At 36.6% G+C, this 72,089-nt stretch overlaps 3 protein-coding genes across 4 annotated transcripts; all 3 read right to left on the bottom strand.

Moving 5' to 3' along the window:
* Positions 1 to 32,921: 32,921 nt before the first annotated feature.
* Positions 32,922 to 55,673, bottom strand: LOC104108811 (DENN domain and WD repeat-containing protein SCD1). Of its 2 annotated transcripts, none has more exons than XM_009617936.4 (31): positions 55,246 to 55,673; positions 55,061 to 55,154; positions 54,304 to 54,505; positions 52,824 to 52,965; positions 52,615 to 52,715; positions 51,573 to 51,636; positions 51,169 to 51,282; positions 47,093 to 47,313; positions 46,904 to 46,958; positions 46,734 to 46,817; positions 45,956 to 46,151; positions 45,719 to 45,842; positions 45,564 to 45,627; positions 45,432 to 45,476; positions 42,661 to 42,736; positions 42,465 to 42,538; positions 42,327 to 42,377; positions 41,756 to 41,913; positions 40,955 to 41,002; positions 40,271 to 40,328; positions 40,061 to 40,144; positions 38,742 to 39,003; positions 38,463 to 38,662; positions 37,826 to 37,890; positions 37,546 to 37,669; positions 36,986 to 37,167; positions 36,339 to 36,410; positions 36,095 to 36,255; positions 35,914 to 35,955; positions 34,702 to 34,910; positions 32,922 to 33,279 (listed from the first exon to the last, which is right to left on the bottom strand). In XM_009617936.4, exons 1-31 carry the CDS (start codon positions 55,417 to 55,419, stop codon positions 33,184 to 33,186), a joined length of 3,642 nt encoding a protein of 1,213 aa, XP_009616231.1. In that variant the 5' UTR covers positions 55,420 to 55,673; the 3' UTR covers positions 32,922 to 33,183. The 2 variants fall into 2 exon arrangements, with proteins under 2 accessions (XP_009616231.1, XP_009616230.1); XM_009617935.4 differs by having other exon boundaries at positions 45,719 to 45,848; positions 55,246 to 55,672.
* An 846-nt stretch (positions 55,674 to 56,519) lies between these two features.
* On the bottom strand, positions 56,520 to 62,396 carry LOC104108813 (serine/threonine-protein phosphatase 2A 65 kDa regulatory subunit A beta isoform-like). Its single transcript, XM_009617938.4, has 13 exons — positions 62,299 to 62,396; positions 61,078 to 61,508; positions 60,248 to 60,491; positions 59,443 to 59,555; positions 59,168 to 59,247; positions 58,876 to 59,017; positions 58,648 to 58,728; positions 57,945 to 58,049; positions 57,681 to 57,863; positions 57,417 to 57,509; positions 57,141 to 57,280; positions 56,991 to 57,057; positions 56,520 to 56,893 (listed from the first exon to the last, which is right to left on the bottom strand). The coding sequence occupies exons 2-13, from the start codon at positions 61,474 to 61,476 to the stop codon at positions 56,789 to 56,791; spliced, it is 1,752 nt and encodes a 583-aa protein (XP_009616233.1). The 5' UTR covers positions 61,477 to 61,508; positions 62,299 to 62,396; the 3' UTR covers positions 56,520 to 56,788.
* Positions 62,397 to 63,022: 626 nt separating this feature from the next.
* Positions 63,023 to 67,648, bottom strand: LOC104108814 (aluminum-activated malate transporter 9). The gene is made up of 6 exons (XM_033659333.2): positions 67,125 to 67,648; positions 65,797 to 65,934; positions 65,425 to 65,694; positions 65,162 to 65,298; positions 64,929 to 65,075; positions 63,023 to 64,403 (listed from the first exon to the last, which is right to left on the bottom strand). Exons 1-6 carry the CDS (start codon positions 67,492 to 67,494, stop codon positions 63,660 to 63,662), a joined length of 1,806 nt encoding a protein of 601 aa, XP_033515224.1. The 5' UTR covers positions 67,495 to 67,648; the 3' UTR covers positions 63,023 to 63,659.
* Between the last annotated feature and the right edge of the window lie 4,441 nt (positions 67,649 to 72,089).

The following is a 72,089-nucleotide window of genomic DNA, read 5'->3' as shown; positions in this document are numbered from 1 at the left end:
AATTGAATGGGTTGTCGGATTTAACTTTCGTCGAGTTTCCACGCACGGGCCCGGGTTAGACATTTTGTGTTGATTTTGGGCTTTTATTAAAGATTCGACCTTTATCGATTGGGTTTGTTTTCTTTGGATTTATTTGATGTATTTGAGTTGCTTTTGGCTAGTTTCGAGCTGTTCGGAGGTAAGTACGCGCGGATGGCATTTGTGGAGCATCGCTTGGCTTGCTCGATATTGGATTTGACTTGTTCAAGGTAAGTAACACTTCTAAACATGGTGTTGAGGGTATGAACCCCTGAATATACGTGATATGAGTTCGATGTTCAGGTGACACACATGCTAGGTGACGGGCGTGTGGGCATGCACCGTGTGAATTGTGACTCGGTTATTTATGTGGTACTGTGTAGTTACCTAATCTTATTTGTATCCATGAAATCTCTATGTGCTAGAGTAATTGAGCTGTGATCCATATTAGAAATCATGTCTAGGCTATACGCTTATCCTGTTGGGACCCACTGAGGTCATTTCTGCTGTTGAGTTATTTGCTTACATTACAATTACACACTCGGTCATACGCATTCATTTGCATATCATATCTCAGTATCTGTTACAATTTATTGATACATCACATCATTATTTTGGGCTAATTTTTCATTACATTGTGAGCCCGAAAAACTGGAAACATTGATGATTGAGTGAGCTCGAGGTCCTGATAATGAGGATATTGATGGGATCGGGCTGCACGCCGCAACATGTATTATTGATTTATGATGGGATCGGCTACACGCCGCAGCATGTTTTATCGATTTATGTCATGATTGGCTTGTTATAGCGCTTGGGGTGAAAGAGCCCATCCGGAGTCTGTACACCCCCAGTGAGCGCAAGTACCTACTGAGTGCGAGTGCCGAGTGATTGGGAGTGCCGAGTGACTGTGAGGACTGAGTGACTGGGATGACTGAGTGAATTGATACTCTGAGAGTATGTATTTGATTTTATCACAGAGTTATATTGCCTTCGACATGCACACTTGATATACATGCATAGAGATACATTTTACTCATGCTGTATGACATTGCATCATTCATGACTTCACATACACATTGACATATAGGCATAGAGATGTACTTTCCTCATTCCATTTGAAAATGAAACATTTACCTGTTGAGAGGTTTTGGGAAAAATCACAGTTTTACAAACGTACTCATATTTTGGTGATTTCGGTAAAAGATTTGGGTTTTCACTGACATACTTGAAAAGCATGCCTATTTTCCGGAACTGTGAACGAGTTGAGCACTGTATCTCTGAGTTACTTCTTTTATCACTTTTATTATGTTGTTATGAACTATTGTTGGCTATTGGTGTTGGACTACGACCTTTGTTCCAGCTCGTCACTACTTTCAACCTAAGGTTAGGTTTGTTACTTATTGAGTACATGTAGTCTGTTGTACTCATACTACACTTCTGAACCTTGCGTACACATGTTGGACGTCGATGTTGCTGTACATTACGAGAGCTGGATTTGAAGATGTACCTACGTTTTGGTCATAGCTACCTCTTGATCTTGGTAGCTTTAGAGTTTTAATTTGTTCATGTATATTTTAAACAGATGATGTACTTTATTTCATACTAGCTTTGTAAATTCTAAACATTAGAAGCTCAAGATTTGTACTACCAGTCCTTGAGAAATTCTTGTATAAAGCAGTTGTATTTTTATTTCTTTTATTAATAAATCTCATTTAAATTGGATAATTATTAATTGGCTTACCCGACGGGTTGGGTTAGGTGCCATCACGACTAGGTGGATTTTGGGTCGTGACAAGTTGGTATCAGAGCTCTAGGTTCATAGGTTCTACAAGTCATGAGCAAATGTCTAGTAGAGTCTTGCAGATCGGTATGATGACGTCCATACCTTATCGTGCAACATTGATTCAGCTTGAAACATAACTCTTTGAATTCCTTCCATGCATTCGTGTGCGCATGTGAGTGTTCGGTATCAGTCGTGCATCACTGGCTTGTGATTCCATAGATGAGGTGTGAGATGTGATTTCTGTATGCTGATGATGGGCCAGTCTAGAGGACTTGAGGTCGGGTTATGACTGTAGCTTGAGCACGGGGATTTTGGTTGTGTGAGCACGTGCTTTTGGACTTATAAGTCCGATAGTGTCCCTATGAGTGGAATTTATGACTCGATGAATGGTTGGATGGCTATATGATGAGTATGATGTGACTATGGGATGTGTTCAGATGGTTTGAATGTGATGAAAAGAGTTTGCTTGTGATGTAAAAAGGACTATTGGGTGCTAAATTACTGTCTTGATGTGACATATAGTCTCGAGTTGAGTGTGTTGAAAGAATTTTTATGTTGTTTAATTGTGGAACGAAGTAGATTTTCATGTCTTGTGGGGAGTTCAGACTGAGGAAGATTAAGTGATGGCATAGTAATCACGACTGCGAAACGATATATCAAGATGCCAATTTTAGGCTAAGCAAGTGGGTTATCTCCTAGGGAGTAATCTGTGGATGTGTGATCCTTATAATGTTGTGTGGATAGTTTTCTTTCTACCATCGGGGTATATGTGTTGAGATTTGAATTTGAATTTGGTTGAGAAAGTTAACCTGATCGTCATGTGGATGTATGCGGGCTTAGTGGATGATTTGAGGTACTATATGGTTTGTGTTATGTGAGCTTATGAAGGATTTAGTTGAATCTCCGTGCGATATTATGGCAGTAATAGAGTATGTGTATGGTGAGTTATCAGATGTTCTATTCTATGGCATTGAGCTAAGTGAGGGAGTCTGATATCGACAATTTGATTGCATGGTTACGTGTTGCATTGGTTTTGGTCTGAGGCATACTTGTGGATCGGTTATGACTTGCAGAGGTTAAGATCGAGGATGACTCGAGTCAAAAATTTTCTGGATATGGGAATGTGTTATACTTTATGGGTATATAGGAATCATGGAATGATTGAGTTGTTATTCGTGAAGGATGTAGTGCGCGTGGAGTAGGAAATTGCTCAGTTGCTTAAAAGTGTGGATTAGTTCTTTGGGTGTTGTTGTGCTAATATAGAACATGTCGTTTGGCTCGTTTGGGTGACACAATTGAGATTTGAGCAAAATGATGACTCTTGAGGAGGATTTTATATATAGCAATTGAGAATTTTTCCGAATTTGTATATGGCTAGGATATGAGATTTACATTAGATGGTGTCGAGACTCGCGATATTTCTATATCATTATGGATTTTATATTTTGGTATCAGAAAGGTGGAAGAAACAACTTCAGATTGACATAAGGGTCTCTTCAAAGTGGGTATCTCGGTTGCGGTACGTTGGGGATGATTAAGAGGTAATACAACGACTTATGCGCCTTAGGGCAGTGTGGTTTTATGCTAGGATCTCTTGTAGTGAGCTTTCAGTGAGGATCCTGGTATTCTAACAAACAGAAGTGTCTGCTTGAGGGCAATTCAGAAGGAACTCGGAGAAATTGGACAACTTGGTAGTAGGTTGGATCAGTACAATAATAGATATTATCGATTCTTTGGGTACTTATGATATGGTGAGGCTCTAAAGCTGTTTTGGTGTCAATATTATTGGGTTTGGCAACATGCGTGGCTTGGTTGAGTTAGAAAGACTCAGTTCTGATGGTTTGGTTATGAGCAAATGGGTTTCGAAAAGTTCTCGATGGTTTCTATCATGGCTTGGGATGGATATTTCCTACCGGCGTGATGAACATGTTGCGCATTGTGATTTTATCCTAGATGAGATCAAATGGAAGGTTTCTGACTAATCGGGTATGCATTCTGCTTGTAACTTAGAGTTGATTATGAGATTCTCGTGCGTTTGGTATGATGGCATGATAGATGTGGTGTGTTATGTAGGATTGAGTTTTGCATGTGCAAGGTCATGGTTCATTCCTCATGGGATGATCGTGTGTGGGAGATGTGCTAGATATTCGGGCAGTGGCGTTGGGAGCAGATATGGCGATTCGTGTGTTCTATGAATTTGGAGACTAGGAGTTCTCAAAAGCAGATTGTTTCGTGGTTGTGAACTGTGTAGTTGTTGATTTTGAGCATGGTGGCTTAAGGTATTCCATATGGACCCGTGTCTGGATGGGGTCACGCATTGCAGCTGGGGTATGTCGGGATATAATCCTTTGTGTTAGATTCATGAGTCTTGGTTCTACTATGTGAGATTGGTTTGTAACATTGCGATTGTGGTAGTACTTGTTGAGCTTGCGGGACAGTTCTCTCATTGGAATCATTTTCTATGTTTGAGTATATTTGAATTGTTACGTATCGGTGCACAGATTGCATGATTTGTGGCTCTGGGTAGTATTGGTGTGGCATGTCAGTAGAGTAGCTTATATTTGATAAGATGAGGTCGCTGGACCTAGAATGGGTGCTATCGAATCTGATTACGGTATATTTGGAAGGATAATATTGCTGATCAACTGAGAAATTGGCTATAGTTCTTGTCGATGGAGAGGGGGATCCATGGCTGATTAATATGTTAGGTCGTTATGAGTTTCTGCATGTTTCTTCCATCATTCGAACGAGGTTTTGTTTGATACGAGGTTTATTACCGGTACCGAGTTTGCTTCGAGCAATTATTGTGGTCGAAATTATTGCTATGAGTATTTGAGTTATGTGGTATATCATCTGATTGTATCTTAGATTATGGTTATGGCTTGATACAACTTGTTCACACTTATACAGTGTGTAGATGCGAGATTAAGATCTTATAGGAAATTCCGGATGTTGGGAATTGGATTCTGTGGTGTACATGCTAAGGTTGAAGTAATAATTTTTAGTTATATTGCGTTGTCAGGCCAATATGGAATAGGGTGACGTGGGATCACCCGCGGGTATATGCGTGGTATGGTTACACGGCGATTTGATGGCTTTGGAACGACTCCTGGCACGTTCAAGGATGAACGCATGTTTAAGTGGGGGATGATGTAACGACCCGATCGGTTGTTTTGAGCATTTTCACTTCGCTCGGTAGTTTGAGGGCATGTGTAGCTCTGTATGATGTATTATGAATTATGTAAATCGCCGGTTTTGGTTTTCAGGTTATTCAGAATTGATTTGGAAGAATGTATTTCATGATTTAAGCTTTAAGTTGGAAGAGTTGACTAAGTTTGACTTTGAGAATTTGACCCCGGAACAAAGTTTTGAGGGCTTCGTTAGGTACGTATGGTGATTTTGGACTTGGGCGTATGCCCGGATTTACATTTGGATATTTCTAGAAGGATTCAACGCTAATTGGCTAAAGTTGAAAATTTTAAAGTTTGGAAAGTTCATAAGTTTTACTGGGATTTGACTTTGTGGATATCAGATTTGTATTTTAGTTATGAGAACTGGAATAGCATCGTTATGTTATTTGGGACTTGTGTGCAAAATTTGAGTTCATTCCGAGTTGATTTGATATGTTTCGGCGCGAGTTTTGGAATTTGAAAGTTCAAGAGTTCATTAAGTTCAATTTGAGGTGAGATTCATCGTTTCGATGTTGTTATGTGTGATTTGAGGCCTTGAGTAGGTCCGTGTTATGTTATGGGACTTGTTCGTATATTCGGACGGGGTTTCGAGTGGCTCGGAGGAGTTTCAGTTCGTTTGGATTATTTTTGGCTAGGCTGGTATGGATGGGCTTTTGGTGTAACCGCACCTGCGGAGTTATAGGCGTAGGTGAGGAGCCACAATAGCGGCAGTGGAATCGCAGAGGTGGGAATGCTGCTGGGAGCAGGAGCCGCAGAAGCGGAGGTTTCTTCGCATTTGCGAAGGCGCATGTGCGGTGAATGGGCACAGAAGAGGGTCTTGCGCAAGAGCGAAGAGGAGTCCGCACCTGCGATGTCGCAGAAGCAGATACTGGTCCGCATGTGCGAGGGTTCAGCTAGTTAGTTGTGATCACAGAGGCGTGAATTTTGTCGCAAAAGCGACGCCGCAGAAGCGGCCCCTGGTTCGCAAAAGCGAAAATCGCTGGGCAGAAGCTATATTTTCGAGGGTTGGTCGTTTTATTCTCATTTTGGGATTTTGGAGCTCGGTTTGGGCGACTTTGGACAAGAGATTTACCATGTGACTTGGGATAAGCATTCTTGACTCACTCGTGATTTTATTTCATGATTATATCTTCGTTTTTGGTAATTGGATTATGAATTATAAAGAGATATTGAGGGTTTTAGCCTAAAGTTTCATAGCGTGAGTGTTTGAGTTTTGAACATCGATTCGGTGTCGGATTTGAGTGAAACTAGTATCGTTGGACTCGTAATTGAATGTGGTGTTGGATTTTATAAGTTTCGTCGAGTTTCGAGGCACGAGTCCGGGTTGGACTTTTGGGCTGATTTTGAGCTTTGATTAAAGATTCGACCTTTATCGATTGGGTTTATTTTCTTTCGCTTTATTTTATGTATTTGAGTTGCTTTTGGCTAGTTTCGAGCCGTTCGAAGGTTGATACGTGCGGGATGGAATTTTTGGAGCATTACTTGACTTGCTCGGTATTGGATTTGGCTTGTTCGAGACAAGTAACACTTCTAAACTTAGTGCTGAGGGTATGGACCATGAATATACGTGATATGATTTTGGTGTTGAGGTAATGCACATTCTAGGTGACGGACGTGTGGGCGTGCACCGTGTTAATTGTGACTCGGTTATTTCTGTGGTACTATATAGTTACCTAATCTTATTTGTATCTATGAAATCTCTACGTGCTAGAGTAATTGAGTTGTGATCCATATTAGAAACCATGTCTAGGCTATACGCTTATCCCGTTGGGACCCACTGAGGTCATTTCTGCTGTTGAGTTATTTGCTTACATTGCAATTATATACTCGGTCATACACATTCATTTGCATATCATATCTCAGTATCTGTTACAATTTATTGATACATCACATCATCATTTTGGGCTAATTTTTCATGACATTATGAACCCGGGAGACTGGAGACCTTGATGATTGAGTGAGGTCGAGGTCCTGATAATGAAGATATTGATGGGATCAGGCTGCACGCCGCAACATGTATTATTGATTTATGATGGTATCGGGATACACGCCACAATATGTTTTATCGATTTATGCCATGATTGGCTTATTATAGCGCTTGGGCTGAAGGAGCCCCTATGGAGTCTGTACACCCCCAGTGAGCGCAAGTACCTACTGAGTGCGAATGCCGAGTGATTGGGAGTGCCGAGTGACTTTGAGGACTGAGTGAATTGATACTCTGAGAGTATGCATATGATTTTATCACAGAGTTATATTGCCTTCGACATGCACACTTGACATACATGCATAGAGATACATTTTCCTCATGTTGTATGACATTGCGTCATTCATGACTTCACATACACATTGACATATAGGCATAGAGATATACTTTCCTCATTCCATTTGAAAATGAAACATTTACCTGTTGAGAGGTTTTGGGAAAAATCAAAGTTTTACAAACGTACTCATATTTTGGTGATTTCGGTAAAAGATTTGGGGTTTCACTAACATACTTGAAAAACATGCCTATTTTCCGGAACTGTGAACGAGCTGAGCACTATATCTCTGAGTTACTTCTTTTATCACTTTTATTATGTTGTTATGAACTGTTGTTGGCTATTGGTGTTGGACTACGACCTTTGTTCCAGCTCGTCACTACTTTCAACCTAAGGTTAGGTTTGTTACTTATTCAGTATATGTGGTATATTGTACTCATACTACACTTCTGAACCTTGCGTACAGATGTTGGATGTCGATGTTGCTGTACATTGCGGGAGCTGGATTTGAAGATGTACCTATGTTTTGGTCATAGCTGCCTCTTGATCTTGGTAGCTTTAGAGTTTTAATCTGTTCATGTATATTTTAAACAGATGGTGTACTTTATTTCATACCAGCTTTGTAAATTCTAAACCTTAGAAGCTCGTGATTTGTACTACCAGTCCTTGAGAAATTCTTGTATAAAGCAGTTGCATTTTCATTTCTTTTCTTAATAAATCTCATTTAAATTGGATAGTTGTTAATTGGCTTACCTGACGGGTTGGATTAGGTGCCATCACGACTAGGTGAATTTTGGGTCGTGACATTCCTGGCACTGTCTCTAAAGTAAACCATATCAATGCTGGTTTGATTATTATCACACATTTTGTTAAGATCCATTAGTTATAAGCACACTCAAAGGAAACTGATAACGTTGACCGCTGTGTACATCCAATATATCTTATTTGTGATTAAGCTGTACAAAATTTAGAATGACTGGAGGGGTTCAAACAAGGGTCTGACTTGTAAAACATGTATTGTTCACACATTGGTTAAGAGCAACAACAATAACAATAAATCCAGTGAAATTCCATAAGTGGAGTCTGGGAAGGTAAAGTGCACGCAAACCTTACCCTTACCTTATGATAGTTAAGAGCATTAGTTAGTATTATTAGCAACTAATTAAAATAATTAACTTCAAAAATTTGCAAATTAATAAATTGAAGCTTCTTACAGAAAGAGTTTTCTCACGATCTCCATAGTCCATACATTCATAAAATAGAGGAACGTGGAATTAACATGGCCCTTGCCAATCGAACCAAAATTAAACAAGACGCCTACTGGGGGAATTTCACATACTTCTCCCATAATCTTTTTATTTTTTATAAATGAGAATCTAAGATCATACCCATAATTATTATTTTGGTATACGATTGGTGGTATGGAGGTGGAGGCTTTGCTATCTGGTGGGGAAGGTCGTGGGAGTATAACCCACGGGAAGATCGTATGAGCGTGACATGTTAGTCACTTGATTGTTAAGGATTGAAACCAAGTATGGGGATTCTAGTACTATCGCTAGTGTGAGAGTTTATGCCTGAAAGGCACTCGATTCATTTGGTTGTGGACTGTGGGAGTTTGTTATGGATTAGACGGCTGCTCGTGTGTGTCATGAATAGGGACATTGTGCATCATTGAAAGGTTATTGGCCCAGTATGGGATGATCGGAATCAACTTGAGGTCCGTTAGCGGGTCTAATGTGAAGGTGTGCTCTACATCAAGACGGATGTGTTCATTTAGCGTAGCGTTTCTTATGGAGGAGTCTTCAGGCGCTGGATGTTATTCCCGCCGTCAGCTATTCCATGTAATACTCTATTGTGCCAGGTGGGTTATGAGACGACTGATTATTCGTACATCTGTTGTGATCCCGTGTAGCTTGTGGTGTTAAATGAGAAAATGGCTCTTGAGATGCAAGTTATTTATTGCACCTTGGTCGTGCTTGGGTTTTTGTAGCATATGGCACTACCCGTCTCCCCAGGGTTGTATTATGCACTTGGCGTGCTTGTGGTCGATATTTGGGCATTTCGTAAGTATAAGCATTTCGTCTTGATGAGTGTTTCCTTATTGATTGTTATATGTGGATCGGGTGGTACGCTGCCACAGGTATATTGTTTGGATCGGGTGGCACGCCGCCACATGTATGTTGTATGGATCGGGTTGCGCGCCGCAACGATGTAATATTTGGATCGGGTTGCATGACGCAACAATGAGATGTTAAGTACTGTTCCTAATACTTATTTTGTGTACCTTTGTCGCGACCCAAAATCCCACCATAGGCGTCGTGATGGCACTTAGTCACTAAGACTAGGTAAGTCGATTACAATTACATTTCGAGCCATTTTTTTGAATATAATTTAATATAAGTGTTGAAACTAAAAGCGAAAACAAATATAACAACCTCCCAAGACTGATAATACTGAGTCACGAACTCTAATTAAATACATGCAATGATCTCAAGGATCGAATATAAAATACTGTTCGAATAAGAGATGACAGTACAATAAAAATGGAAAGGCTCCAAGGGACTGCGACGGCCAAGCAGCCCTACCTTGAATCCTTGCGATCAACTCACTAACTTTGTCCGAGTCCGATATCTCCAATACCTGGCTCTGTATAAAAATGTGCAGAAGTATAGTATGAGTACACCACAGTCGGTACCCAGTAAGTATCAAGACTAACCTCGGTGGAGTAGTGACGAGATACGGTCAAGAAACTCACTAGTCTAATAATCTATGCAATATAGTATACAAAAATAATAGAAAATAAATAGCAGTGATAGCAACAATAATCAACTAGTGATGTAAACAACAAGGCAGCAAGACACCAAAATTATTACTCAAACGAATAAGAAACACAAGTACACCCAATTAAACAAGTCATTCAACATAAATCCTTCACATATAATTCTTTTGAATAAATACTCTCCGAATGTATTTCTTTAAATAAATATCCTTCGAATATAAAACTCTTTCAAATAAATATCTTTCGAATATACTTCATTCAAATAAATATCTTTCGAATATACTTCTTTCAAATAAACATCTTTCGAATATACTTCTTTCAAATAAATATCTTTTGAATATAATTCATCAAATGAAAGTCACTATGTGACACCTCGTTTCATAATTATAAAACACGGGTCTCAGCCCACTTTCATATTTTCGTAACACGGGTCTCAGACCACTTTCATATTTCTACGACACCTCGTGCCCATATTTCTGTCAACACCGCATGGACAACTCACGTGCCAATAATAAAAATCATTATATTTTTCCGGCACCTCGTGCTCACATTTCATATCACATCAACACGGACAGTTCACGTGCCAATAACATAATCATTATATTTTCCTGGCACCTCGTGCCCACATTTCATATCACATATGCACGGACAGTTCACCTGCCAATAACATAATCCACCCGGCAATAGCCACAGGCTCACAATTTCAACATGAATCAGACTATTCTCAAGCTACCAAAAAATAAGACAAGTTGCACAAGAGCTAAAAATAAACATCACGAACAATCACTACATCACAAAAAAATTACAAATGCAATAACCCCACATAATCACATAAAAATTACCAATACAATAACCCCACATCATCATATATCATCCCCGATAATAGCCACCCTTATCTCTCGTATAGTCACCCTTATCACTATTATAATAGCCTACTTTATCCCTCCGCACTGACAATATCAATAGCCACCCTTATCGCTCCTATAGTCACCTTTATCGCTCCTATAATAGCCTTCATTATCGCTCCGTTTAATAGCCTCCCTTATCACTCCACTCAGACAATATCTGAACACACATAACAACAATGAAATGCCACCCTTATGCCCACATAATGTCAACAATGGAATGCCACCCTTATACGCCGCATAACAGTAACTCAAATCACACAAAATATTATCACACAACACATCATCATTAACTCGTATTTACAAATTACCCGTAGGCCACAACCCTTCCAAAGGTACAACAAGCTCAATTAATTTCACAATAAATAGCCCACGTCTCAACACAATGTATATAAAATCTCAAAAATAACAACAAGGATGGAAAAATAACTCAGTATAGGACAATGCCTTCTTTAATCCAAAATTTTAGATAAATATATAAACGCCTTATTTTGAACTTATTTAATTAATTATTTGCATATGGAAAATCCATAATGTAATTATTTCTAAGAAATATCAAATCAACAAACACACGGAATTCACATAAAAATTCAAATGGCAATCAAACCAAATCATCATATAAAATACAAACTCGACAAACAAGGAATGAGTCATAACAAATCAAGGATTTACTAAGTTCCAATAATTTTTTAATTTAATACATACGGGCGTCTACGAATTTCAACCAATGTAATTTGCACATATAAAACAAATACGTACTCGTCACCTCACGTACATTGTTTTCAATTACACAATTTCCACATAAGACTCAATGCCTAAGGGGTAATTCCCCCACTCAAGGTTAGGCAAGATACTTACCTTTTTGAAGTTAGGCCGATAGTCCAAAATAGCCTTCTTACTTGAATTGACCCGCGGATAGCTCAAATCTATCCAAATTAATTGTATAACTTCATTAAAATTCATAGCAAATAATTTCGGATAATAAAATGTCGACTTAAAATTTTATTCTAATAAGTTAACGCGGGACCCGCCTCTCGGAACTCGACAGAATTTTTACGAAATCCGAACACCCATTCCGATACGAGTTCAACCATACCAATTTTATCAAATTCTGATAACGAATCGACCTTCAAATCCTCAATTTAAGGTATAGAAAATTTCCACTAATTTCAAGATAAAAACAACAATAAATTCATGTATTTTAACCAAAATCGAGTTAGGAATTCTTACCCCAATGTTTTTCCTGAAAAACTCTCGAACAATCCCCTCACCCGAGCTTCCTTGGTCCAGAAATGGAAGAATGAGATGAATTTGGACTTTATTCTGCTGCCTAGGGGTTTGTTCTTCGCGTTCGCGACCCACCCCTCGCGTTCGCGAAGAACAAATTCCTCGACCGCGATTTCCAAACTCTTACCAAACAGTCTCTAGTATAATGGTCATAACTCTTTGTACACAACTCAAAATAACAAATGGTTTAACTTTCTAAAAACTAGACACCAAGGGCTATAACTTTCGTTTGTTTCTCATCTCCCAATTCCTTATAGATTGCGAGATATAAGCTTCCAACGTCAGACCTACGCAGCAGAGATTTCCAAACTCTTCCCAGATAGCCTATAGTTTATCCACCATACCGTTTTGTACATAACTCTAAATGACAAATAGTTATCCTTTCTGAAAACTAGACACAAAGGGCTATAACTTTCATTTTTAGATCATTATCATTTTCCTTATAGATTCCGAGATATGAGCCTCCAAAGTCAGACCTATGCAATAGAGATTTCCTTCTTCGCGAACGCGAAGAACAAAATCCCAGAAGCCAAATCCTTCTCCGCGAACGCGAGAGGCTCCTCGCGAATGCAAAGAACAATACCAAACATCAGAAAATCAACATCCAAAGTAGACCAAAATGATCCGAAACACACCCGACATACACCTGAGTCCCTCGGGACCCCAACCAAATATACAACAAGTCCTAAAACATCATACAAACTTAGTCGAGGCCTCAAATCACATCAAACTTTGCTAAAAACACGATTCACACTCCAATTCAAGCCTAATAAAACTAAGAAATTTTAACTTCTACATTCGATCCCGAAACCTATCAAATCAAATTCAATTGACCTCAAATTTTGCACACAAATCATAAATGGCATAACAGAGCTATTTCAAATTTCCAGAATCGAATTTCGATACCGATATTAAAAAGTCAACTCCCTGGTCAAACTTTCAAATTTAACTTTCTATTTTTCTCATTTCAAGCCTAATTTAGCTACTGACCTCAAAATAAATATCCGAACACACTCCTAAATCCGAAATCACCATACTGAACTATTGGAATTATCAAAATTCCATTTCGTAGTTGTTTGCTCAAAAGTCAAACTCCGATCAACTCTTTTCATTTAAGCTTCAAAAATAAGAATTGTTCCGTAGTCGTTACGCGGGCTGGATGGTTATTTGCCATAGTTCGTTCTTCCCTATGGGTCACAATTGAGTTATAGCTAGTTTGCACTTTGATGGCGATGTATGAGATTTTAGACGGCGTTTGAGGTGGCTTGTTGCCCGAGCAACTTTTACTAGGTGAGACGAGGTTATTGGATCTGAAATAGGTAACAGTTTTTGTCAACCGGAGAAACTTCGTGAGTTATTGATTTGACGGGTGAATATGAGTTCGTGCACATCTTTTTAATCGTTGCAGTATTACGGGAGTTGGAACAGGGCTTATGTGTTATGAGGTGTATTGTGGGCATCAGATTTGTGAAATTACAGCTATTGTGGTCAGAGGATGTTATTATGGGCAAAAGACTTATGTGGTACATGGTGTGATTTCAGCATAGGTGCATGATCATGTTTGGTACAGTGTGTAGTGATTGATGCGGTGTTCGTATGTTAAAATCGGGTCTCGTGGAGAATTTTGGATGTTGAAATTTGGTTCTAAGGCTTGTTAGCTATGGTTATAAGGAGGATCTTCAGTCTGGATCGAGCTAGTGTTCTCACATGGATTCGGTGACACGGGTAGGTGCACGAGGTGTTAAACAGTGATTTTCAACAACTCCGAAATAGTTGTTGGCACATTCGAGGACGAACGTATGCTTATTTGGGGGAGGATGTAACGACCCGACCTGTCATTTTGAGATCTAGCACTTCGTCCAGCGGTTTGAGGCCTTAAGTAGCTTCACAACAAGTATTATAACTAATACGTGTGGCCGGAATTGAATTACGGGAAGTTCGGAGTTGATTTGGAAAGAAAATTCTAAATTCGGAAGCTTTGAGTTGGAAGAGTTGACTAAGGTTTGAATTTTGAGTAAACAACCTTGGAGTCGAGATTTGAAGGTTCCAATAGGTTCATATGATGATTTCGGACTTGGGCGGATGTTCGGGTTGAGTATCGGGTGGTCCGGGATCATTTCAACGCTCATTTTGGAAAGTGGGCATTTTGAAAGTTTAAGAATTTCTTAAGTTTGATATGAAGTGAGCTTTGGTGTTATCAATGTCTGTTTGGGGTTCCGAGACTTGGAATAGGTTCGTATCGTGATTTGTGACTTGTGCGTAAAGTTTGGTGTCCTTCCAGGATGTTTAAGTATAATTCGGACGCGTCCGGCGACGTTTAAAGCTTGAAAGTTCAAAGAAAATTTTCGATCTTCGATTCATAATTCTGATGTTGTGTGGCGTGATTTGAGGCTTCGACTAAGTTCCTATCATATTTTAGGATGTGTTGGTATGGTTGAATGGGGTCCCAGGGGACTCGGGTGTGAATCAGATTCGAATTAGATTGAGTTTTGGACTTGAGGAATTGCTGACGCTTAAGGCTTCTGGTGTGATCGCGCCTGCGAAGTTTATGGCCGTATGTGCGAAACCGCAAAAGCGGCCAAGGGGTCGCATAAGTGATTCTGGGTGAGCTAGGCTGTGGTCACAGGTGCGAGGAGGAATACCACATCTGCGAGCCCGCAGATGCGACGAGGCTCCGCAAATGCGTAGTTGGAGAGGTGTGGCTGTCTTCGCAGAAGCGGATAGGATAACGTACCATGGCAGTGCAGAAGCGAGGGGAGGGCCGCAAAAGCGCCCTCGCAGGTGCGAGCCTTGAGCCGCAGGTGCGACTGGTCGGGGCCTAAGTGACTTTCGCAGGAGCGGACATTTTTCCGCAGAAGCGGAGCCGTAGGTGCCGCTGTGTAATGACCCGAACGGTCGTTTTGAGTATCATAGCCCTGTTCCCCCATTTACTGCTCAATTTATGCCTTACAGTTGATTTATGACTTATCGGGTTAGTTGGTTCGGGTCCGGAAGGATTTCGGAGTGAAATGAGACACGTAGTCTCATAATTGAAAACTTAAGTTGGAAATTTCATAGTAGACTAAAGTTTCAAGTGAGTTCACACAAGACCTAACTTCAAATGAGCATAACACTCATGATACCAAGTGTTATATAGTGTATTACCAATCAAATGAAAGATCTTTGAGTCTAATTTTTAATGCTTCAAACCGTTCTTCATTTGGACATTACTACAAGAAGTTATGATCAAATTACCAAAGGCTGGAAAAAAATGAGATTCTGCGACAATTCTGCGATCGCGAAAGTGCTTCTGCGACCGCAAACTGGTCGCAGAATGGATCAGAACTGCCTAGTTCGGGGCACCGATTTTTGCAACCAGTTTTTGACCCGCATACCCATTCTGCGGTCCATTATGCGACCGCAGACCTGCTTTCGGAGGGTTAATTTTTCTATTTTCATAACCCGATCCCATTTTGATAAATAGGCTTTGGGACTCATTTTGGAGCAAAATATCTAAAATTTTTAGAGAGAAGGGAGAGTGTTCTAGAGAGAGGAAGAAGCTCGAGTGCTTTGTTCATCAAGATCTTGTTCAAGCTTTGAAATCCAACAAGGAAATATCACAAGATCTTCACCCAATAGGTAAGGTTCTAACCTCTAGTATTCAATTTCGAGTTTGGATAAAGATGGGTAATTAAGAGTATGATTCTTGGGTGTAATAGTACTATTTATACATATAAATAAGGTTTATGGAAATATTATTGAGTTCAAATGGGTAAAGATTGGGTTGAAAATGGTAAAAATCTTCAATGACTTTAATTGAAGATTTGAGGCTAGAGTTGATGTCGGAATTTGGTGAAATTTATATGGTTGGACTCGTGGTTAGATGGGTGTTCATATTTTGTAACTTTTGTCGGGTTCCGAGACGTGGGCCCCATTAGCGAATTTTGAGTGTAATTTTGGATTTTAGGGAAAAATTAGTATTGTGATATGGAATAAATTCCTATAATTTGGGTTGACTGAATCAAATTAATTGTGACTAGATTCGAGCCGTTCGGAAGTTGTTACGCGCAAAATGGAATTTCTGGAGCATTGTTTAGCTTGCTCGATATTGGATTCGGCTTGTTCGAGGTAAGTAACTCTTCTAATCTTGGAGCTGAGGGTATGAACCCTGAATATACGTATTATGTGAATTTGTTGGAGGTGACGCACATGCTAGGTGACAGGCGTGTAGGCGTACACCATAGAAATTGTGACGTAATTGTTTCGTGGAATTTTGTAGTCAAATAATCTTGGCATTTTCCATGCAGTTTTATGTGTTAAAGAAATTGAGCTAAGAATCATATTAAAAATCATGTTGAGGCTATGTGCCAGTATTATTCGGACCCACAGAGGTCATATTGTTGTGAATTATTTGTTTTAAATTGAAAACTCATACTCAGTCATATTCATTTCATTGCATATCATATCTCAGTCTATGTTATTATTTATTGATACATCATATCATCATTTTTAGCTATTTTCATGACATTGTGAGCCCGAGAGACTGGAGAGATTGATGACTGAGTGAGGCCGATGGCCTAATTGTAAGGATAATTATGGGATCGGGCTGCACGCCACATCATGCCATATTGGTTTTATTATAGCACGTGAGTTCTCCGTGCATCACGTGAATTGTCTATGCATATTATATCGCTTCGGTTGAAGGATCCCCTCCGGAGTCTGTACACACCCCTAGTGAGCGCAGGTACCTAGTGTGTGCGAGTGCCGAGTGTCGTGTGATTGGGAGGACTAAGTGACTGGGAGGACTGAGTGAAATGATACTCTGAGAGTATGCATATGATTTTATCAATGAGTTGCATCGTATTGACATGCACACATGACATACGGACATAGATATGTATTTTCCTCATGTTGTACAGTATCACATCATTCATGATTTCTCACACATGTTGACAGATGGCATAGTGATGCATTTGTTTTATACGGGTTATCTGGAAAGAAAATGAAACATCTCATTTATTATTGAAAGGATTTTTGGGAAAATTATTGTTTTCAAACTTATTCATATTTTTGGCAACTTCGGTAAACAATTTGGGTTTTCACTGATGTACTTGAAAGGAAGAACTATTTTTTTAAAATCATGATTTAGCTGAGCATTTTATCTATAAGTTACTTATTGTATTATTTGGTTTACGTGGTTATGGACTGTTGTGGACTATTGGATTTGTACCAGACCTAGGTACAAGCACGTCACTACTTTCAACCTAAGGCTAGGTTTGTTACTTATTGAGTACATGGGGTCGGTTATACTCATACTACACTTCTTCACCTTGCATGCAGATGTTGATTGTTGATGTTGCTGTGTTCGTTGGGAGATGGATCTGAAGATGTACCTGCATTCCGGCTTTAGCTGCCTCTTGTTCATGGTAGCCTTAGATTTATAACAATCTATTAATATATATTTCGAACAGATGATGTATTATTTCATACAAGTTTTGTAAATTCTATTCTTAGAAGCTCATGATTTGTACTACCAGTTCTTGAGGAAATGTATTGGTTTTATCTATTTTCTTTTAATTAATTACCTTATTAATTTCATTGGAATGAATAGTTGGTAATTGGCTTACCTAGTGGGTTAGGTTAGGTGTCATCACGACTAGTTATATTTTGGGTCGTGACAATATGGTATCAGAGCTATAGGTTCATAGGTTCTACAAGTCATGAGCAAGTGTCTAGTTGAGTCTTGCGGATCGGTATGATGACGTCCATACTTATCTTCGAGAGGCTATAGGGCATTTAGGATAATTTCCCATCTTTCTTTCCTTATCGTGCAAAATTGATTCAGCTTGAAATATAACTATTTGAATACCTTCCACGCATTCGTGTGCGCATGTGAGCGCTCAGCATCAGTTGTGCAACGACTGCTTGTTATTCTATGAACGAGGTTCAAAATGTGTATTCTGTATTTTGGTGATGGGCCAGTCTGGAGGATTTGAGGCCAGGATTAGACCGCAGCTTAGGCTCGGTAGCTTCAGTTATAACTTGTACATTTGGACACATATGTCCTGTAATGTCCCTACAAGTGGAATTTCTGGATTAATGAGCGGTAAAATGGCCTTGTGATGAGTAAGATGTAACTGCGGGATGTGTTAAGACGATTTGAATGTGACGAGAAGTGTTTCTGTGAAATGTAAAGGAAAGGCCATTGGGTGCTTGATTTTCGATTTGATGTGACGTACAGTCTCGAGTATGAATGTTTTGAAGGATCTTTCACGTTGTTAAATTTTGGGACAAACTAAATTCTCATGTCCTGTTAATAAGTTTGGACTTGGAAAGATTAAGTGATTGCGTAGTAATTGTGAAAGGGTATAACAAGATACCAATTAGAGGCTAAGCAAGTGAGTTATCCTCTGCGGAGTAATCTACGTAGGTGTGTTCCTTATATGTGAGTGGAGAGCTTCTTTTCTGCCAGTAGGGCGTATGTGTAGAGATTTATATTTGAATCTGGCTGAGAAAGTTGACTTGGGTGTCAAGAGAATGCGAGCTTAGCGGATGATTTGGGGTATTTTTATGGTTGGCTTTGCATGAGTTTGAGAAGAAGTTTCATTGAACTAACTATGGCATTATGGTAGTAATAGAGTATTGGTATTGTGAGTAATTGAATGTTTTAATCTATGGCTTTGAGCCAAGTGGGGGAGTCTGCTATTGATAATTCAATTTTATGGTTATATGTAAAGGTTTAGTTTTGAGCTGAGGCGTGCTGGTGGGTTAGTTATGACTTGTAGAAGTTGAGATCGAGGATGACTCAAATAAGGAAATTCCTGGATCGAGGATGACTCGAATAAGAAAATTCCTGAATTTGGGTTATATTGCACTTATGAGTATATAAAAATCGTGGGATGAGTGAGTTGTTATTTGTGAATGATGTAGTGCGCACGGAGTATGAATTTGATAGGTGGTATTAAAGTAGAGTTACTTCTTTGAGTGTTGTTGTGCTAGTGCGGCACGTGTCATTTGGCCCATTTGGGCGGTGTAATGTGGATTTGAATAAAGGGGGTGACTCTAGAGAAAGTTCTAATGGATTCGAGATTAGTATGTAACAATTGAGAATTTTTGGCGGATTTGTTTATGGCTAAAATATGATATTTAAGTTGGATGGTGTCGAGACTTGTGGCATTTTTGTATATCATTATGGATTTTATATTTCGGTATCAGGAAGGTGAATAAAATGACCTTAGACTCAAACAAGGTATTTTCAGAGTGGGTGTTTCGGTTGTGTTATTTATAGGGGTAATTATGATGTGGTGAGACTCTACAGATGTTTTAGTGGAAATATTTTTGGGTTTGGTGACCTACGTGGTTTGGTCGAGTTAGAGGAATTTAGTTCTAATAGCTTGGTTATGTGCAGATGAATTTCAAAGCGTTCTTGATGGTTTCTACCATGGTTTGAACTTTGAACCGGATATTTTCTATTGGTGTGGGAAACGTGTTGTGTATTGTGATTTCCTCCTGGAAGGAAGCAAGAGAAAGGTTTCTAACTAACCAGGTATGTAATTTGCTGGTGACTCAGAGTTGATAATGGGATTCTTGTACTTGTCACATGATGGCATAATAGATGTGGTGTGTTGTGCGGGATTAGGATTTACATGTACAAGGTGACAATTTAGTCTTGAAGAGAAGGTAACGAATGTTGGACAGCATGGTCAGTTTCAAATATTTCGATGAATTTAGAGTTTGGGAGTTCTCAGAGGTATATTGTTGCGGGGTTGCGACCTATTTGAGGTGACTATTTTATTTAAAACTCGGTGGAGGCACTAGTTGCATTAATTATTTGTGATAGCTATGCGCTATGAGTGCGCATATATGTGAGGTTTGAGGCGATGTGCGGTTATTAGAGCAAGTATTCATACTCAGAAGAATGCTTAGGTTATTATATGCTTAGAATTGATTGTTAAGCGTAAAGTTATAACGTTTCCCGTATTCGTACCTTTGTTGAGAACCATCTGGGCTATAGTTGAGGTTACAAATAAGATGATTCCCTAAATAAACAGGATAGTTACTAATTCTGTGTTAAAAAAAATACGATTTGAAGTATGATAGCAGACTTTGCACGTGCTTACACTATGGCGTGCTATTTCTACCAGTCCAGGAGCACGAGAATCTTATTTCATTATCATATACAAGTGTACTTGTTTAATTGCTCATGTATGATATGCTGGGACTGGAGGCCTATGACCATGCCGGGCGATTCATATTATTGGCACGTGAGTTATCCGTGCTGTGTGTGGGAATTTTATTTCTATGATAATTTATTTGATTCATTAATTTCCTTCCTCTACAATTGTGCACATGCGCTTACGATTATCCTCTTCGTGAAATTTGAGGAGTTGGTTGTAACATTGCGGTTGTGGTGGTGCTTGTTGAACTTGCAATATGGTTCTCTTCCTTCAGACATCTCCCATATTTGGGTACACAAATTGTGCAGTTATGGCTTGAGTTATATTGATGTGGTGTGTTTGTGGGATAGTTGTGTTTAATAATATAAGATCATTGGACCTAGAATGGGTACTATAAGGCTTGATTATGGTATATTCGGGAGGAAAATATTGAAAGTCGGTGTAGGAGAGAATTATGGTTCTGGTTGGGGCGAGAGAACTCCATGGCTAGTTGATCTGATGAGTGGTTATGAGTTTTTGATTGTTTATTTCATCATTGGCAATGTACGAAGGTTTTGGAATGAGGTTTTGTTGAATACGAGGTTTTATACTAGTACTTGGTTGGTTTTGAGTAGTTACTTTGATCAGAAATGGTGCTACGAGTATGCGAGTTTTGTAGTATGTTATGTGATTATATATGGGATTATGGCTATGGCTGGATACAACTTGTTCAGGCTTATACAATGTGTAGATGTGAGATTTGGGTCTTGAAAAGAATTCTAGATGTTAGAAATTCGGCTCCATAATTTTTGGGTTAAGGTTAAATTAATAATTTTCAGTTATGTTGTGTGGTCAGGCCTATATAGAATAGGGTGACGTGAGATCACCCCCGGGTATGTGCGTGGTAAGGTGGAATAGAGATTTGAAGGTTAAGAACAACTCTTGGCACGTTCGAGGACGAACGTATGTTTAAGTGGGGGAGAATGTAATGACCCGGCCGGTCATTTTGAGTATCACAACCATGTTCCCTCATTTACTACTCAATTTATGCCTTACAGTTGATTTATGACTTATCGGGTTAGTTGGTTCGGGTCCCTAAGGATTTCTGAGTGAAATGAGGCACTTAGTCTCATAATTGAAAACTTAAGTTGGAAATTTCATAACAGACTAAAGTTTCAAGTGAGTTCGCACAAGACCTAACTTCAAATGAGCATAACTCTCATGATATGAAGTGTTATATGGTTTATTACCTATAAAATGTAAGCTCTTTGAATCTAGTTTCTAACGCTTCAAACCATTCGTCATTTAGACATTCCTACAAGAAGTTATGACCAAATTACCAAAGGCTAGAAAAAAATGCGATTCTGCGACCGCAAACTGGTCGCAGAATGGACCAGAACAGCCCAGTTCTGGGCACCAATTTTTGCGATAATTTTACGACCCGCATACCCATTATGCGACCGCATACCTGCTTTTGGAGGATTAATTTTTCTATTTTTATAACTCGACCCCATTTTGATAAATAGGCTTTGGGACTCATTTTGAAGCAAACAATCTGATATTTTTAGAGAGAAGGGAGAGTGTTCTAGAGAGAGGAAGAAGCTCAAGTGCTTTGTTCATCAAGATGTTGTTCAAGCTTTTAAATCCAACAAGGAAATATCACAAGATCTTCACCGAAGAGGTAAGGTTCTAACCCCAAGTCTTCAATTTCGAGTTTGGATAAAGATGGGTGATTAAGAGTATGATTCTTGGGTGTAATGGTACTATTTATACATATAATTAAGATTTATGAAAATATTATTGAGTCCAAATGGGTATAGATTGGGTTGAAAATAGTAAAAATCTTCAATGACTTTAATTGAAGATTTGAGGCTCGAGTTGATGTCAGAATTTGGTAAAATTTGTATGGTTGGACTCGTGGTTGGATGGGTGTTCATATTTTGTAACTTTTGTCGGGTTCCAAAACATGGGCCCATTAACGAATTTTGAGTGTAATTTTGGATTTTAGGGAAAAATTAGTATTGTGATATGGAATAAATTCCTATAATTTGGGTTGACTGAATCAAATTAATTGTGACTAGATTCGAGCTGTTTGGAAGTTGTTACGCGCAGAATGGAATTTCTGGAGCATTGTTTAGCTTGCTCGACATTGGATTCGGCTTGTTCGAGGTAAGTAACTCTTCTAATCTTGGAGCTGAGGGTATGAACCCTGAATATACGTATTATGTGAATTTGTTGGAGGTGACGCACATGCTAGGTGACGGGCGTGTGGGCGTGCACCATAGAAATCGTGACGTAATTGTTTCGTGAAATTTTGTTGTCAAATAATCTTGGCATTTTCCATGCAGTTTTATGTGTTAAAGAAATTGAGCTGAGAATCATATTAAAAATCATGTTGAGGCTATGTGCTTGTATTATTCGGATCCACTGAGGTCATATTGCTGTGAATTATTTGTTTTAAATTAAAAATTCATACTCAGTCATATTCATTTCATTGCATATCACATATCAGTCTATGTTGTTATTTATTGATACATCATATCATCATTTTCAAGCTATTTTCATGACATTGTGAACCCGAGAGACTGGAGAGATTGATGACTGAGTGAGACCGAGGGCCTGATTGTGAGGATAATTATGGGATCGGGTTGCACACCACAGTAGGACATATTGGCTTTATTATAGCACGTGCGTTGTCCGTGCAGCACGCGAGTTGTCCGTGCATATTATAGCGCTTGGGCTGAAGGAGCCCCTCCGGAGTCTGTACACACCCCTAGTGAGCGCAGGTACCTACTGAGTGCGAGTGCCGAGTGTCGTGCGATTGGGAGGATAAGTGACTGGGAGGACTGAGTGAAATGATACTTTGAGAGTATGCATATAATTTTATCACTGAGTTGCATCGCATACGGGCATAGAGATGTATTTTCCTCATGTTGTACAGTATCACATCATTCATGATTTCACACACATGTTGACAGATGGGCATAATGATGCATTTGTTTTACACGGGTTATTTGGAAAGAAAATGAAACATCTCATTTATTATTGAAAGGATTTTTGGGAAAATTATTGTTTTCAAACTTATTCATATTTTTGGCAACTTCGGTAAACAATTTGGGTTTTCACTGATGTACTTGAAAGGAAGAACTATTTTTTTGAAATCATAATTTAGGTGAACATTTTATCTCTGAGTTACTTCTTGTATTATTTGCTTTACGTGGTTATGGACTTTTGTGGACTATTGAATTTGTACCAGACCTTGGTACACGCTCGTCACTACTTTCAACCTAAGGCTAGGTTTGTTACTTATTGAGTACATGGGGTCGGTTATACTCATACTACACTTCTTCACCTTGCGTGCAGATGTTGGTTGTTGATGTTGCTGTGTTCGTTGGGAGCGTGATCTGAAGATGCACATGTGTTCCGATTTTAGCTGCTTCTTGTTCATGGTAGCCTTAGATTTATAACAATATATTTATGTACATTTCGAACAGATGGTGTATTATTTCATACTAGTTTTGTAAATTCTATTCTTAGAAGCTCATGATTTGTATTACCAGTTCTTGGGAAAATATATTGGTTTTATCTATTTTATTTTAATTAATTGCCTTATTAATTTCATTGGAATTCGATAGTTGGTAATTGGCTTACCTAGCGAGTTGGGTTAGGTGTCATCACGACTAGTTGGATTTTGGGTCGTGACACGCTGGGGTGTCCGCACGTGCGAAGACGCCTCGACAGAATATATGTTGCTCAATCGGGATTTTTGCTCATTGCACTCATTCCTCTCTTGCTTGGGCGATTTTTGGGGCGATTTGGAGGAGCCGACTTCATCATCTACCTTGAGATAAGGAACTTCTACACATTGTGAGCTAAGTACATGAGTTATATATGGATTTAAACATGGATATGGGTAGAAATTATGGGATTTTCGATAGAAAACCTAGAATTTGGTGTTTTGAATTTTAACCACGAAATTAGACATGGAATTAGGAATAAATTATATATTTGGGTTCGAGGCATTATGGATAATGATTATCTTCAAGAATTTTTGGAATCAGGGTACGTGGGCCCGATGGTTGATTTTGTTGACTTTTCAAACAGAGTTGGAAATTATTATAAATTGTTAAATTATACGCATTGGAGTATATTTTGATTGATTTACACATTGTTTGACTAGTTTCGGATCGTTTATGTCACGACCCAAAATTTTCACCTCCAGGACCGTGATGGCACCTAATATTTCACTTGCTAGGCAAGCCAACGTTAGAATAATTTTAACCATTTTTAACAATTCATCTTAATTAAATAGTAATGAAATCAACAATTGGAATAATATATGAATTTAGGTGAACAAACGAAAATAAATACGATGTCTAAATACCATCCCAGAACTGGAGTCACAAGTGCACGAGCTTCTAGAATAATACAAACAAGGGTCTGAATAAAAATAAAGTTGTCTGAAAGAGAGCACACAACTAAGATAAAGTAGAAGGGGACTTCAGAGCTGCGAACGTTGTGTAACTATACCTCGAGTCTTCTCTGATAGCTGAATCCGAGCAAATCTACAGTACGTCGCTGGAACCAACTCCGGTATCTGTACAAGAAGTGCAGAGTGTAGTATGAGTACAACCGACCTCATGTACTCTGTAAGTACTGAGCCTAACCTCGACGAAGTAGTGACGAGGCTAAGACATGTCGCTTACATTAACCTGTACGCAATAATAATAATAATAATAATAATAATAATAATAATAATAATAATAATAATAATAATAATAACAACATAATAATAATAACAGGAATAGAAGTAAGACATGTAAATCATATCAATAATTAAAATTATTTCAGCAGTCACAACCAATTATTTCGTTTCTCATTATGTTGCGGCGTGCAACCCGTTCCCCAATATAATCCATCAATTAAATTCCGTTGCGGCGTGCAACCCGCTCCAATAATATAAACTTAAAATATAATTCGTTACGGCGTGCAACCCGATCCCCCAATATATTCATTTTCATCTCTGTTGCGGTGTGCAACCCGCTCCAATATTATAATTTAACAACTCTTAAATATAATAAAAATACTCCAATAAATACCACATTCAATAAGACATTATTAGGCAACAAAGCATACAATATTTATAAATTATTTAGGAAACAAATAATGACAAGTAGCAATTAATTATGAAAATCAGGAAGAAAATAGACAATTTAATATCTAATATACTAAATGCCAAGTAACAATTAAGTCACATAAGTCAAATAAGCATGTAGCAATTATAGCATGATTTCAAGACTTAATATTTTGCGAGGAATATGAGAGAAAATAATTAATATAATAATTAACTCATGATAAAGAAAATAATTTATGATTTCCAAATAAATATGCAAACAATCAATTTGACGATGTATAGGCACTCGTCACCTTGCCTATACATCGTTACACATGAAATTCACGTAACAAATAATTCAAGGGTTCTATTCCCTCAAATCAAGGTTAACCACGACACTTACCTTGTACCGCAATTTCAAATGATCACTCGACCACAACTTTTCCTTTCGAATTATACTCCAAACCAATCAAACCTAGCAAATTATTTACCAACAATTCAATTTGAGCTTTAGAAATTATTCACAATTCGAAAGAGACCTAATTTAAGTCATTTTCGGAAAAGTCAATCAAAAGTCAACGTGGAACCCACTTTTCGGAACCAGACGAAAAATCACGAAATTCTAACACTCGTTCCGATACGAGTTCAACCATACAAAATTATCGAATTCCGACATTGGATTGCCCTTCGAATCCTAAAATTATTGTTTATGAAATTTCTATAATTTTTCCCAAATTTCCATATCAAAATGCTAATTGAATGATGAAAATAATGATATATTCATGTATAATAACAAAATCCGAGTTAGAATCACTTACCCCCATGAATTTCTTGAAAAACTCACGAAGAATCGCCACAAACCGAGCTCTCTAGGTCCAAAAATGAAAAATGAGATGAAACCCTCGTTTATATGGTACAAAATCTGATCCCCATTGTGTTGACCACATATTTTTATTGCGGTCCGCACATTTCCAAGTTTCGCGGCCGCAGTTCAAATTGTGCGGCCGCACTTCAGTGTGACTGCACTGCCAGGCTTTAGTAAATTGACCGTAACTTTCTGTACTATTGTCCAAATAATTAATGATATACCTTTTTGGAAAAAACTAGACTCAAAGGTCTACAACTTTTATTTTTGAATTATCTCCAAATTCCTTGTAGAATAAAAGATATAAGCTTGTGAAGGCAAACCAGCGAACCTACAAATCTCCTTTCTACGGTCGCTAAAGAAATTCTGCAGACCGCACAATTTCAACTGCAGTCCACACAATCACTACTGCCTCCGCACTTTGGGAGTTTGCGGCCACACATCCACACTCCAAATGTGCCATTCGCACTTCAACTATCCCAAAACATCATCAGAGTGTCGAAATGCACAAACTCGTTCAAAACTCACCCCGAAACTCACCCAAGCCACTCGGGACCCAGTTCAAATATACCAACCAGTCCCGTAACATAAAGTGTACCTACTAGAGGTCTCAAATCACGTCAAACAATATTGAAACTATAATGCGCACCTCCATTCGGACTTATGCATTTATGAAATTTTCAATTCTATAACTCACGCCGAAACATGCCAATTCAATCCGGAAGAGTCTCAAATTTTGCAGGTAAGTCCCAAATGACATAACGGAGATATTCTAACTCTAGAAATCTCAATCCGAGTCTGATATCGATAAAGTCAAATTCACGGTCAAACTTTGAAAATCTTTAGCCTTTAGAGTTCTAATTTCCGTTAAATGGTGATAATTTTAGCTAGGGACCTCCGAATTTAATTCTGGGCATATGCCCAAGTCTCAAATTATGATACGGACCTATCGAAACTGTCAAAATATCGATCTAGGTCTGTTTTCCCAAAACATTGACCAAAGTCAACTCAGTTGAGTTTTAAAGCTCTATTTCACATTTTAATCAATTTTTCACATAAAAACTTTCCGAAAAAATTTACGGACTATGCATGCAAGTTGAGAAATACTGAAAGGTGTTATTTGAGGTTTTAGAATAAAGAAATAATTATTAAATTTAAAGATGACCTATCGGATCATCACAATTTGGCTTTGAATTGAAGAGTTAGAGAGGCAATGAAGCCGATTATGAAATTTTAGAGCGAGGTAATTCTCTTGTCTAACCTTGTGAGGGGGAAAATACCCCCTAGGTGATGTAATTGTTATGTGCTACTAGTTGTGGGTGCTTCGTACGCACGAGGTGACAAGAGCACGTATGTAGTTAAAACATGTTTATGTCGATGTGGACTTAGGACTTTATCATGTAATATTTGAATTGTTTGAACTCATTTTGCTAGCTTAATTAATTGAAATTAATTTAGAAACATATGTATATTAGGCCGAGCTTTATCACCTTGAATTGTTGCCAAGATATTTGATAAACGTAAAGGGGTATATTCACTATCATGCATGTGTATTTGTGTTGTAAGCACATGCCTCATGATTTAATAAGTTTCTTCCTTTCTTGTGGAGCGGGTCGCACGCCTCGTCAGTAGAATAGATGCATCTACGGTTCGTGTCGCTCGACCCTCGGCAGTGTACATATTATTCTGGATTGGGTCGTACGACCTCGACATAATCATGCGTTATATTGCTAGTAGTACGAATATTCACGAGATTATCCTTCCACTAATGCCTGGCATTTTATATGGTATTCCTTATTCATTTGATATTATCACTTGATATTTTCCAAGTTGTTGAGATAGAATACGAGATTGAAAAATTTATATCGTTAAAAGAAATGTTGAAAGATTATGTTGGTTACCGTTTATTCCACTATTACTGTTGTGCTTCATATTTGTTTAGGATTTACATACTGCTTTATTGGACCTCCAGTAAGTGTCGATTTCGGCCCCTCGTCACTACTTCTCCGGGGTTAGGCTATATATATACTGGGTACACGTTGATTTACGTACTCATGCTATACTTCTGCACTAAATGTGCAGGATCTGACAGGTTTAATTGGTGGTTATCTTGGCGCGTAGGCGTAGCTGCTGAGGAGACTTTATGGTGAGCTGCATTCCACGCTACGTATCACAGCCCACATAGTCTCTATCGTATAATTTACTCTATCATGTCTTATTTACATTCCATACAAATGTTGTATTATTATTGTACTCCTTAGTAAATGCTCATGCACTTGTGACACCAGGTTTTGGGATGTTCTAGATATTGTTGTGATTTTACTTAGCATTTACACACTTTTATTATCTATTCTATTTAAAGTGTAAGTTTCCATACTTTTAATGCATTGATTTCTTTATCTAATAAAATTCACGATTTCAAAAATAATAAAATGCGTAATCAAGTTGGTAGTTCACTATGGGCTTGCCTAACAACGACGTTGGGCGCCATCACGGCCTATAGTGAGTTTTGGGTCGTGACACCATATCTCGAAAGATAGCTCTTGCCAAAAATAAGGCAAGAACTAAAGTAACACCACAAGCGCATATACACCATTGTAGTACCTCAAAATAGGTAAGTAAATCATGGATTAATTTCATGTTTAGGTGAAATCGGAGAGAATCAGAGGCGGTTGCTAGGGTTTCTTTCAGAGACTAGAGAACATTCGAGAGGGTTTGGAGGCGACTATTAGATGGGGAATGGTCTTTAAGGTTAGGGGTTTGGTGGATTAAAAAAGAGGAAATGGTTTGTGGGTCGTTGATTTCTGAGATCAACGGCCAAGATTAAAAGGGAGATAAGGCGGGTCATAAAATGGGTCGCGACCGGGTTGGCTAAAAGGACAGTTTGATCTGGGCTATGGGAAAGGGTTATGTGTTTTGGGCCTATTTTTGGTCCGGAAATTGACTCAACATTGGGTTGGCTTTTTAAAACAAGTGGAATTAAAGAAAAATAAATTAATAAAATAGCTATAAAAATATAAAAAATATTATTTATGCAACTAAATATTTTGGAAAATAGTAGCTGAAGGTTGTAAAATAAAAATAAGTTATTTTGACCCTAAATAAAATAATAGACGCAGTTAATGGTAAAGTATAAGCTATTATTTCAAAAATACGTAAATAGTTAAAAAAAAATACAAATATAATTATATAAAACAAAATAAAATGTTATAAAGCATATATGTGGGTGTAAAAAATAGATTTGGATGATTGAGTCATCACCAAATAATTTGAGGAATAACTAATAAATATTTGAGTAATTTAAATGCAAGAAAATTATTTTTAAAGCTTTAAAAATTATAGAAAATACTTATATGACCCTTGCAAATTAGGTAATGATGCAAAATAATATTTTGAACATATATATGATATTTATAAAATATGAGGGCAAAATTGGGTATCAACAGGGGTTACCCAGAATAATAGTTGATCACATATCTTGCCACACCCCATACTTCTCACTTTGATATTCAGTCGTTGCTATTTAGTCACTAAATTTCCGTTGTTTTCTCACAATCGATAATCTTAGTTTTTATTCTTAGTTCGGTAATAACTTAATCAAAGATTTATTTTCTTGGATAGTGTTAAGCTGAATATTTATTAGAACATTATTTAAATCAATCCATGTAGAGGCGATTTAACACTATACTATCTTTGACTAGCGAGCCTAAGTTTTATACACCGATTTTCTTCGGCGTAATGTCTTGCATAATGTCATGCACCTATCGTACAAATTTGAGGAGCCAGTATGGGCTAATTGAATCACCGGAACCCGACTGGGTAATCCACTGCTTTTGTGAATGTTGTGCTCTTTGTCAAGAATATCGAGAGCTTCACCTAAGAGGCCTTGACCCTTCAATTGGTATTTCTACTTTCAACCTTATTTTATTTCTTTTTTCTCACTATAAGTATTACGTTGATAGGTCAACAGTATTATGGTCCTTACCTATAAAATCATGAACATAGCTCTCTTTTTTGTAGGTTTCGCTATTATATTTGCCGTAGTTCTAAATAATATGGATTGTTCTTCATTGCCAAGATGGAAAGGAAATCAGGCTTTGAAACAGAACATGCAGCTGCAGCAAGCTACTATGGTCCCTCCACTTCACCAAACCATGACAGGATGATTATTTTGCCAGAAACTAAGTATTTATATTGTGCTTCTCTCTGAATTTTGTTCTCTCTGTCTTTTCTACGTTTTAGATCTTTGTTTATATGTATGTTATTGTGTTCCTTTGTAATTTGTAATACCCCAATGGGAACGAGGAAAAGGTAACCAATACTGTTACATGTTCAAATGTTTCTGGTATTTTCATACTAATGAACTAATTTTATTGCAAAGGAACTTTCATGGCTCATCAGATAGCACCATTAATTCCCTTATTGAGGTTTGATAATGGTAGCAAGGCTAGTTTTAACTAAGTACTTTAATTAGGTTCACATTCCACCGGCAAACTTTACCTTATACATGATACTATATCCATTTATGAGTATAATTTTGATCTCTTTCCTCATAAGAATTGTCTTGTGGTAACTAATACTCCCTCCGTTTCAATTTATATGAATCTGTGGGCATGGAGTTTAAGAAAAAAGAGAAGACTTTTGAACTTATGGTGTAAAATGAGGCACATATAGTTTGCATGGCTTTAAATCATTGCATAAGGGTAAATTGTTTTCAAATATGGAAAGGGGTCATTCTTTTTTGCACGGACAAAAGGGGAATAAGTTCACATAAATTGAAACGGATGGAGTAATACCATTGTTTATAATTCACTATAACTCTCAACAACATTGTGGTGGAAGATGGAAAGAGATCATTTTACATAATTACTGTCACACGTTCCCCTGTATCAGGCGACACCCTATGACCAAAAGTTACCAACTCAAGGCAGTGATCTCCATCCCACTGCAGACACCTAAAATGTCGGATCATATTGTTTCACCTAATACTTCAGTGGTTTAACATTCTTGCGTCTAAGATAAACAGGACTAAGCAAGGGGATATTAGGCAGGTTGTTATGAGTTGGTGGTTGTATAAACCAAAGAATGTGATTCATGCTTCTCTTCTTCAGTGCCTACCAATAATAATCTTCTGGGAGATATGGAAGAATAGGTGTGCCTCCAGGTTTGATAATGTTCATGTCTGCTAGGTTTATCATTCAACAACAACAACAACAACAACCCAGTGAAATTCCACTAGTGGGGTTTGGGGAGGGTAGTGTGTACGCAGACCTTACCCCTACCCCGAAGAGATAGAGAGGCTGTATCCGAAAGACCCTCGGCTCAAAAAGTATGTAAATATTTAATTATCTTGCTAAATAGCCAATTTCCCAAGGTGCAACTTTCTCACTCTTGGATTGAGATGTGTACAACTATGGAAAAGGTACAGCAAGTTATCTCTAGCCAAATAAACCTCAAGAAGGTTTCTTTAAACTCAATATAGATGGGTGTTGTAAGGGTAACCCCGGGAGTTCTAGAGGTGGTGGCATTCTGAGGGATAGTAGGGGTTCTTTTGTTTTAGCTTTTGCTGAACACTATGGCCTTTGTAGTGATAATGTGGCTAAGGTCAAAGCCATGTTAAGTGGTATGCAACAATGTATTAGCAAGAGCACCTTAAATGTCATTGTTGAATCTGATTCTCAATGAATAGTAAATTTGATTAATAGCAAAATGAAACCACCTTGGCAGATCGAGCATATCATAGATCAGATTGTGGAGCTCTCAAGCAATGGAAGTTTCAGTTTTGTTCATATTTTTAGAGAGGCCAACATGGATGCGGATCAACTAGCCAATCTTGGTGAAAGAATGAGAGATCAAATCACCTTTGAGGAAGTTTCCGATTTACCTGAATATGTCAGAACTTCATTGAGACTTGATCAAGATGGCATCCACAATTTCAGACTTAGACCAAGGAAGTATTATTCTGTTACTAATGATATTATTACTAGATAAAGCTGATTTTTATGCAGCATTGTGTATAGTTTCATCATGTAATACTCAATGCGTACAAAGTGTAATGGAGGAGTCCTCCCAACTTATAAGAGTGATATGTATCATTCTTCATGTGTTGGAAGCTAAGGTCTATGTCCTCCTCCGTGTACTTATCCTTTTTGATTATCTACGGGTTGGGGTCTATGCCTAACCCCCACCATGGTTCTTTTGTAAAAATAAAAAAAATAAAAAGGCAAGCTGCCAACACCATTGAATGTAAGAGTTCACATTGGAGCTTTCCACCTTAGAGAGAAACCTCCTGATCCGTACGTCCAATGAACTAACTTCCACCTGTGGCTCCAAAGCCATGATGGTTCATTTCTTCATTATATTAGTATATTCTTTTGGTAGTTTACTCTTGAGAACAAGCTTGTTGCTTTATGGCTTTTCATCATTTGTATCGATTTAAACACTAAGCCTTCCTCAACAATAAAAATAGTTTAATGGTATAGGACAAAGCAAAAGAAAGATGCTCGACTTTAATGCCATAAAAAATCACAGAAATAGTTCTTTGTAAAAACTTATAAAGATGCCCCTATAAATTGATCGAGCTAAGATTTTTGAAAGAAACATCTCTGGAACAGATTTTATAACTTAGACAAACGTTCAAGAATACACGAGCTTGTAACAATTCATACAAGATACATGGGCAATGCATGTATTTAGTGGCTAGCTGAACAAAATAGAGCAAACTTGTACATTTAATCCTCTAGCAAATGCGACAGTCGTCCTTACCATGTGACACGGAGGTCACCAGCCCAACCACAAGCCTTCTTGATCATCCATTGAAACCGTCAAGGCAAGTACAATTATGAAAACCTAGATGTTTATCGTAGCATCCCACAGTCGAAGCAACCCATTGCGTCCACCACTACAAATCCTTTTCCTTTCAAGGTCAGAGGCCACACATCGTACCTGAAGATAAAAGATGATGGCATCAAAACTTGGAGAAAATGTTACATTATTTAATACTGCAGCTAATCTTTTGCAAAGCAGCAGGGCAAGGCAAGAAATCTTTTTTAAAAAGAAAAACTAACAGGAAAACTGGCATAGTGGAGACTGAAGTTGTCATTTCTGACAGGGCAAGGCTAGATTTGGTCAACTGCGCAAACAAGGCGCATGATGGAAGCCAAACATATTGATGAGAAATTTTACTAAACAAAGAAGCACCCTTCTCCATGGAGACCCCCATCTGACCTCTTTCAAAATCAACTGAAGCCTTATGAAAGAGAAGATGCAGGATACAAAATACGGGTCTAATACTTTACTAAGCCACCAGACCTGTATTTTGTATCCTGCATCTTCTCTTTCATAAGAGGAGAAGAAAAGGAATCAGATGTGTTTCCTTACAAGTTGTACCATACACTATGAAGGAAATGATTGCTAGAGTTGATGAAAGAAGACACCCCCCACCCCACCCCACCCTCTTAACCCAAATGCAGCATAAGACAAAGAGCAGGGTGCAATGAAGAAATCATTAGTTTAAAGAACCAGTTGGGTTAAAGATATATCTGCATGTAATAGAGCAAGAGTGATCAGAGGTCAAAGTGAAGCTTACATAGTGCCATATGATAAACTGAACAAGTACAGGGTACTGATCAATCTAATATTTCACGAGCATGAGTAATCATACATTGAGACTTGAGTACATATGTTGAACTGATGAAGAAATTGAAATTATCAATATTCTTGAGATTACTTGGCCAAAGAAGATAGGTAAGAAGTTTAGTTGTTCAAAATGTTTCTAAATTGTTTATTCTCATCGTATTTCAGAGGTCACCACAGCAAACATACATGTCACTGTAATACTCATTTACACCAAAGAAATTAATCATATGTATTATTTGCTCCTATTCATTTTCAAAGATCACAATGCAACAACCCCCAAGTATCATTCTTTCATGTGCGAAAGTTCAGTTTGTTCAAAAGCTCTGAAACTTGTTCATTCCCATCGCATGTCACGTCTTTGCTACCACAGCGATCATATTCATTTTCAAAGATCACCATGCAACAACCCCCAAGTACCCTTCTTTCATAGAAAGAGTATCTAAACAAGTCAAGGATTACAAGTCCCAGCAACCTACATGAAGGGCATACGAGATTACATGGATCAAAAGGAAAAGAACAGCATGCTTAGCTGGTGATTAATATCACTAGCTAGCAGCTCTTGTGGGTGAGAAGTCAAGAATTGGGCTCTTGCTTTACTAGTAAGGCTTAAGTGCAAAAAACCTGAACACATTCTCTCTTATAGAAGGGACTTAATGATGCAAAAACACACATAAATTTATTGATGTGTTGGTGACATAAAAAGGTTCAGGATTGGTACAAAAAATATACCATTGCAGCTGTTTTCTGAGGTGTTCTGTAGAGCTGCCATCCAGCCATCTTTGAACCAGCACTGGAGAAGCCACCTAGTCTCTCTTGAGGACGGTGAAAAAGGGACATTGAATTATCGGATGCCCCTACTCCTAACCAGTGTTCCCCGGCATCAATGGACAATATTGAAGCAGTATGGATGGTGACATTCTTAATGCACCTTATGCCACCTACATACAAAATAAGCAGCTTTAGTTAGTCAATCAACCAGTTCATCGTCCACTCATCCCTGTGGACAAGAAGAAAGTTCACTAATGTCAACCCTTATCAACCATCACACCAAACATAGACTTTCCAGCAAAGCAAGAAGCATATTGTTCATAAAATATTGTGTGATCGTGTTACTTGACAAATTCTAAAACTATTAGCACATCTGACAATCAATATTAACAATGGCATCCAGAAAAGAAGTAAAACCCCATCCCTGTACAGAGGACTCTAAGGTCAGGTTGCTCAAAGGGACATGTAAAATCTGATGTGTTAACCATGACACTTCACTGTCAGTTCCAATTCATGGAGCAAGAATTCTCGGGTAGCTCTGGGTACATTGAAATATCAAACTTGTGGCATGACAAGACAACATAAATTGATGATAGGCTTGTTGTTCTGATAAGAAAAAATTCATCATGGGTTGATTAAGAATAATTTTATGAATTCAAATTCTTTAAATTTATGATAATTTTCATGCTTCCCAAATTTAGGATGTCACAATAAGTTTGAACACTTCCATAAATCAAATTGGACATAGAGTTCCGATTCTTTTGATATAATAAAGAAAAGAAAAGGTCAGGTCCAGTTGTACTATCATTAATATTACAGTGGAAAAATCTCACATTTGAAAGAGACATGCCATTAATCACTTACAACATATTAGCATCTAATACAGAAGTACAGAACAACGAATAAGCCAGCTAAAGCATAACTCACAATGCAAAAAGCGATGGGCGATCTGTCTGAACAATTTGATTTTCCAAAAGCCATCAGGGAGTCAGATGTTTTTTACAAGTATTTAGGAAGAAGGGAAAAACAGAGTCACTATGACGAAATAAACTACAATGGATGGATTCACATGCAATTCAACATTTTCCCTGTAAGGGGACACTGCAAATCACCAATTGTCCATTAAGCCAGGGATAGAGTGAATCATGCAGAGGAATTAAACAATAAACTTACCATCATCATTTTCCCAGAACCGCAGGAGACCATCGCTTGAACCTGAGAATATTTTTGCCACGCTTTAGGACGTGCTATTCAAGATTTTACAATCAACACCACTGATGAAAAATAATAATACCCTGAGAAACAATAAAAGTAAATTCGCAAACAGAATACTGCTTTATTTACTGGTCATGACCTGTTATTATCCCTTTATCTGATGAAGAATACTCCACACATTGAATTGGACCAGCATGGCAAGCTAGCACTGCATCACATTGTCCTCTAGAAACAGACCAGATTCGTGCCGTCCAATCATCACTACCTGTTATCACTGTGTCTCCCACCATTCTAATTGATCTGTTTCAAACTACACGTTCAATTAATCATCATAGAGACGTGGCATAAAAGGAAAAAGATAAAAACTCTTAACCTTCTCTGACCTTATCCATTTCGTATGTCCCATAAGCTTGTGCATTTGCCTCCCAGCACGAACGTCCCAAATGTTCGCAACCCTTTAAACGGAAATACACTGCAGTCAGGCTTGTGCTAATACAATATTGGGTCATTTGATCACGGATTAGTTATGCAAGGATTATAATGTAGGGATTGTTATGTGGAGAATAATGTTGCATGGATTGCCATGTGGTGAATAATAATAAATCCAAGTCCTACTTTAATCCTTGTTTTTAGATGCTCCTATCCACATATTGCTAATACACATATCCTTATTCCACATAATATATCATATAAAAGTACTACACAGATTCCAGCATAAGTTATTACAGTATTAGTAATGCTCGTTTGATTCTCAATTTGAACTCCATATAAATTTTGATCAGTTTAATACAGGAAATAAAACACTATGTTAGTCATGTGGAGATTACTATAGTAATACAGAGTTCTATACCAGATACTAAACACCGTATAAATTGTGCAGAATTTTATACGTAGATTAGTTTTCCGTATCCCTCAAAACTAATGACACCTAAGTATAACATTTTTAGTTATAAAAAGCAGTTTTTACATGATGTCTCAGATGAGCATAATGAACAGCTCGTTTAAAATATAGCTGATAGAAGTGACATACGCATCTCTGCCTGCAGCAGCTAAGACTCCCGTAGAGTCGTCATACTCCATGCAAAGAACAGCGCCGGAGCAGCGGCCTACCGTAGCAACACAAGTATCTGTTCTTACATCCCACATCTTTACAGTCCCATCATGGGCAGCTGTAAGGACTCGTTCACCTGAAAGCATGCGTACATAGCTGACCTACAAGAAGAGATAATGAATTGGCACAATGATGAGATCACCAGAAGGGTTATATTACGTTACATCTACACATTGTACACTGAGATAATAAATGTAAGTGGATATCTTAATGAGCTGCTTAAGAAGAAATAAGTAAAAATTATTGTTAGAAAGTGAAATGATAAAATCAAAGCCCATCAAACAACTTAGGTTCCTTCTTACTCTTCCTTTATGTTTAAAATTATATACTACATTCTGCACTTGCTCACTTTAAGTCCATCAAAATAAAACAACTTGCCAAAAGTCAAGCAAACAAACTGCCACATCAAAGAGACATTCTCTATTGGATATCGAACAAATGGATAAGAGTAAATCCAACATGAAGAGATTGAATGAAACCTGTGCATTGTGGCCCTTCAACTCTTCAAGTAGTTGAGTTGTTTGTTTATCCCATACAAGAATAGAATGGTCATCGGATCCTGATACGACCTTCCCTCGGTCAGAACTTATTGCCCTTACAGTCCTAGAAAGAAGACAGATGAAAAAATTATAGAAAATATGAGGAGAATACATTTAACTTAAAATGGTGGAAAATGAAAGAGATGATGCCACTTATATGTCAGTTGAAAGCAATAAGCTAATCACCAGCAATGAGAAGAAGAAAGTGCATATGATTTACCTTGTGTGCCCTTTCAGAGTAGCCCTAAGTTCAGCACCACGAAGGCTAGGATCCCAGATCTTAACCTGCATAAAGTTTGCCAGAGCAACAACTAAGACGGCACAAGATCACAAACACTTGAATATGCTACTGCTGCTCTCTATCTCTACAAGATAATCATGTCATACACAGCAGGTAACTCATCTATTGATTGACTCTTGTTTCTCTTCAATGTTAGTTTTCCCATGTTGCTATGAGAACATTAAATGCATGTAATTCTAGTGTGAGGGTAGTGCCAATTGGTTTGATAATAGAATATATACAGTGTGTCCGCACGCGCTCTGTGTGTGTGTGGGGGGGGGGGGGGGGAGCTATGCAGAAGGAAATATGGAAATCATTATCATCACATTATGGCTCAATATCAAACCAACTAGTTGGAGTCGGCTCTATGTGTCATCTGTATCTGTTCTGCTCTATCGGGTCCATATCATTCAAATATTCATAAAGAGAAATTAGGAGTTTGCTAAAACTAGAAATTCGTTATCTCATAACTAAATAAAGAAAGTATTGGATCTTACAGCATAAGGCACAAATTGAACCACAACAAAGGTAATCATAAGCAAACATCCAGTCTCAATAACACTTATTATATCTTTACCGTACAGTCTGTGCTTCCACTAATAAAGAAACCTGCATCCTCTCGGTCACCAACTAAATCCCACACTTCTCTTTTCGTCACACAATGTAGAGCGGTAACTGCCCCATTATGACCCCTTAGAGTACGGATGCTGGTTTGCAGTTTCTTTTGTCCAGCTGCTGACAGATCTTGTTTTCGAGGAGTCCCATTCTCGTTTGAAGCTGAAATTAGCAGACAAACAGATCTCAGCAAGCAACATTGAGGAAACATATTATGTAAAATAGAATGAAAACTACATGCCTAAAGTGCTACTATCAGAGGTCCACTTGCCAACGCGACTGAAAGACTTGGCTCTTATTGATGTATCCCTGCTGAACATGCTCTGGACCCAGCTTCTTCCAATACCAGATGCTTCAGCAGGTTGTTGAGCATCATCAGATGCATCCTGTGCTCGTGGGGACGGCAATCCCAAGGTAGCTGCGGATTGTAACTTAACTGAGTGGATTCCCCAGTAACCAACAAACATATGCCGGACATGTGACAAATATCCACGGAGTTTTATCTGACAAAAAAAATTAGAAAAGTAACAAATTAAAAAAGGAAGTTTAGCCACGTGGAAGTCCATTATTCAATCTTTTAGGACCCTTTCCTTTACTCTTTTTTTTTCCTTTCCTCGAAGATTAACTTGTTCTAAACATGGTGTAATGTGCTTTGAGCAATAAACATGTTTAAAGCATGCAAATGCTACCAATTTTTACTAATATGGACTACAAGGCTGTAAATGGACAATGGAAAATGATGTAGTCCAGAAGGTCAGCATAAAGTAGAGCACATCATCTTCCACAGCTAAAACATACTTCAATGATTCTCATAATGCACGTAAAAATAACATAATAATCAGTGACAACAAGTGATTAATAGTAAGTGTTAGCTATGATAAATAATCCATAGGTTAAAATCAAATGAAAAGTTAGCCAAAAAATTAATAGGTTAAAATCAAATGAAAAGACAAAAAACTATGTCAGTCCAGTCACAGGACTCCTGCATTCTGGATGTGATGTCCAGGATAAAAGGGAGCTAACTAGCCTGTCTGATGTTGTTTTTTATAGTTGGCTGGTATTTAAAACGATAATGTTTTACATAGAGATCCAAACAAGTAATGTAGGACAGAACGGCAAAAATATGAAAGGGGTTATATGCCGAATATAAGAATGGTTTAGGGTGGAGATACGCCACAAAATAAGCATGGGCCTTCAACAAGGCAGATTGGTCACTGCAGGAAATGGAGGCGTGGAATATATTATCGGTTTCTCCTTTTATAGTTAGCAATGAGGGACTCAATATAGTAAAGAGCATTCAGCAATTCACTTGGAATTTCTAGATTTATTAGCGGCTTGATCTTTTTATATAGCGATAATAGGTGTATAATTTGATAACAGCAAACCATGTGAGATAGATTAACACAACTATAGCAAGAAACAGATAGAAATATCATAGGCAACCTTTCATTTTAACAAGCCATAGCAAACATTAAAACTACAGAAACACCTCTACAACGTAACAGCAAAAAGGAGAGAGGTGGATTGGGGGCATATAAGGAAGAGTCTAATGTAACTCACAATGTGCTTATACCCAATGTTATTTTTTCCAGCTATTGTTTCAATCATGTACCATGCATCAGTGTCATGAAGTCCAAGGCCAGCCTTCAGAAAAACAAGGGAAGAGAAACCAATATTCAAAAGAGTAATTATCATCCCAAAAGCAACAGATGTGTGACAAAGAAAACGGGTGGAACAACTTTCTCTTTTCCAAATGAGGGTAATCTGTACCATGTGAGTAGCCACAACAATGAGCTGCGTTGTCACCAATGTAGCATAATTAGTTGACCTGACACAAAGAGAACATAGATATGAATATGATGCATACATCTTTCTCCTCTATTTTCCCCATTTTTGGGTCAAATCTGTGTATAATTGAAAATGGCAGCACAAACAAGGCTTAGAGACTTGTTAAGGACGGCGATGCCAAGACCACGGGACTGCATTGTATGTGGGGGAGTAGTGTGTAAGCAAGGGTTAGTCCTTTTAAAAGTATTGTACCACTCAAACATAGGGTTGGAAAATGTGTCCATGAGTTTCATGTTATGTGCTGAAACAACAAAAATGTACTTTAACATGTGTTTATCTCAGCTTAGTAGCTTTTAACAATATTGTTGGATACATGAAAAGCAATGATAGATAAGTTAACAAACTATAATAAGAATGTAGACCAAGAAAAAAGCAACCATAGCTGGTATCTAAGCTGCAATTCAGTTAATGACAAGCTGTATTTTTTGTAATCTACATGTCGCATTCTAGCTTCAGTAATTCATTTAGAGAAATCAAATTGACAATCCAAGTAACTGTAATTGGAAATGAAGACAAGGTAAGGCTTGTTAATATACCAAAATGAAGCATTTCAGATAACACGGGTGTGATAAACTTTTCTGTAACACAGTAAAATAAATCGCTTACTTGCTAGAATAGCGGTCCAGTAGACAATCAAAGTATCCTTCCCAGAAACTGCAAAATGAAGGTGGAGATGTCAGTCGAAACCTCACGCAGATTCCTCAAGCAAGAAAAACAACTTTGAAAGACAATCAAAGAATATATGAACCTCCTCTTAGTTACTCATAATTACCAGCACACAATCCATAAAGACACCCTTGTGGTTGAGGCATAGTGATTACTAGGAAAAAGGACAAAGTTCTCCCTTTAACCATTGTGATAGGTTTAATAGCTCAAAGTCCCAGTTATTAGTTTGGAGAAACTTATGGAAGCTAAATTTTAAATCCAATCAATAAAGGCTAGTTGCGATGATTGAAATAAATTTTAAGCTGAATATCCTAAAGAAAATATGAAGGAAAGCGCTTGGAATTCAAACACTTTTGTAGGGATAAATTCCAGAAAGAATACTTTGACGAGAAATAAAGTCATTGGGCTGTTGAACAGAATGCAACCACACCGGAATGATGGTACAAATCCTCCAGCTTTTCATACTTTTTGAGAACTTCCAGCTACTAGGCCCTTCTCCGCATAAATATCAGGCTTTTGTGACAGGGTTCAAACCCGTGACAGCGCCTAACCCACACAACACACTCTCACCACAAGACCAAATCCCAAGGGGCCTTTGATTGGTCATATATTGAAATGTATGATCTTATTGTTACCTTAATTGTTCCGTCTAATTTAACATGACACCAGAAAAACAGACATCAACTTATGACGTATTTTTTGAGACATCAACTTATGATGTATTAGGTGACAGAAACACACCGTAGCTCCTCCCAGATAGAAAGAGAACGAAGATGTCGCTGAACATAGTCTGAGACATTGTTCATGTCCTTCTTGTACATTTCTGCAGATACTTCCAGGGCATCTCTGACGGTTGCCATGTCATTCCTAGATGTAGCACGACTAATTGCTGTTTTCAGCTGCAGTTGTATGAAAGAGTATATGTCAGACAAGTTGAGTCCATGAAATCACGAATGCTCCTGTTGAGCTCTTGGCCAACTTGTTAAAAGAGGGAATACTGAGGCTTGTAGCTTGTGATATTTCTAGTGACAGGTAAGGAGTCATGGCAATAAAAAGGGCATCTCAGAAGGAAAAACCGAAGAAATTGTCAGCAGTATCACTCAAAAGTAGGAATTACAATTTGCAAAATAAGTCACTTTGCGAAGATAATTATTTTGTCATCAACGTATACTGATGATTTTCCCAAACGAAGGAGTAGTCAGCAAAGCTCTTTTGCTTTCTTCTCCCCTTTTTTGGTGTGTGTGTTGTTGTTTGGGGGGGGGGGGGGTCAATAAGTTCAATCAAATGAATAACAGTTAAAGTGTCACTTTACCAGTTCTTTGACTGCAATAAACTGCTCCTCTGACAATTGACAGTTCAAACCCTATGAATGTGTGGAGAGGCGGGCAGGAGTCAGTGCACAAAACAAGCCAAACTGATTACATAACAATGCTTATTTGAAGCTACGTACTGAATGAATGTGCTCTCTTATACATTCAACGAAACCACTACCGCCAATTCCTTCTGCATCTGACTCAATCAATGCTGATAAGAAAACAAAATTTTCAGCCAATTATCCAGTTCTTCTTTTGCTAGGACAGTAGGATATAGGTGACACCAGCATTAATCATAAAAGCCAATAATTCTGGGATATTATTGAAAAATACCAAGGATGGTTCCATATTCAAAGGAGGAAAGAGGATCATCAGTTTGTCCCAAATTCACAAGGCGTACCCACAATCCCTGCGTAAAGGAAAAGCAAATCAGATATGGAATCAAAGATCTATCTGAGAAGTTTCTTTTCTTTCATCAATAGAGTAAGAGGCATCCACGGGGCCACCACAGGAGTGCAGGCACATGTACAGAGCAGACAAAAGCTACCTAGGTCCTTTTCGGGCATCGGAATCGGGGGAAAAAATTGGCAAGAAAGCTAAATATGATAATCAACTGTATTACCTTACAAGAGAGCTCTTTTAAAAGCCAATAGATTCCCATGTAAAGTTGGTGCAAATTTTTGTCGCACCAGACAGAGTCAACTAGAACCAAAGACTCAAAAGTTTTTCAAGCACACTTCCTTGCCTTGAGATGCAAAGAAAATTAAGAGATAAATAGGGTAGATACACACTATCCATCTACTGGAAACTAAATGGATTTTTAAGTTGCATTGTCAAACTAGAAGAATTGGCTAGTAAGAAATTAAGAACATTTTTTTATAAGGTATAAGAAATTAAAAACATTAACCGCTCGTTTAACTTGTTGGCATTTGAAAAAAGAGCTATGCCAAAGTCTGCTGGAGAATTCATGGCTTGTTGGAACACCATGGTCCATGGGAGATACTGCTAAGCAGAAAACATGGTGGAGAACAGTACTTGCTTGTAATTGGTGGACAATTTGGAAGGAAAGGAACTCAAGATGCTTTGAAGAAAGTAGCAGCCAAATCAGAAAATCAAGATGAAATGTCTTCTTTTACTTTATTTTTGGTGTAAATAAATTATCATTGAAGAGGCAGAATCTTTATTAGACATTATTGAATCCGTGTAAGAAGATTAAGGATTACTTTTCCTTTGCTTTTTGAACTCCAAATATTGTTCTCAGCAGCCTTTGTGCTGGAGATTTATAATACCACTGTTACCTTTCTCAAAAAAAAAAGAGGACAACCTAAGTATTTATCGATTGGAAACACGAAGTATTTTTGAGAAGCATTAAAAGACCATTAGGAAACTAGAGAAGCTACAAATACTAGAAAGTTCAGATAGCATCATTTATTAGGAAAATGCTATGTAAAATAAAAGAATAAATAACACTACTATTTGCAACTCCTACGAAATCCAGACACCACGCAATATGATCAAAGTTATGTGATGACCATGAGTATTTGCCTATTTGGTCTCTCCAGAAGAATGTATAGACTTCACCCACCTTGTCAAATAATAAGTGTAGCATCACCTGCCTTAAGCTGTTGTATCGTTGGCTAACAACTGCATATTTTTACTAGTCAAATAAGCTTTTCAAAGTACTGAATCTAATAAAAGATCATGCAATTTAAAGCCAAGCCAGGGACGTATATCCCTAGTGCATTATTTTCATATCTAATTTACATACTATTTGGAAGCAAACAAACCGTATCACATGCAACACATAGTTTTAACATGAGGAGGGCGCTCTAATATAAGTGGACTTAATAGCACAGCTTTAATTTCTTTTTCTTTTTTGAATTACCAGGAAATCAGCTGTTTCAACTTTGAAACTCGGGGATAATGGGCCTACCCCTCTACCCATCTCCACTTAAGTCAATAGACTTGGTGCAAAAACCAGGTTTTGAACTTGTGAAGTGCACCTACCACTTATTACCTTTTGCTGTTGAACCAAAGGCCTGGGAGCAGGACAGATTTAATTCCTTTTTTTAAAACCTTTTTGATAATATTTATTCTGTACTTACTTTATACAAACCTTTATCTCTAGTGGAGGATAAGTGGACGAACACCAATACACTACATCACGAGTTCAGGAAGAATCTGTGTATGAAAGATAATAGGAACTCAAAAAGCTCTCTATATGATTGTTTGCTGTTCAATATTACTCTGGTTAATATCAGCTATATGCACATGCCGCAACAATAGGATGGGTACATACTTCCAGTCATGCCATAACAATAGGATGGGTACATACTTACAGTCATGTAGCTTTCACTCCTCCAGTTCTCTTAATATTAACTTATTATAACAAAAACTACTCACCGTCTAAATGAAAGGGCACTGATTATCTACCCAAGAAGATGGAGAGGCGCAGGCAGGAAAAACGGGCTTGAACTATTTCCCTTCATATGTAACAAAGTGAAAAGCAAGGAGCAAGACAGCACTAAAAACCAGCCTTTCCTACACTACCGGATTTGAAAGAAATAACGAAACAGACAACATAAGTGCAAAGAAATGAACAACGCAGCTTACAAACCAGCCTTTTCCACTCTTCCAGATTTGGAAAACAAAAAAAACAGATATCATTTTCATCAAATCCTATCAAACAACATTAAAAGACGCATAATTACTTGTCACGGAAACTAAATAGACATGCCACTATCTTCCTTACCCCCACTCCTTTTGTTTCGTGATCCAACTTTATAGTAAAAATAGAATAAGGAATTTAAGGATAAAACACAGAAGTCAATAGCTTCCACTTTAATGAACATCCGATCCATGTGGAACAAGTCAAGATGGAAGTAATACAAAGGAAAGGCAAGGCAAATTATCAGGAAAGATGAGCACAAAGCATGAGGAATAATATTAAATTCTAAACTACCCCTTACTGGTAGTGCTTCTGCAATCTTCATTTTAAACGAATCTGATACAGATATACTGTACAACTGAAGAGAAAGAATACTATAGAAGGAAGCATCTGATAAAAAAGGTTTGGAGGATTTAAGGTTAACAAAATACTTCACCTGAAGCTTAACTTTTATGTCCAAAACCATACGTTCTCTCTCTGCCTGTGAGGAAGGAAAAAAAAATCAACTGGGTTGAGAGACACGAAATAGCAAATCACAGAAATCACAAGCAAAATATAGAAAACATACAGCTCGCCCTCTGGGGCTTAGACTTTCGGCCTTTGAATCATTACCAGCAAGTACTGAAAGTGAACTGATGTAATGGAGGGAATATTAGTTTTAACTTTAAAAAGCAAAATTATAATAACATCCAGAGAAATCCCCACATAAAACATAAGACATACCTAGGAGTATGCCTTCCAGAATATTCAAGCGCTCCACTTACTGCTGCTAGAATCTGCTTCCTCTTTTCCTCCTGCTCTTCTGTTCTGACATTTGCAGGAAACCTGTCATAACAGTATTTGGCACCTGATCCTAATTTTTTGGAGGAAAGGAGAATTTACATCAGTGGTGTATCCATCCTAACAATCATATGTCCATCAGACATGATTCAGCCACAACACGATAATAAGAAAAGATACCTGAAATTCCCACACCAGGATCAGATATAGTTATGATCTCTGCCTCTGCCATAAGTGAAGGAAGAACTGAAAGAGGATTTTGACCCCTGCCAATTGCATCTTGCAACTTATCTAGGAGATTATTATTGTTTTCGTCAGAACCAAGACCTCTCTCCAAATAATCCAAGAAACCCTGGGAATCTAAAAACTGGCTTATCTGTTGGCAAAATACAAAAAAAAAATAATGAATTTGGTGACACTAGAAGCAATAACCATACAGAAACCACGTGGAAGTATAGGTGTATGCGTGCGTGTGCGTAACATACAGATATATAAGAAATAAAGCAGGTGGGTGAGGATAAAACTTTTTCATTACAGGTCGAGCTTCGACAACCTCGTCATGTTCATCCTTACTAATATCAAACCAATAGGCTTACAAACAAAAAGAAAATGAACATTAGAGTCTCCTTACTTCTCAGTCCTAAGCTAAGTCTTCCCTATCTCATCAAAATATTATCCTTCAATGTATTGATGAAATTGTAATGCATACTCAATCTTATGTGATTTGCAACTAAAATAAACCGAATCCCATCAAATATATATATATTTGCATATGCGTGTGTGTGTGTGTATAGGAACCACAAATAAATATTATCGTCAGAAAATCCATCCTACATTCTGGCAGGCCCTCTTTGATATGTTGATACCAGTATATCTTATAAAGGACCAGGTATTTATACTACAAGCAAGTTAAATAATCAGTATGTCTACAACCACAAGATGGGTACTTCAACATCACCATTGGATCAAGTGGCTGGTTTGTTGACCGAGAGCGCTTCTTCAGAAAAGCCTGAGAGTTGAAGACCTGTGTTGCAGTATTTTCCTGAAATAAAGCGATGTCAAATGTTATTTTCAGTTGTACCTTCACTTATATCAATCAGTTAGGACTTAGGAGTATAGGCTTCTTACTATGAAATTGCGGTAGCCACTAAGTATTGATGCAAAGAACTTTAAGAATGTAAATCTGCAATGAAACAAAAAAATAGGGGCTTAATATGTTAGTTTTATATGAAACCGTAACATAGCAATTTCAAGTATCCTCCTTGAGAGGCAAACAAAAGCAACCACAGAAATTGTAAAACGGCACATAAGAATCACCTAATTTGGAGGTCGTGTTCTTGTCCCCATGGTCTGTTGCCACCTCGTGGGTACTGATCTGAGACATTTCCTCGAGTAGCCTTCATTTGGTCTATTCCAACAACATTTGGATATAACAACTTCATAATCTCACCACGCAGTGAACTATATTCTGGCTCTGGTATGGGAGGAATCTCCTCAGTTGTGGTAATGCGATTATGCTCAAGGTCCACAATAACTACCTAAAACATCAAAGGAAGCACAAATCAAAGAGTTGGATAAATGGTAAATTAAGTAAGAAGCACTCACGCAGCTGCAAGATTCAACATGATACTGAAGCAGACTCTAATTCACCACTGTTTAGTAAGTACACCTTCATCTTTTTGAAAAGAAAGTACACCCTTTTTAATGGCCGAGAAATCAGTATGGGGCCAAACCTAAGGACCAACCGCAGCCTTCAAAACACGGGTAAAAGAGCCCGCCCCTCTACTCTTCTCAACTTAAAAACCAGGCTTAGTTCGTATGGCACAGAACTCGAACCTATGACCTAAATCACAAGTCCCTCAACCTTTGCTACTTGAACTAAGCCCTGGGGCTTGGTAAGTGAACTCTTATTTAACCACTTATAGCACATGCATCATTCACCTTCAAAGAAAGATAACACACTTAGAATTCTTTTTCCTGATAAAGTAATGAAATTTTATTAATAAAGGGCACAAATTGCCCGTATATAAGAAGTATATGACAAAAAGAAGAAATAACACAATTGACTTTAACAACCTACTAAAGTGGCTTCTAGGCTAGATTAGCTGGTGTAGCTAATAATTTCTATCAGTAATAACTAATAACCAGATTGATTATGTTTCTTGTGTATATATCTCTAGAGGAAGAGTCCAATCTAAAATCCATCATATCCGTTTCTCCTATATCATAAAGTCTACTGTGGTGCGTTGATCCACAGAGCTCTTAGTGACTCTTTTAAGCGTAGTTCCCCGCCAAGATAAGGCTATCAAATTTTGGAATCACCCTCGAGGGAACTAGATGTGTGGTCTGGACCTGATACTCACTGTATATGTCTTTGAGAAAAGGCACATGCAGAAACCACTCAATTTCTCTTTGTGAACACTTCAGCATAGATCAGCAGAATGAAACTATTAGTTTTTCAGATATGTTGTCAACATTTTTTCCTCTTTTAAGAAGGATTTTGTCAATGCTTGAAGAACTTATGTGTGTAACTACAACAAGACAAAGCCTGAGATCAAGTTAATCCAGTAAGAAGCTAAAGATGGAGCTCCAAAAAGCATGAGTACAAAAACTGTGATAAGTGATAACAGCAATCAGCATCATGACAAACCAACAGGTGACATCAAAAGTTATTCTAGAAACGGCCTTAATATTGCGCCATCAAAATCAAGAAGGGGCACAAAATTTCTTCATTCTATAACACCGATGAAATGCCAAAAATACCTACCCTACCACACAGAAATACAACCTAATAAAAAGACAAGTGAGTTTATGAGTTTGTTAGAAGAAAGTAGTTTAGAATTTACCAAGCAATAATTCCTACCTAGTACCTATAAAGCTTGGATCTGCTTCAACCTTGCTCATACTGGCTCGGGCTTGACATATCTGAGCCCAAGCAAAACTTTAGTAAAGTAAATCCAGCCTGGAAACTAGCTGGATTCACACTACACCACTAAGCTAATCTATAATTTCCCTGACAATGTCTCACATATTCATATGCAATAAACTCATATCAAACTACCATTACTATCCAAGCAGACATTGCTGCAGAGATTTCTATGCCAGACCTTAAAATCTCATGAAACACTTCCTCTTTTGCTTAAAAATGAAAGAAAAAAAAAATCGAAGAACAATGCTATCTTTATATGAAACTAAATACAGGTAGCACTTTCTTGGTGCTGGTTCATTAATAGAATTACTTTACTATCAAGAAAATAGGTAGCACATGAAGCACCATATAGCATCAACACTGACGACCGTTTAATCTAAAAAATGATAACTCAAGTGATCTCATTATCTATCTATATTATATTAAAAGTGGGAAGCCCTTAATTAAAAAGTTGAATTACTAAAATACCCTTTTACATAATTTACATAACCTAATTATAAAAAAATTTATTCCTACGAAGAGTTGTCAAGCCAATGATACCAGTCACAACTATTCATTTTACCAAGCCAACGTTAACACTTAACAATCACAACCATTCCTTTTAAGGAGTCAGTATACATGTGCATTTGTGTATATGGTATGTTTCTTCTTCATCCTTTCTTTCTTAGTTTTCGTGTTCATATTTTGGCGGATATTGTTATTCTTGCTTTACTTCACTCGGTTATATTTTAATATTTATTTTTATTTACTGTAATTAATAAATCAGTATTTATATTTTCACTGATTATTTATGTTCTTGCAAATCTGTGTCTTTAATTATGAGTACACAGTAACCTCTTCTTTTAATGAGTATATTGGTTACTTTCACGTCTGTGGAGAATAGTACCATTTTTAGTTGGCGGTTCATTGTTGGCCCTCTTTCATATATTAAACCACATATGTAATCAGAAAAAGTTGATTGTCCAACAATATAGTCTATTTTCTAGGATTATCAATGACTTTTTTATTCTTAATTTTATCCTCTATGCACGTTTCTGCATTCATCCGTAAACAAATATTAGTACCAAAACAAATGTTTTAGTTTTTCATTATGTGCTTATGATCTGTTTTTCGTTTATGCATATTCCCGTGCATACAAAGATTAGTTGGTGGGAATAAGTTTAACTAAAAATTCTAAAAGGCATTATGCATTATTTGCTAAGTAAGTAGGATACAAAACAGTTTAAGTTTGGTAAATAAAATAAATCGTTAATTTTGTTTTGATATTCAGAAACCACCAGTGATCATTTTTTATCATAATATTTTAGATATTCATATCATCTACTCTTTGCATACATTAATCTTCTTAACGATCCACTCTGTTTACAATGAAGTTCTATTTTACGTTCTTGCAAGTGAAAGAAATAAATATTTTTTTGAAAAATATTCCATATGAATTATAGCTCTACTATTATCCGCAGTAGTCTATAGGCATATATGGTGCTTTTTCTCTTAATTTTATCTTACTTGATTACCTAAATTTTATTCAGTAAATAAAAAAGGACTCATTATGCAATTCAACCCTTCATTTCTACAAATGAGATTATAACTCTAACACTTATTTTTATATAAATAAATATTAATTATAGACGTATATGAAGAAGATGCACATGATGTGTTGGATTTTTTAAGTAATGTGTGAACATGAAATGGAGGAAAAAATATATTTGAAATGATTCCTTTTTACAACGGAACTTTGTCCCTCACTAGAAAGGAAGAGAAAGAGGGGTGTTCCTCAAGTAAACTTATACCGATTGTATCATCATTGAGTTAGTTCCTTGTTTTTCCCATTTTGCCTTTTCTTTCATAAATAATAATACTTCTAATAGTTTGAGAATATATATATATATATATATATGTATGTATGTATGTATGTTTTGAAAGTATCTTTTAACATTTGAAAAAAAAATATAATGTTAACCAACAAAAAAGAAATTCATTTTACGATAGTTAACTGCAGATACTGATTACTTATTCATTTTAAAAGATTATATTTGGATCATATTTGGTTGAAGTTTGAAAAATTAGTATTTTAAGTTAAATTTGAAGTTGAAATTGTGTTTGACATGAATTTCACTTACAGAAGAAGTTAGAACTTTTGTGAGGGAAACATTACTTCCTTTGAGATACTCAAACAAAACTTTTAGGTTCAAAATCTTTTTATTTAAAACTAAAACTAAAATTAAAATAATAGATAAAATTGTAAAATAAACATTGAATTGCAAATAATGTGTGTTCAAATGCCCTTATAACTAAAAACAATTCTTAAAGTATGCATATGATAAAAATTCAGTATTTTGCAATACAAACTTTATAATAATGACATGAGATAAACGTGCAACGCACATTCAGAGAGACTAGTTAAATGAAAAAAATAAGGAGAGTTAAGTGTCTAAGTTAGCTTATAAGCATTATGTGAACTTACACCATCCATTGTAAGCCCATAGGTATCCACGCCAGAGTGAAGGCCCATCATGTAAGGCGTAGGAGCATCAATATAGTCTACTCCACTGAAAAACAGCAATGGAATGTAGACATGCTTCAGCACAACAAACATCAGCAAATCAGATGACAGTCCATGGAAACCTCAAAACATAATAAAGCCCCTGTAGCATAGGGCATAGTAAATATACATACATACGTATTGACAGACATACATACGTATTGACAAACATAAATACATACATATACACATATAAATTGAGAAAATGCACATGGGAACATATATATATATATGTGTGTGTGTGTGTGTGTGTGTGTGTGTAAATTGAAAATGGAATCACAAGCCATAGATCCCAAAAATATTCAATAAACCAGTAAAAAACTCACCTGCCACCGAAATGGATAAATTAAATGGCATATGGCTTCTGATACAAGTGTTAACAGAGAATACCTGCAAAATCAGTTAATTAGAAATTAGGAAACATGAATCCCAACAGTATACAATCAGCTACACAAGGTTAATTGCTGGCGAATATTTGCAAAACCTTAAAAGCCAGAACTGAAAAGACCACTAAACAGAGAAGCTGAAAGAAAGTAGAATCCAATAACAACTATTTTGAAGCACCTAAAGTAACCAATTAAGGGGGGGTTTAGCGCTAAAAAAATTGAGGACTACGGACATAGAATCTAAAATCTTGGAAGCTTATTGCAGCATATAACACTTTGCATCTCCAAAAGTATTTAAGAAATACATGAGCTCTGCTTTCCTGCTCCAAAAGTTTTCAGCTTTATTGCGCACACAATTACATTTGCTTAATAAGTTTATAAAAACAAGTTATAAGCCTGCTTCATTTTTCGGGAACCCCAGAATTAACAATTCACAGGGTTATAAATCTTTTTCCACAAGTCACATTACCAACATTTTCAATATAAAGTTGTTAAAAGATACTGCTCAATCAACAGAATAAACAACTGCAAGTTATATGAAGTAGGCTTTGCTAATATCAATGTTTATGCCCTTTCCAGGCACAAGATATAACAATTCTCACATCAAGTATGTATCAATAGAAAGAACTGTGTCAGAATTAGAGCTGACTATCTAATTCTTTTTTATATAAGTAATCACATTTTATAAATGGTATAGCAGCACTATGCGTTCAAAATTACAAATGTACAAACCCCCGATCATAACATGGAATCTACATCTACCAAGGCCATGTTGCACCAAAAAGCTAGCAAAGAGCTGGGTGTCTAATTCTTTAAGCTGCTAAGATAGAACCAAACTCGAGGCCTCAGTGCACACGTCATTAAAATGTAAGTTGTGCACAAGAAACAGGAGAGGATACCAACAGCACTATATATAAATAGAAGAAATTAAACAAATTTACTTATGTTTTTTTCCAAGAGCTAAAGAGCAATTAGGAAATACATGTTCGATCGAAGCAAAATCCTTCTCTCAAGCAAAACAGCTGTAAATAATTGGATTACATTGTCCACATCCAAACACTGAAGCAAAGGCTGAAATGATATCTGTCATCAAATGAAACATAGTCAATCCTTTATTGAATTTGAATCAACCATCGAGTGAGACACCTTAACAGGCGAAACTCTCAAGAAGACAAATGCTCATAAACATACATCGGCATGAGGAAGGCCCTCCTTTGGTGGAACTTCAACAGAGAGCAGGCTGTTCTCAATAGAAAATAGCACCCTATCCTTTCCAGGTATAGGCAAAGGTACATTGGAGACTGAATATGCTATAACATCCCACAATGGCTTGCTGAAATGTTTGCAGAGCTGACAACATTAGTACACAGGATGATAAAATGGAAATTCCGCTATCATTTGAAGTATAAAATCTTAAAATTAGGATGAAACAAAATGCAAAAAACAACTTTTCGTTACTAACCAAATATTTACTGGAGTCAGGTACGACTCAGAAGCTATATAAATACTATTTTAAATCATGTGTTTTTGCACATGCAAGAAAAGGAAAAATACAATCCTTGATTCATAACTGGGAAGGGAAAAGAACAAGCCAGGAAAGTAGGAGAAAAGGGGGAGGAAAATAGGTGGACCCAAGAAAAGAACTATTTTGCGCTCTCTCCGCTTCACTTCCACTTTCAGGTGTGAAATCAAAGAAGGTAGAGAAAGTTTTCCCAATCCCCTTCCTTTCCTTCCTTCCTCTAGTTGACAAGCATAGGGTAAATACGGACTTCTGATCTTCTCTTTAAAATGTAACCGCACGAAGCAGTAGAAGATTTCCTAAAGAAACACTTTCACCCCTTTGACTTGACATGCTAGAAAGTTATATATTATCCCCACAAAACGAGGAACAATTTTTTTATCGCAATTCATATCTGACCCGACCATAAGTTATTGGAGCAATTAACACTTGTTTTACTGGTAACCTTTCCTGTCAGTCTTTATACTGGTATCACGGTGGAAAAATTGAGGTGTTGAAGATAGGAAAGTGATTCAAACTACTCTCAAGCTACTAAGATCGGGAACTGGTTACTCAGGGAGAATAGAGAAGATGTTGTCCTAGTTTAAGGCGGGAATATTGGTGAAAAATAATCTTAAGGCCAGCTTATTCTTCATTCATAAGAAACAGATTGCTGACCACTGGGAGACATAAATATAAGGTATATTGAATCTCTTTGGTGTTCAATGGGTGATGCCAAGCACTGTAAAGGAAATGTTATATAGCTGGGGCGGTTTCCGTAGAAGAAGAAAGCAAAAGGCGTGGAAATTCGCTCCGTTAGCTCTCATGTGGGTAGTATGGGGGGAGAGAAATAGGAGAGCTTTTGAGGAGATTGAGTCTCCTTTTTCACATCTTAAGAATAGCCTTTTATCTTTGATCGTTTTTTGGTGCACTCACTTAGCCCCTACTTGTATAGAAGATTGGGCGCCTTTTGTAGAGAATCATGTTCTGATGTAAATTCTCTACGTCTTCGGTATACTTTGTGTACACGGGAGTTCTCTCCCTTTTGATTAACACAATTTACCTTATAAAAAAAAATATATAAGGTATACATTTTCATCATTAATAATCAATGTGCAATATATGTGTCAATTACTGATTATATCATAACCAGCAAAGCTTTCTAATCCATACCTGCTTCCAGAGGAGGAAAAACAAAGCACAAAAATCTCCTCCAGTGCATCTCGAAGGATTCCAAAACTGGGAGAACGTGAGACAAGACAGATGCATTTGTCAGCATATGAATTTGCAGGAATGCGATAAGCTTCAGCAATATCCTCGCAAACAGGATCCCGAAATGCGATGCAGCTGACGTAGATCTTTGACCCATCACCCTCTGTAACCAGTATCACTCACTAGTCACAACTCACAACCCAATAAAAGAAAGAAAGCGGAAAGGCTAAACTGACAACAGCAGAAGGCAAAGAAAAAGAGACTAGTCTTCCTTTCAATAAAATGACCTTAAAACAATAGTTGAACTAAATCACTTTCATTACTAATAAGGACATAACTTTTTTATGACGATGGTGTGCGAGCCAGCTTGTGCACACCTCGAGTATTCCACCAGTATCTATTACCTCCCACCAGCACAACTACTAGATAAATCTGTCCACCAGGCTTAGACATATGGGAAGAAATAACTTAGTGTGTTTTTACTCCGCTCTAATTTGAACCTAAGGCTTTGTGGTTCTCCTCCCACTAGGCCAGACCCTTGGGGTGCAACAAGGACATAATGTTTTATCAGAAGATCAATAATAAAGCTGCAAACCCCCAAAAAGGAAAGTACAAATGTGCTAACCAAACCAAGTATAAGTATGTTGAAGGGATTTTTATACAGTCAATGGCATCCAAAAAATCAAGTGAAGATACTATATTAAAGCTAGTAGCGTACCAGTCAAAACAATAGGATAACTCCTGGGAAAAGTAGATGGATCATATGAATCAAAACCCGACCCGTAGAATTCCACTCCAGCAGGTAGAACACACTGCATTCCAAATAATGCAAAAAATGACTTGTACTGCAAAAAATAAGCATCCTAAACATTAAATTCAAAGTAGGGGGAATGGAGTACTTACAGTAGGGAGTTGAGGGGGAGGGGGAGGGTAGAGAGTGTGATTGGAAGGAGGGTACTGATCAAGAAGAGAAGGCAAATACATAGTTCCTGAGCCATGGTATCCTCTGTTCCCATCTAAGGTCCGAATCTCTGGCCCGATTCCACATACTACGAAGTACTCGAAGATCCGAGCCATTAAACGGATCCCAATACCTTTCTCCTTCAGATGAGAAAATGTTCAAGATTATGCATTAACTCCGATCTGATAATGGTTGACACATTGGAATCGTCTGATTAGAAGTTTTCAATTTTTCAGTCAAAATCTTGAACAAGAAGAAGAATGTTGAACACCTCAATTTGTTTTGTTTCGCTGTTGTTGGCCTGACCCCTACTGGTCCCACAGAGCGAATTCGACTCAAATCTTGCCGGGGACAAGACTCGAGACTTGTTAAGTATATGGCCCTCTCAAGCCTATATAGTTTTTACATTTGTACCGACTAACCAGTACGCGTCTACCTTATTTACCGCGTTGAATGTGCTATTATTTAAATATTAGTTTAACTTAAAGAATTTTTTACACTGTGACCCCCATTATGTAAAAATTATTTTTATATATATTTAAGTTAAAATCTATACATATATGAATATTTGTTACTCCATTTTTTACATTTTTATCATATTATTATTTTATTTAATTATGTATCACTAATTTACAGCTAATTTTCTAATAGCCCACTTTTTTCTATTTTGTCCCTTTTTAGAAAGTTTTGCAAATGTAACAAATGCACTTCACGGACAGAAGAATAATTTTTTTTTTTAATATCTGGAAACTAGCCTTAGCTTGTGGTCTAAAATTTTATGACAAGTAGTTTAGTTTGCTTTACAACTTTAAGCAGTGACCTAATTGTTTGGTCTACACATTACACATACAAGAGAGTAAAAAATGGTTTAAATTGAGTCAACTGTTAATTTTTCAGGCTGAAAAATCAAGTAGGAATTACTACAACAATAACATATTAAAATGAAACAAATTAAGAAGTATCAAAACGCAATCACTATGGATTCATCTGTTTCTTTTACTGAAAACCAACATAAAGAAAGAAACTTCAGACCAGTGTTTGGCATGGCCATTTCAAAACAAATTTTGTACTCAGCAGCCAAGCCAACTAAGTTCACTCAGTACTCATAACTGGCTTTAAATTCTAATATCTGATGTACAATTCTAGAAATGCAGAATGAATCAGGTAGAAAGAAGACTCCATAAACGCATTTCACACTCGACGTCAAGCCAAGAAATCAGGAATCACCAAAACATAGCTAACCAAAAGTTGTTGCTTGTCAGTATATACACTACACTTGTGAAATAGTATACTCGTTTGGCAGTTCAAGAGATTTTCTATTCTAATGCCTACAAAATGGCAAGAGAATGCAATATCTGATATCTACATTTAGACTATAAAAGCTCTGCTGTTTCATCAACATTCACCTTTATCTTCAGTATTCAGTATTAACAAGGAGAAAACTACTATTTTCGACGTATCAAACTGACTTAACTAGACATTATATCACTGATAGATTGCCTGTAGGGCTTTGTTGGCAAAAAACCTAACATCAACATCCTCGTCCTCATTGAATTTATTCAAACAAGGCCGAATTCTTTCTTCCACAACCTGCAAAGAGCAATGTTCATATCAGTGGAATGATGTGACAGAAGTTCATACTGACATATATGTTTGCAGGCAATGGTAGAACTATGTTGCCACTTACAGATTGATCAACTACAGAAGCAAGATATCCCAACACCTTTGCCACATTGAACCTGACATTAGGTACCCTGGAATATGCAAGTGTAAGAGCCGAGCCTTAACAAGTATCTTGAATGAATAGGATTGAAGCATGAAGAAATTGATAGTTAACCTGTCTGTTGAAGCAGCAAGTATAACTGGCAAAAATGTGGAAGTAGTAATCTCTGAGCCCATTACAGGGGCAAGAAGAGAAAGTGCGTGAAGTATGGTTATCCGATACAGATAATTTCGGTCATCAACCATGTCCAAAACCTGTAAAGAAGTGTTAGTCCAGTTGTCAAATGAAACAAAAGGCCTGGAATATGAAGTAGACAAGATTGCTAATATTTAACTGCTAAATTATTGCATCAGCAACAAGCGAAAAATCTGCAGTAAATGACTAGAAAACCTGTGGAATTATATGCTCTGATGCCCATTCTGGACCAAATTTTTCTGCGAGGAGCCTAAGATTATTAGCTGCTGCAACTCGAACTTGGTGAACCTGCAAGTTGAAAAACAATAAGAAACATGTGAAAACAACATTATCCCAACTAAACTACAGACCACGACTCTTTCACCAAACAAGTCGTAAACAAGAAAGTTTATTCTTCACAGATGTTTGCCATCTAAATCAGCAATAGACCTATTTAGAAAAAGAGAGCTTCACGAATACCTTATCTATTAACCATTGCATGCAAAGAGCACCAATTTTGTCATTGTAAAAGCCAAAACCAAGCTGACTGGCCAATAGAGGGATGAAGTTAATTAATGCAACCCGAACTCTCCAGTGTTTAGCCTCTGAAAGTTCATCAATAACTGACAGCAGTGATTGGGAAAGCAGATCAATTCCAATCACCTGCAAGAGAAAAAAAAAGGGTATAGGTGGTGAGATTCAGACCGTGCAAAGTAGCTTGAGTACAGATTATAGATGGCTAACCTGGTTCACTTGCTCAATCTTACTAATAATGTTCACACGAATTTGAGTGGACTCATCCTTTAGAAGAGAGAGGAATATTGGGAGAAGCTGCTCAACAGTTTGATCCTGCAATAAGAAGTGCAGAAACAATAAGTTCCTCTTCACTATATGATTGACACTCAGACTTTCCCAAAGCAAGTAAGGACTATATTCACGAATTGTTTCTCACGCAGCTCAAAAAGAAAGAAATATATATGCTACACAATCCGAGGTCATCAAAGACAAGCTAAAAGTCACACAGCCCGCTAGACCTACGAAATCATTCTCTAGCATAAGCTGCTGAAATCTGATCACAGAGAAATTTATAACTCTTTCCATCAAACTGACAACTGATTTTCAAGAGACTGGGAGAACTGAAATAAGTACAAGAGTCACAGCAGAATGTGGTGCTTTATCAAGCGACATACTAAAGCATATTATGAGGACAATTTTCTTTATCAGAAAACCATATTGAGACACATTAACATAACTAGAGAGTGAAAAGGTTTTCTAAAAACAAAAGAAAAAAGAACGAAGCAGACATCATTTATGTTTATACTGAACCATCATGGGAAAGAACATGTTACACCAGGACAACAATCAGAAAAAAATTTGATGATAGTTCTTAGTGCACATGTACTGTGGTATTGAGAAACTATAGACTAATATTGGCAAGGGTTTATACCTTTCCTAAAATAGGAGCTAGTCCCATAATATCTGAAGCCAAAGCAAAAGGAACCTCCTGGAATGGATCTGATGATAGTTCCTGATACAAAAACAAATGTAACTCTTATAACAAATTATAAAGATCCTTTGAACGAGTAATAGACAGTCCAAGGAAAGGAAATAATGAGACAGCATACAGATAATATTAATATATCAAAAGACGAAACGAACACCATAAGATTTAAACCTTGACACAAGGAAAGATATGCTGGACTGGAAGCTCAGGGCTCAATATCTGGAAAACCTTGGTGACTTTACCAGCTGCAGCTTTGCGGACTTCAGTTTCATTATCTCGAAGTAAACCAACATATGCAGGGACCATCTCCGTCCTTCCAAATTTCACAACTCTCATAAGTTAGTTTTGGACAGAGGACACTTGACCAAGCGTAAAAACAAAAAGAGAGAGAACTAAAAAGTATAAAAGGAAAAGATTGGGGAAATGATCTTAACAGTATTTCAGTTCACAAATAACCAAATACCTGGTAGCATCTGGTCCAACTGTCTCACATAGTTCATAAATTTGATCTGCAACCGTGTAACGAACTTGCCAAGAAGCATCCTGTCAATGCAGATAAGCAGGTCATTAAAATATGTTCTGGCCGCCAGTATCCAACTGTAAACTGATAGAGCAAATTAGTGTTTGATCAAAGGAAAACACTATATTCATTTATATGCAAAATCAATAAAATATTGTGCATACATATAACAACAAGTCAGTAAAAAGTCATGTTGCAGATATTTAGTTTAATTGAACCTGTGCCAAACTAATCATGACAGGGAGAATCTCTGCTAGACAAACTTGTGGCGCCAATAGCTTCCCTAAAGCTGCACAATTCTTGACAGCCAATAAACGGATAGAATCTTGATCTGAATAGAATAAACAACCAGCTTAGTCACAATGATTTAAATTGAATAAACCAAATTTAGATCAATACTGAGATAGTGCCAACTATTGACTACTAGCAGACTTTCCGGTATGAGAGTAAATCTTAAATAGAACAAGTAATGCTTGTCATTAGCACATAAAAATTGATTAGACTTTTTGGTACTTCTTTCCACAATAATTCAAAGCTACCTTGAAGATCACTCCTCTTTCCGAAAGAAAATTTGCACTCCAAAACTTGCATCAATATGCTCTTTATGCTTGTCTGGCCTAGAATAGGGTGAGGATGAAGAGATAAACTACATGCAATTTACTCTTAACAAAAGATTCTAATTAACTTTAGAAAGAGGGTTACAGCAACATCCCAATCGCAGATGTTCTTTCCTTAAACCTTCACTCTATCTTATCCTCCAATCTTACAAGTCAATTGAAAGATGACTGATGTAGGCCAACTGCTAGTACCAATTTTCTGATCTAAGGAGAGCCAATATGAAATATGCCTTACATAAGAATTCTCTCACTCAAATTGAAGTACGCTTGGTATAAAAGAATCAAAGCCAAGCAGAACCAAAAAGAAATCTGAGATCAATAATATTAAATAAAAAGAAATCTGAGATCAATAATATTAAATAAAACCTACTTTCAGAAAGCAAAGAGAATATTGAGAACATCATACCGTCCTGACTCAGATACTTGAACATTGGCATGATGTCATTCATCAGATAGGGTTTCTCAACAGTCTCAGCAAACTTTCCAAGATTTTTTGCTGCTGCTTTCCTTACCAAAGGTGTGTCATCGTGGCAAAGTTGGTTGTATAGAGTTCTTAGTTCCTTTCTTACAGGCTCTGGGGCGTTTGGGTAACCAATGTGAAATAATCCGCATGAAGAAATTTGAGCAGTCCACTCCTTATCAGTCAGTCTCTGATTAGGCAAAACCAGGAAAAGAAGGATCACACATAGAAGATCACCACATTAACTTACAAACTAATTACTAAAAGGATGAACAAAGAAGCTGCTAGCATAATAAAAAGAAGTAACCTAAGAAGAATTAGCTTAAGGAGAACTTCTGTCTACATACATAGTTAATTCAAATTCCTTTATTTCTACCCCCATCAACATATGATACCAAGGAATGGACATCTTCTAAGATATACAAATGATTGATTATGCACTTTTTGGTGGATGAGGTCACAATATATGTTGCGCTTACTTGGTTTAATACGTCACGTTAACTCAATTAAACCAAGTAATTTTTTTTATTTAGTCTTTTCATCAGTAAAAAGATGGAGCATAGGAGACATAAGTATCCTTGAAGTCATATAATTAGCTTTTAATCTAATGCATCTTTTCAATAATTTCATAAGCAGACATAACAAACCAAAAATAAGGAATAACAAGTCCGCAGCAGTTTGACTATACTAAACTATATGAGATAATGAGAAGCAATTCTTAAAGATTTATAAGCAGTATATTGTTGTTGCCATGAAACAATATCAAGTGTACTAACCTTCAGCAGTGGAATAAACGATTCGATCAAGTCTGGTTCCCTCATTTGAGATCCTATTTTGCACAATGACTCAACTGCTTTGTCCCTAACACGACTCTCTCCATCACTACAAAGACCTTTCAACGGTGGAAGTAAGACAGTAGCATGTTCAGCTCCTCCCACATATGGAATAAACACCCCCAACTGTTCAGCCATTTCAAGAAGAACTTCCTCATCATCCTCGTCATCAAAATTCTCTCTGATATATTGAATGAACTCTGTCCGAGTTCTCTCCACACCAAGCGCACGTGCAATAGTAGACAGTTGTCGCATGGAATTCAATCTAAGTTCCCTGTCTTCATTCATCAATTCATCGATTAAAACAGCAGCGCCATACGCGGATTCGTCGCTCATAGACATGGTTGCTGCTGTGCCTCTGTGAATATCTCTCTCTGTATATATTCAGGAAAACTCAACTTATTTAAACCATACAAAAATAATCATCCTTTAAAAGAGTAACGAAAAGGATTTTACTCAAGAATGTTTTATCAGAAAGCAATTAATTAAACCATTTTCTTACAGTAACTAACAGCCGATCGAATGAAGGGAAAAGGGCAAAGCTGGGGTGGGTTATGGCACTATTTTATACAAGAAAGAAAAAGTAGGAAAACTATTTACTTCCACTAGTAAAGGATGATTATTTCCACTCGTTCATTTTATTAACTTTGATTTATCCACAAGATATTCACATTATGTTCTTGATTTTCTTGACGAAAAGAATTAAAAGAACCCTCCTCTGTTACATAAAAGAATTCTCAGCTGCGGCCATAGATAACAGATATTTTGAAGATGAAAAATTTAAAGACATACATAGTGGCCAGCAATTACATAAAACTTACTAAATCATAAGTAGACAAAAGAAAATCTTTGACAGTAAACAGAATATAGAAATTTGAAGAAGATCACCAGCTAAGTTGAAGTTAATGTAATAACATATTTAAGAAGCAATCATTTTCCGGAAGCAATTAATAAAAACTGATTCTAATGAATGAAGTTCAAGAACAAAATGTCAAATTGTAACCTGAAGCTTTTTGAAGATATCCAAGTGATTCTGATGAATGAAATTGACGACAATGCAAATTCACTCAGTTACTTGAACTTCAAGAAACAGGCCAGGCATGAAAGAGAAAAAGAAAGGATTCAGAAAACCCAAAAAATAATCGTAGAGCGAGAGATTGATACCTGCAAAAGTATAAAACTTTGGAATGAAAGGAAGTGGTGGAAGTTGATCGGTGATCTCTGCTTAGTTCGTTATGGGATTCAGTATCAGCTTTTACAACTTTATATATTTTGTTTCTCTGTCACTCTCCCGCCTTCAAACAGTAGTTAGGTATAACCGTTTTAAGTATTATTATTGTTTGAGTTCGTTCTTTTTCCCGGGGCGGTAGTGTAAGCCACGCGCACGTGATCAATTTAATGTTAAATTTTTTATGCCAACAGATTAATAATGACAATAATTATAAGAGATGAGAAAGACAATAATCCTTATAACAAAACCTTTGATCTTTTTTAACTTTTTAAAATATAAGTATAACCCTCAAAACTATACTTTTTTCTTTATTTAAACAACATTTTCGGGCGAGCGGTTTGACATTTTTCTTTATGTAAACCACCTTCTATAGCCCTTCTATTGAGTTCTACCATAGCCCTTCTATTGAGTTCGAGTCTATTATTTGTGCTTATATTAGTGTTTTTTTTTTTACACACATATAATAGAGTTTGAACTAAGCTATTGGATTAGGAATCTATTATCTGTGCTTATGTTAGTGTATTTTATAACACATATTTGAACCAAGCTATTGGGTTGTGATACTTTACTTCATTAAATATAGTTAGGGTGGCATACAGTGATACATCTAAACAATAACTTAGTTTAGTGCCCCAAGTATGCCAGTAACGTGCCTCATTACACAATATTACAATAAGATGGGAATATAATATTCACTTGTAGAATTCACCTTAGAATGTACGAAATACAGTAGGTACAAATTATTGTAAGCAAGCAAATAAATACCAATAAACGTTCACAACCCCAGGTGAGCTGGAAGAAAATTTTTGGAAAAGCACCTCAATGGCTACATCATAAACTAAAACAATATACTTTTTTTTTATGGGTGAGGGGTATCTATACTTTTGCAGTGTATTTCAATATACATTTGTGCTGCCTACATTAACCGTTAGACCTTAAACCATTAGAGCTCAGTATACTTGGCCAAAATTCTATGTCAATATATTTATAGCTAATGAAAACTAACATGCAGGAATAAGGATTTCTCTAAGTAAAACCCCAAAAAAGAGTTGTTGGTCATTGGTCTGTCAACAATATTTGACCAACTATCATCGCGTACGTCAATGGTCATCCACAAGAAAGTTAAGCCAGACTTCTGATCAAAAGTTGGAGAGTTTCAGAGTCAGGATATAGTATGTGTTGCCTTTTCAGAGCCGATTCGACGAGTTCCCAGTTGTGGAAAGTGCTACAAGATCTCCTCATGTAATAGTTTCAATACTCTTCTGTCTTTGCATGGACAAGAAGGATTTGATTTCTAAACTAGTAAATCGCTCTCTCTTTTTGAGAACTTCATATATCCTCTCAACCTGGACCACAAGCCAACTCTCCCCGATGCTTCAGACAAATCCACAGGTTCCTTAAATTTTGCTTTCTCACTTAATTCTTCGAATGAGTCTACTACGTTTTGAAGTCTTGCAACAAATTCTATGAGAAGGGAGGTGAACGTTGCTAAAGACAAAGCACTGACACTTTCATACGTCTTTGATTCTTCTTCTTCCTCGTTTTCCTCCTCCTCCACCTCCTTTAGTACATCGTTAGCTTTAGGCAGCGTGTGTGCTGTCCGCATTTTTGGTTTCTCCACCCCATTTTCTGGGGTTACTCCTGCAGTTTGGTTGTTATTACTAGCTACGTTAAACGTCCTATTATCCCAACTCCTTGATATATTGATGGAGTCAATGTCGATTACTGTTTCACTCAGAGATCTGTGATGTTGAAAAGAGTTTCTGTCATCATCCATGCTTCCAAGCTCCTGTGGAATATCCACCACTGTGGGTCGTGATCCGATTTCCCAGTTTTCTGCATTGACGAAAAGATAAGACTTCCGATCCACCTTTTTTTGCAACTCCTCTGCTGCTTCATGCACTTCAAAGAGAATATCCACTGACTCCAACTTCTCCATCTTTTTCACTTTTTCCCCAATTTCTCTCAACACTTTGGCACCTGCTGTACCTACTCTCTGAAGCTCATTACGGAAAACCTGTCTTCTTTCAGCAGGAGCCTGCATATTAAAAATGTTTGGTAGTCATTTCAGCTATAAATAGGTCATTGCATTACCAAATAAAGTGGTATAACTGAGACATCTGGGTATGCAAGCTCTTAAAATGAACTATATTCACCAATAAATAATGCATATCTAACAGCAACTTAATTTTATGACTGCACGAGGATGATTTACAAGGAGAGAATACACGACAGGCTTCAGTCAACGGTAATGCTGCAAAACATGTTCTGTCAGCCTCACTTTGTTCCCTCATGCTGAAAGGACATGAAGATATTCCAACGCTTATTTCCTCTATCTTCAAACATCTCCTCGCACAGTTTAGTTAAAGGCAGAATAAGTAAGGAAGGGGGTCCAGAGTCATTTTAGAAATGTTTTCCGGAAGAGATTTGAACTGGCTAGGAGAATAAGTAATTGAGCAATAAAAAAGGAACATGTTTGATGAATATGGTTAGAGAATACTATGTGATGCCTTTACAAGCAAAGTGCTAGCAGGAAAGTTGGAAAAAGGAGTAGAGGGAATACCTGTATTTCAGATAGTACACAGCCATGCAGTGCCATAACCATGAATGCGCAATATCTTAATGCACCGCTAACTTTGACATAGTTTTTCCAAGGATATTTAATCATCTTATAAGGACCATGGGGTGGCTCCCAGATTGCAAATGCTACCTGTGGTATCAGAGTTAATTTAGGACATCCGCGTAGCAAAATTTCATAGAATTACTAATTCATGCTGCAAAACTGCTTACGCATACCAGAGCTTCCTCTTGGCTAGTAGATTCTACTGCTGATCTGTAGCCATTGTAAACTGGATCATCAGCAGCTTGGTAAGTAAGAATCTTTGAAGGGATCCTCTTATATTCGACACAGTTCAGATATTTACTGATACAACCTGCAACAATTTCCCTTTCATCAAAATCAGATAAAGGAAATGGAGGGGTGAGGGTCGAAACAATTAAATTTTAACATCCCATCTCGAGAACAGTAACGAGCATCTCAGACTCAGAGGTTGAATTACCTTCCAGTGAAGTAGCTACACTGATGAAATTCTTCGCCACTAGATTGTGAAGATCCTCACCAGCCCAGATGGGATAGACACATATGTTCACAGCTAATGAAACACCAGCACCAAGTGCAATTAGCAGAAACCGACTTACAGCTGTATGAACAAATTCTCTTGTGTGATAACCAGATACCATGATGAAACAATACGTTATCAAGAATACTCGGAAACCATATTCATAGGGCTTCATTGGTGGGTACTGTTTTGCATAAGTAATAAAAAAACCTAGAAAACGGCAAACAAGCTGCAGTCAGCAAGGTACAAAGATAAAAAAGAGATTAACACATTCATACATATTAGTCACGAGTACTGACCAGAAAACCAGACCTGTTATGAATATACCAATGACTATAACTACTTCTTCCCAGTCTCCGGCCAACTGAGACAATTCAGCCATTCCAAGAGCAAGTCCTCCAGCTGACAGTGTCCCGAGTCCACGATTAAATCCCTTGCTCAGAGTGGCTCCTGTGGACAGTTCAAACGTGAATCTGTATAAAAAGCTCCCCATACCTTCTATACAGAAAACAAAGAAAGCAGTAGCCAGGGGTTGAAAGGAACAAAATGCAAACAGAAAATACTAACTATACTGTGGGCAGATAATTGTGCTTAATGGTGTATCATGGTATCTAACAAGATTTCTTAGCTGAAATGCCTCCTGCTGGCAGTAATAGTAACCGCCAGTGGAAAACATTGCAAAAACTAGAAAGAATAAAATAAAATAAAATAAATAAAACAACGGATTTACATTGGCAACAGGTTGTCCCATGCTTGTAAAACCATATATATACATAATTGGAAGCATAAACCAGGAAGTTTTCTTTTGTTAAAGTGGTATGTATGTGCATTTGGAGAAAGAAAGACTGAATAACGACTGCCTAGTAACCAAAATTATGGTTGTAAAATGAAGAAATGCTCACAATGGTACTTCCTCTTTTAGGGCCTCTTAGGTCAACCTCCTTGCTTGAATCTTGTACTAATTACCACCTTCTCGATAATTCGTTTTATATTGAAATCATGATTAGTCCTTAGTAACCAAAAAACAGAATAACCCAGTCATGCTTCCTTTATTAGTCATATCATTTGGATTATTTTATTTTCTTCATAAGTCTTGTAATAACTTTTCTTGACAAGTAAATCGATCTATATATGAATCATCCTGAGCATTACAAATATATGCCCAGAGGGAGACCCCCCCCCCCTTCCATACTCAGTTTTTCATAAGATAAGGTTGTATTAGAAGGATATTTAAAAAAGAAAAAATTAATAGGATATCTATCCCTCAGAAGGCCCCCCTTAAAAATCATTAAATCAACAACTAAATGGTGAAGGAACATAGCTTATGTAAAAGGTCAAGCAAGTTGAGAGGGTTCACAAAAAAAAATCATTATTATCAATCTTTAATCCCAAAATGAAAATCAAATAACAATTGGCCCTACTTCTATCTAAGAGGGACATAAATAAAGTATCTATTTTTTTTATTAAAAAAAGACTTGTTCAAAGCTATTAACAGCTTTTTTTCTCTACAGTTACAATTAGCAAACACAAATCTTCTTTCGTACTACCAAATTCTTACGAAAGATTACATCTTTTGGGGCACACATTTATTTAATTTACAATGACTACACAAAATTGAAGGGGAAAAGTATAACACATACCTATGCTGAACTCAAAAACGACGACGACAGTAAGAATAGCCCAAACAGAGTATCTACTGAGCTCTTCAACCGGTTCCTTAAAGAAGATTAACAAAGATATGAGCATTAAAGCCAAACCCATCTTTGCTGAGAATACAATCTTTCTCGGGTCGGATCGACCCATCTCCATCGCCTTCACGGCTACGCTGCTCCAATCCTTCCATAGCTCTCTAAACTTTTCACGAAAAGACGAAAAACACCCTGGATTTTCAGGGTAATCAAGTGTGGGGTTGAAACCAGGTAACTCAGTGTAATCACCGTTGCATGAGGAAAAAAGCCTTTCTCTTTTCTCTTCGAAACTCTTCCTAAACGACCCTAATTTCCTCGCCATTCTCGAGTCACTCTTGCTTACGGAGTGTATTTCGATAATATAGGCATAGAAGTTAACAAAACTAACGAGTTTGGCCCGAGGAAAAGGGATAGTGTGGGAGTAAAGTGAATGTAAAGAATGAAAAGGAATTGTTAGGTGTTGACAGTTTCCAGAGAGTATTACAACGTCGTAGGAGATGGTGATTGATAAAAAGCCGCGTGGAGACTGGTGGGACCGTCCTTTTCTATTTCCAACGAATCAGATATGGGCGACTGCTGTGGGGCCCATGTTATGATGTAAAAATAATATCTAAAAATATTAATCTAAGTAGTCCTTCGACCAATAGTTTAAATTATAATCATATATATATATATATAATTTATGCATACACTAGAAAAAATAAATATCAAATTAGATCGGTTGTTTGTGTAAAGATTTCAAATATATGTTCTTTTTTGTATCCTATGATTACTTAGAATTTGACTAGAAAAAAATATTTTTTCATATTTATTATGTGTTATTTTCAGATCTCTGCTATAAAATATATGTCTTCTGTTAAAAAAAAACATAAAACTAAATTTTTTTTGTAAAGAACTAAAAGATTAATTGATCCTAAAGGATTTACATATTGGGTGTGTTTTTCGGGAAAATGAGTGATTTTATTACTTATTTTTTCATGTTTGGTTGGTGAGTGAAAAAAAATTTTCGAAAAATATTTTCTATTGTTTGTTTAGAGAGTAATAAAATATTTTTTAGAAAAATAGATTTTTATGCACTTTCCTTACTCCCCTTCCCCCAAATTCTCATGTTTCATGTGCTCCTCCTCCCCCCAAACCATAAATATCCAAGGGAAAGTGAGTGTGAATGAAAAAATATTCACGCATAATCAAAAATTAGGTGTTCACACCCAACATTTTCAAGACTCTATTTTCTTCAAAAAATTAATTAATCTTTTAAAAATTCACACAAAACCAAAAGGGACTAATGTGTTGCTTTACTTTTTCACTCAAAACAAGTTGAAATTTGTGCTACATAACTAAATAAAAAATACTCTTATTTTGGTAATGAAAGAAAATATTCATTTTGTTGAAATAAAAAAAATATTTTATACTACATTTAGTGGGCGTTTGGACATAAGAATTGTAAAATTCTCCCAAAAAAGTGAATTTTTTTTTTCAAATGAAACTGGTATTTGAAAATTAGAATTGTGTTTGGACATGAATATAATTTTGGGTTGTTTTTAAAGTTTTATGAGTAATCTGAGTGAAAATTTTGAAAAATAACTTTTTGGAGTTTTTAAAAATCTAAAAAATTCCAAAATGTATCTTCAAGTGAAAATTGAAAATTTTAAGAACGAAAGCTGATTTCGAAAAAAAGTAATTCTTTTTTAAAAAAGGAAAGAATTTCTTATGTCCAAACGGGCTCTTAAGCCAATCAAACATGAAAAAATTGAAAAAAAATTCTTTGTTTGCGTTCATACCAAACAGACTCATTATTGAAATAATTTACTTATTGTATTAAGATCATTTAATAATATTCCATGACCCTAAGGAGTAAGCACTAAGCAGTGGACCTGACCCTCGTTTGCATGATCATGCTCTTAAGTATATCGGACCACAACTCAGTACTAATTGTTCCCGTTAGAATTTTGTTCCCCTATTTTCTCTGCTAAATCTTTTCAAGATAAAAGGAAAATTATGTATCGCGAAATTCAAATTCCTATAGGAAAAAGCATATGCTATTGTATTTATAATGCTCTCGTCATATGATAACTGAATAAACACTAGTTAAAAATTCTTTGTTTGTCTAATAGTTTTACCTTTTCAGTAAAATATATATTCGAGAAAAAAGTCATACTACATCGAACGCAACATATAAATTATAGCACTAACATGAATTTCAGTGCTAACAATAATGAATACTCACACCTTATAAATGATTGCGGGGCTATTCCTGTATAATAGCACGTCTTTCATGAAAGTAATCAAGTTGGCGCACTTAGCTAAATAATAAGGGTAAAATGGTCAAAAATACCGTTGAACTATCTGAAATAGCTCAAAAATATCATTCGTTTGTTTTTTGTATCAAAAATATCCTCGCCGTCTATTTTTGGGACTACAAATATTTTTAAATTGTTAATCTTGTCATTAAAGGTGACATGGCAGTCCAACTGAGGTTAGATTTGCTTACATGATTATCCACCTAAGCAATCCAACATGGCAAAATTATTTTTCCGAATTTAAAAAAAAATACAAAATCAACACTTATTCTGAAAAAAGTAAAAAAAAATCTGGAAAAATTATTTTCCGAAAAAATAATTTTCGGAAAAATATTCCGGATTTAAAAAAAAATATAAAATCAACACTTATTCCGAAAAAAGTAAAAAAAATTCGGAAAAATAATTTTCCGAAAAAATATATTTTTCGGAAATATTTGACCTTTTTCGTAATAAGTGTTGATTTTGTATTTTAATAAAAAATTTCCAAATAAATTATTTTCGGAAAGTGTTGATTTTGTGGTCCAAATGCCATTAAACCGTTATTTTTCCGGAAATTATTTTTTCGGAATTTTTTTTTACTTTTTTCGGAATAAGTGTTGATTTTGTATTTTTTTTTAAATTCGGAAAAATATTTTTTTCAGAAAACTATCATGTCACCTTCAATGACAAGACTAAGAGTTTAAAGGTATTTGTGGTCCAAAAAATAGACGTCAAGGATATTTTTGGTACCAAAAATAAATGAAGGGCATTTTTGAGCTATTTTAGATAGTTCAAGGACATTTTTGGCCCTTTTCCAAATAATAAGAGACTATGTTTCTTCTTCTTTTTACCTCTAATGGTATCTCAATGCTTAGGGAATTAATTAGTTCCATATATGAAGAAACTATCAACGTGTTCGCTGAGTAAATTTTACAGATGGTCATATAGCTATGATTTTTTTTACTAAAGTCATATAACTTTGTTTTCTCACACAAAAATCATATAACTATGACTTTTTTTCACCAAAGTCATATAACTATATTTTTTCACACAAAAATCATAAAACATTTATTAATTCACACAAAAATTATAGTGATTGAAAAATATAATTTTCAGTAGTATTTCTTCTTTTATGATTTTTATTTTCTTATTTTCAGTCTAATAAATAATAATCCAATTAAAATAGGGATGAGCCCACCCGACCCAATACTCAAGTATAAAAATTTAAATAATACTAAAAGTGAAGAGTAAATCCTTCAAAACATGATACTACCTTTTATTTTTCTTTTCAAGATTTTAATTCAAATCGATAACATTTTTATTTCAAGTGCTCTCTAATTATACCTTTTATTTTCTTATTTCTTTGTGAGAATCTCATGCATTCTGAACTAAATTTTTTATGATGGAAGAATTCATTTTTAGTATTATTTTAACTTACATATATGAGTATTGGGTCAGACCAGGTTGGGTCATTTCTATTTTAAGGAAAAATATAAAATTAATAGGTCGGCCAAAACTAATTGCATTTGCTAGCCAAATATATATATATATATATATAGAGAGAGAGAATGTGTATATTACTATATTATATGTATATAATACACATATATATAAAAAAATATTTTATCGACTATTAATTTTTAGAACGGCTAAAAATATACTCATATTTCTCCTATTTTAATTGGATAATTATTTATTAGACTGAAAATAAAAAATAAAAAAATATAAAATAAGAAAATACTACCGTAAAATTTGTTTTTCAACCACTATGATATTTGTGTGTGTTAGTTAAAGTTTTATGATTTTTGTGTGAGAAAACAAAGTTATATGACTTTGATGAAAAATAAAATCATAGTTATATGATTTTTGTGTGAGAAAACAAAGTTATATGACTTTGATGAAAAAACGTTATCGTTATATGACCATTTATGAAATTTACCCCACGTTCGTGCTTAATGTTTCAATTTAATTTTCTTTCTATCAATGTAGAAAAGATACTCAATTAGTATTATCGTCTGTGTTTACTGTATCATTATGGAATTGAACTTTGACTAATTGGCCACAAAGCATCAATTTGATCACTTAAATCACCCTACTATGTAGAGAATAGTGGTGCCAAGTAGCAAATTACTTTAGTGTGATTGTATCACCAAATTTCATAGATATTTAGCCAAGACACGTTTCAGTTGATTTTCAGAACAAGTTAATTCACAGTTCCTTTTTTCTTCTTTTTTAAATAGAATGTTTCATGCTTGGCCTTTGGAGCAGGTTGAAAGCCAGCTGCAAGATGTTTGCCTGTTTTTACTTGGCCTCACTTAGGTTTATAATTTTCTTTATGTTGTCGCTGTCTTTTAAGACATTTCATCTTTTTATTGTTTTTTTTTAATTTTATATTTATTACTCCCCTGTTTTAATTTATGTGATAAAATTATGTTGTAACGTATTTTATTGTGATTATCAAGGTTGAGGAGGTCGTGGGGCTATGCGTAAGATGAGCAAGGGCACATCAATCAGGCCAGACGAAATTCCGATAGAATTTTGGAAATGTGTGGGTAGAACAGGCTTAGAGTGACTAACCGGGCTGTTTAATATTATTTTCAGGACGAAGAAGATGCTGAACGAGTGGAGATGGAATACA

This window comes from Nicotiana tomentosiformis, chromosome 3 (genome assembly GCF_000390325.3).
Source record: "Nicotiana tomentosiformis chromosome 3, ASM39032v3, whole genome shotgun sequence".
Classification (NCBI taxonomy): Eukaryota; Viridiplantae; Streptophyta; class Magnoliopsida; order Solanales; family Solanaceae; genus Nicotiana; species Nicotiana tomentosiformis.
Note: the sequence above shows the minus strand (reverse complement) of the source record. Positions and strands in the feature narration are given on the sequence as shown.

Bases quoted from the DNA above. Each gene is read 5' to 3' on its own strand.
- LOC104108811 (XM_009617935.4), bottom strand. From the start codon at position 55,419: ATGGCTCGGATCTTCGAGTACTTCGTAGTATGTGGAATCGGGCCAGAG. The intron at 51,283-51,572 runs GTGAGTTTTTTA...GTTGTGCTGAAG, and splicing joins TTTATCCATTTCGGTGGCAG to CATGTCTACATTCCATTGCT. The intron at 46,959-47,092 runs GTGATTCTTATG...GTTTCATTGCAG, and splicing joins GAACACGACCTCCAAATTAG to ATTTACATTCTTAAAGTTCT.
- LOC104108813 (XM_009617938.4), bottom strand. From the start codon at position 61,476: ATGTCTATGAGCGACGAATCCGCGTATGGCGCTGCTGTTTTAATCGAT. The intron at 59,248-59,442 runs GTTCAATTAAAC...CTGCATTGACAG, and splicing joins TCATGATTAGTTTGGCACAG to GATGCTTCTTGGCAAGTTCG. The intron at 57,058-57,140 runs GTTAACTATCAA...TGCATATTCCAG, and splicing joins CTTGCTGCTTCAACAGACAG to GGTACCTAATGTCAGGTTCA.
- LOC104108814 (XM_033659333.2), bottom strand. From the start codon at position 67,494: ATGGCGAGGAAATTAGGGTCGTTTAGGAAGAGTTTCGAAGAGAAAAGA. The intron at 65,935-67,124 runs GTATGTGTTATA...AACTGTCCACAG, and splicing joins CGTTTTTGAGTTCAGCATAG to GAGCCACTCTGAGCAAGGGA. The intron at 65,076-65,161 runs GTATGCGTAAGC...CTGATACCACAG, and splicing joins CTAGCCAAGAGGAAGCTCTG to GTAGCATTTGCAATCTGGGA.